This window comes from Mus musculus, chromosome 16, assembly GCF_000001635.26.
Source record: "Mus musculus strain C57BL/6J chromosome 16, GRCm38.p6 C57BL/6J".
Taxonomy (NCBI): domain Eukaryota; kingdom Metazoa; phylum Chordata; class Mammalia; order Rodentia; family Muridae; genus Mus; species Mus musculus.
Window position 1 is genome coordinate 30,492,935 of NC_000082.6, and position 64,959 is coordinate 30,557,893.

At 48.5% G+C, this 64,959-nt stretch overlaps 1 protein-coding gene and 1 long non-coding RNA gene across 19 annotated transcripts; one reads left to right on the forward strand and one right to left on the reverse strand.

The window, feature by feature from the left end:
• Positions 1-18,920: 18,920 nt before the first annotated feature.
• Tmem44 (transmembrane protein 44) lies at positions 18,921-57,891 on the reverse strand. Of its 18 annotated transcripts, NM_001384252.1 has the most exons (13): positions 57,429-57,644; positions 56,459-56,527; positions 54,409-54,535; positions 52,192-52,285; positions 50,743-50,906; positions 50,468-50,554; positions 47,805-47,975; positions 46,455-46,604; positions 44,520-44,624; positions 36,478-36,636; positions 25,366-25,398; positions 24,219-24,404; positions 18,921-21,888 (listed from the first exon to the last, which is right to left on the reverse strand). In NM_001384252.1, the coding sequence occupies exons 4-12, from the start codon at positions 52,247-52,249 to the stop codon at positions 24,249-24,251; spliced, it is 1,083 nt and encodes a 360-aa protein (NP_001371181.1). In that variant the 5' UTR covers positions 52,250-52,285; positions 54,409-54,535; positions 56,459-56,527; positions 57,429-57,644; the 3' UTR covers positions 18,921-21,888; positions 24,219-24,248. The 18 variants fall into 18 exon arrangements, with proteins under 18 accessions (NP_001371181.1, NP_001344343.1, NP_001371180.1 ...); NM_001357414.1 differs by lacking the exon at positions 56,459-56,527; NM_001384251.1 differs by lacking the exon at positions 24,219-24,404 and having other exon boundaries at positions 25,366-25,395; positions 56,459-56,523.
• Gm52252 lies at positions 27,195-36,484 on the forward strand. The gene is made up of 3 exons (XR_003951936.1): positions 27,195-27,254; positions 32,946-33,222; positions 36,219-36,484. It is a non-coding gene; the product is annotated as a predicted gene, 52252 (long non-coding RNA).
• Positions 57,892-64,959: the final 7,068 nt, after the last annotated feature.

The window sequence follows — 64,959 nt, forward strand, 5'->3', positions numbered from 1 at the left end:
GGAGGGGAGGGGAGGGGGGAGAGGAGAAGGGATTGGGAGGGGAAGGGAGGGAAAACTGAGCCACCCAAACCCCTATTTTGCATATTTTTGGAAAGGCACAAGAGACAGGCTGAGTAAAGCAAATTACCTTCCCCAATGCAGGGGGCTTACTTCAATCAGCTGAAAGCCCCACTTAATACCCAGAGCTGAGCTCAGGTCTGTAACTTAGGACACTGAGAGCAAAGGATCTTAGAGTCAAGGCCAGACTGAGCTACAACAGGAAGAGCTTAAGCTTAAGGTCTCACCTTTTCTCACTCTCATTTCTAGCTCCCCTTTTCCCCTTCCCTTCCCCTCTTCTCTCCTCGTGGCCATGGTTGGCCTCTTTCTCTTTACCTTCTCTCTTTCTCTCTGCCTTTCTAAAATAAAACTCTAAAACCATTAAAAAAAAAAAGGAAGAGCATACCTTAACAGCCAAAGAGGGAGAAAAGAATGCGACTCTATGACAGAGCCCTTGCCTAGCTTGCCTGACGACCTAGGTTCAATCACAGTAGCGTGGCTGAAGGGGTCTCTCCTCTAGGAAGACAGTCTTCTACCTGTCTGCCTCCCAACTGGGACGTGCTCTCTTTCTTCCTTCAGACAAAAAGTAAAACATACCATCCTCTATAGAGACTCAACCTGCGTGTTTGGGCCCTGCCCAGGTCCCAGCATCTCTAAACCAATTCAAAGCAATGTTGATGGATAGATAGATGCAGGTGTATAGAATCCTGTCCATTAAAAACCCAAACAAAACTTCTTTGAGACAGGGTTTCTCTGTGTAGCCCTGGCTGTCCTGAAATTTACTCTGTAAACCAGGCTCACAGAGATTCACCTGCCTCTGCCTGCAGAGTGCTGGGGTTAAAGGTGTATACCACTTATTCAGGAAAAAAAAAAAAAAACTTAAAACACACACACACATTTATCTACTGGGAGTGGGGTGTGTGTGTGTGTGGGGTGGTGGTGTCTGTGTGTGTGCCACAGTACACATTCGGCAGTCAGAGGACAGCCTGGGAGTAGGGTTTCTCCTTCCACCACGCGGGTCCTAGGAATCTAACTTGTCAGGCTCATTGCAGACACCTTAGCTCACTCGGGCATCTTACTGGCCCTGGTTTTGTTTTCCTGAGCACTCTGACTAATAGAAGGGAGTATGGGGTGGATACATAGCATGGTTGACACATGCTTGCATACATGAGGTCCTGAGTTCAGTTCCCAGTACAGCAGGAAATCAGGTATGATGATGCACTTGGGAGGTAGAGGCAGAAGGATCAGAAATTCAAGGTCAGCCTTGGCTACGGAGTGAGTTTAAGGCCAGTCTGGGCCACAGGAGACCCTGCCTCAAAAATAAAAACTAAAACAGAAGGGAAAGATGAGCAGACATTAAAGAGAAAGCATAGATAGTCTTAGGGATAAAATATAGACTGGAAGATATGGGAAAGAAATGAGTCTAATGGTCTACTCTGGTTATACTTGCTCAGAAGGTAGCGCTCCTAGCTGGGGGTGAGGAAGTCAGGAGGAGGAGGAGTGAGGAAGAGAGGAGCACGTCGGATGGATGCACGTCGGATGGATGGGAAAGCTATCAACCCACGGGCAGTTCCTGCGTGGCTGTGATCTGCACGTTCCACCCACAATTCCTGTGTGCCGCCCACAGTTCACAACCTCCAGCTGGGTGTGATTGCCTGTAATCTCAGCATTTGGAGGCAGAGGCAGGAAGACCGGTGCAAGCTGCGGGCCAGGCAAGGCTACGCAGTGAGACCCCACTTCAGGAACACCACAAAAGGAGTTGAAGAGAAGGCTGAGGGGTGAAAAGCCTCAGGGCACTGATCTTACAGAGTCCTGAGTTCAGTTCTCAGCACTCGTGTTTGGGGAGTGGCTCACAACCTCTTGTAACTCCAATTCCAGAGGATCCAACACCCTTTTCTGGACTCACATATGTACATACCCGCACTAACACACACACACACCCATAATTTAAAAAACAAAAACAACCCGAAGGTAAATTCTAGCCTCCAAGGCGATGCTATGAGAGTCAGAGTTATGAGTTAGTATGTTATGGTTCAGGAGTGTATGCAGAGCTTTTGAGCTATAGAGCCTTTCTACCACCTGAGCGCACAGTAAGAAGCTACTGTCATCAATGTCAATGAACCCGGAAGTGGTCTTCACCAGACAGACAGAACTTTGACCTTAGATTGGCAGCTTCCAGAACTGCAAGAAGTAAGTTTACAGCTAATGAGCCTCCTGGGTTTTGGTGTTTTATTGTAGCAGACGGAACACAATGAGATATGAAGGAAACTAAGGGCTTATTTCTGAAGGCCAGCCCCCAGCTTTGGGAGTCTGAGACAGAAAGATCTTGAGTTCAAGGTCAGCCTAGGGTTTATAGAGACAGCTGTCTTTCTTTGTTTGAGACAACTAGTGAGGGTCTCACTAGGTAGCTCTGACTGTCGTGGAACTCTATGTAGACTACAGTGTAGGTTGGCTTTGAACTCACAGAGACCCTTCTATCTCTGCCTCCTGAGTACTGGAATTAAAGGTATGTGCTACCATGTCTGGCACAAAAATAAATAATACTTTATATTTACTTTATATTTCTGTATCTGTATGTCTGTCTTCTGTCTGTCTGTGTATGTGTCCTCTTCCTCCCTCTCTCTACCTGGGACCCCTGACTGAGTTCAGAGTCCAGCCTTTCTATCTCCTCTGCCCAGTCATTGGCTGTTCAGTCTTTTATTAACCAATCAGAGGTAATTTGGGATCATTCTTTACACCACATTGATACAGGGGATTCTTCAATATTCATGACAATGCCGTGTCCAGACTGTAAGTAGATCTCAGGGCACAGAAATCAGTCTCTGACTACAGAGTGCACAAGACCCTCCTCCAACAGAAAACAGACTACAGGAGCCAGTCCATTTCTGCCACCATGTGTGTTCTAAGGATGGACCTTGGGTCGTTAGGCTTGGAAGCAATGCCATCTCACCAGCCCCAGAGTTGTATTTTCAACAGTACTTCATAGGCATTGGAGTCCTTGCATGCCAATCTTATTTGATGGCCATTTTGTTTTGTCCAACAGAACCGTGAGACACCCCTGCTCCCGGACATAGACAATTCTTTTCACTGGAAAGTGAAAATGGCCGATCCTTGAGGGAAGTATAGGATGAGAAGACCTTGAAAGGGATTTGCCAGTTTGATAGAGGTGTTTATGGGAGAACAGGAGGAGGTTGATGCTGGGCAAGTCAAGGGAAGGTGAGGCAAACAGTTTGGAAAAGTGTGTTTGTGGTCAGTGGTTAAGAGCACTGGCTACTTTTCCAGAGGTGCTGAGTTCAAATCCCAGCAACAGCCATCTGTAATGGAACCTGATGCTGTCTTCTGGTGTGTCTGAAGATAGTGACAATGAATTCATATACATAAAATAAGTAAATAAATATTTTTAAATAAAATAAAAATGTGTTTTTATGTTGCTGTGGTTAGAGAAGAGAGAAAGTGGTTTTAAAGTGTGGTGGATGAGCCTGGTGTGGTAGCAGACAACATTGAATCCAGCACCTGGGAGGCAGAGGCTGGTAGATCTCTTGAGTTTGAGGCCAGCCTGATCTATGTTCCAGGACAGCCAGGGCTGCACAGAGAAACCCTGTCTCGAAAAACAAAGAAAGTGTGGTGGAGAGCAAAGTCAGATTCTGAGGAAGCAGAGAGTGTTGACCGCTTTGTGTGGCCAAGCAGGATTTTTTTCCCTTGATTTTGCCTGTGCTTCCAACAGCCTGCGCCCTTCAGTCCTCTTAGTGCCTGCCCCAGAGGACCCACCTCTCTTATGAGCACTCAAGACGAGAGGAGGAGCCAGCACGGTGAGAGCTCATGCCTGTAATCCTTGTTCTTGGCAGGCTGAGGCGGGAGGATAGCTGTGAAGATCAGCCTTACCCTACAGTGTGAGTTCTAGGCCAGCCTGGGCTAAGAGTAAGAACCCATCTACAAGTAAGTAAACAAATAGAGGTAAAAAGACGTGGGAAGCTGAGCACGAGAATAAGGTGAGTCTCAGTGATGAATGACAACACAGGACATGAGGACACAGAAAGTGTCCAGAGGATGGGACTGAGGCTGGAACAAGACTTTTCTCTCCATGTCCCTGGCTAGCCTGGAGTTCTCTATGTAGATCTGCTGGCTTAGAAACCACAGAGATCCACCAGCCTCTGCCTCCCAATACTGGGATTAAAGGCGTGCGCCATCACACCTGGCTAGTCTTTTGGGTTTTTTGTTTGTTTGTTTGTTTGTTTTGTTTTGTTTTGTTTTTGTTTTTGTTTTTGGTTTTGGTTTTTTTTTTTTTTGAGACAGGATTTCTCTGTGTAGTCCTGGCTGTCCTGGAACTCACTCTGTCGACCAGGCTGGCTTCAAACTCAGAATTTCACCTGCCTTTGCCTCCCAAGTGCTGGGATTAAAGGCATGCGCCACCACGCCTGGCTAATCTTTTGTTTTAAGACACCAGATTTGAGGTCATAGAAATGAGCACAGTCTCCCCAGGCAAAGAGTCCTCTCCCCTAGGAAGCTTGTCATTACACCTGAGGGTTAGAAGCTAGAGTCGCATGCCATAGGCAGGCCAAAGTACAGATGTCTGATAGAGGTTGCTGTGTCAGCTTCTTTATGCTGCTGTAACAGATTGTCACAAACCCGGAGGCAGAAATGATGCGTTCTCTTTACCTTATGTAGTTGTGAAGCCAGAAGGCTCCTGGGCCAAGATCAAAGTGGCAACAAGATGTGGTCCAGGAGGGTGATCTGTTCCTTGCCTCTTCTAGCTCTGGTAGCTGCCAGCTTTCCCTGGCTTGACACCACACCATATCTTTTTTTGTTTTGGTTTGGTTTTTTGGGTTTTTGTTTTTGTTTTTGTTTTTGTTTTTTGAGACAGGGTTTCTCTGTGCAGCCCTGGCTGTCCTGGAACTCACTCTGTAGACCAGGCTGGCCTGGAACTCGGAAATCCACCTGCCTCTGCCTCCCAAGTGCTGGGATTAAAGGCGTGCGACACCACCACCCGGCACACCATATCTATTGTTATGGCCAGCATCTCCAGATCTCTCTATTCATCTCTTGTTGCCTTCTCTCCATGTACCAAGTCACCCTTTGCCTTTCTCTTCTAGGGATGTATGTGGTTGCATTTAAAGTCTCCTCGAACAATGCAGGATGAACAGGATTCGAGCTAGAAATGATGGCTCACACCTGTAATGCCAGTACTTGGAAGGCAAAGGCAGGGGGATTACTACAAGTCTGGGGTCAGCCTGTCTAGTGTTCCAGAAAAGCCAGGTGTATTAGTTAGTTTCCCATTGTCATGCCAAAACACCATGGTCAAGACAATTTATAGAAGAAGGCACTTAATTTGGGGCTCCTGTGTACGATGGAAGGCCATTATGGCAAGAAGCACGGTAGCAGGAAGGCATGGCCCTGGAGAAGTGGCTGAGCACTTACATCTAATCCACAAACACAAGGCAGGGAGAGAAAGTGGGGTGAGGGGGGGGAGAGGGGGGGAGGGGAAGAGAGAGAAAGAAGGCCACTAAGAATGGAGTGGGCTTTTGAAACCTCAAAGCCCACCCCTAGTGACACATCCTTAAAGCCCACCCCTAGTGACACATTTCCAACAAGGCCACACTTAATTTGTCCCAAACAGTTCTATCAGTTGGGGACCAAGCATTCAAATATATGAGCCTATGTGAGCCATTCTCATTTAAAATGTCACATCAGGACTATAGAGTGAGACTGTCTCAAACAAACAAATTATAAGAAAGATATCTTTAATTATACAGGACTATATAGTAAGACCCTGTCTCAAATACATACATACATACATACATACATACATACATACATACATACATAAATATGGGCAGTGGTGGCATACACCTTTAATCACAGCACTTGGGAGGCAGAGGCAGGTGGATTTCTGAGTTCCAGGCCAGCCTGGTCTACAAAATAAGTTCCAGGACAGCCAGGGCTATATAGAGAAAACCTGTCTCAAAACAAAACAAAACAAAACAAAAACAAAAACAAAACAACAACAACAAAAAAAAACCCATGAGCAATCTGTGACCCATGGGCCATGGGCTATATACAGCTAAGGATAGACATGCATGTTGCCCAACTATAAATTATAAACTTTAAATTATGAGTTTTCTTTTCAGTGTGTGGCTCTCTGTGTGTGTGTGTGTCTGTCTGTCTGTCTGTCTGTCTGTTTTCTCTACACAGTTCTCCAATGGGACTCCACAGACCACGTGTGGCCATCAGAAGACAACTTTTGGGAGTCAGTTTGGTCAACTCTCTCCTGCCACAGGTTCCAGGCACTGAACTTGGGCAGCTGGTACACAGTAAGGGCCTTTGCCCTCTGGGTCTCGACAGCCTGAAACAGTCTTCGTCCCCTTCGTAAACAGAAAGGCTGAAGTGGACCTGTGTGGTGGTGACACACACCGCCCCCATGAGCAGCAGGGCTTTCCACCCCAGCTTGCCGGGTTCGCAGCTGGAACACCTCTGCAGCTATTCCGCTGACCCACAGGACAACTGGAAGCCAAACATTTTTCATTCTCATCACCTCCTCCACTCCCCACTGGGAGCTTTCCTGCTGTTCCCGCATTCCGGATGGAATGGCGCAGCTGCAGCCGGGACACTGATATCTGATGCCAGGACATAAAAGCTGGGCAAGCCAGCGGACAAAATGTGAAAGAGTTTGGTAAACACATGAGGGAGACTGGGGTGGACAGACAGGTCCAGACCTGCCCTTTGTGGCAGGAAATGTTGCCTAGAATGTCCTCTCTTCTCCCGCAGATGGCGAGAGGGCAGGAGCCACCTTAGGCAGCTGTGACCCTGTGCTGGATGGAACTCTGCAGCTGACACAGGCTGCCTCAGGACATTTAAGTCACTGAAGAATGAACGGACTTTTAATTAGGGAGAACAAGGGCCTTGGCTTCTATGATGCAGCTTCTCCTGGGCAGTCCCAATAATCAGAGAAGGAAACGTCAAAAGACACAGTTGTTTCTTTGTCGTGGTTGTTTTGAACAGAGAGTTCTCCTTCCTTCCTTCCTTCCTTCCTTCCTTCCTTCCTTCCTTCCTTCCTTCCTTCCTTCCTTCCTTCCTCCCTCCCTCCCTCCCTCCCTCCCTCCCTCTCTCTCTCTCTCTCTTTCTTTCTTCCTTTCTTCCATTTTCTTTTTTCTTTTCCAGGCAGGGTTTCACTCTGTAGCTCTGGCTGTCCCAGAACTCACTAAGTAGCCCAGGCTAGATTCAGACTCACAGAGATCCACATGCTGGGATTTAAGACAAGCACCACTAAGCCTGGCTAGGACAGAGGGCTCTTAATTCTCAGCTAAATACAGCTTTGCTGGCAACTGAGGGACAACTTACGGGAAATGGCCAACAAAAGTCACCTCTAGCAAGAAATCTGCTCCCCACAGAAAGAGCCAAGCATCCTGGGAGAATATGGTTTAAGCAGGGAGTGGTAAACACATCAGGATTAGTCACACTCATCCTGCTTCCTGAGCGCGTGAAAGCGGCTGCTGAAAGGTTTACAGACATGACCTTGGCTCAGTTGCTTCTTATGGATGCTGCGATGATTCCTGTTCATATATGTGCAGAGACTGGAGGGCAGATGATCCAAAGTTAGTTCAGAGCACAAACAGGATCCACACGCTGATCTGTCGCCTGATTCCTTGTGCTTATATCGTTCAAGATAAACTAAACTCACCGCTTCTAAGTGCCATCATGGAGAATGATGTCAAGTTATAACACATTTGGAAGCATCAATACTTATCACATAGATGGGAAGACCCAAGCACAGACATTTAAAAAAATATTTATTTTATTCTTTTTTGTTGTTGTGTTTTGTTTGTCTATTTGTTTGAGACGGGGTTCCCTGTGGAGTCCTGGCTGTCTTGGAACTTACGTACCAGGTTGGCCTCGAACTCATATCTGCCTGCCTCTGCCTCCCGACCGCTAAGGTTAAAGGCCTGCACCACCACCAGGATTATTTTATTCTTGATCATGCATATGTGTGTATGCAGGTATTGTACATGTGAGTGCAGGTGGCCTCAGAGGCCAGAGGAATCCGATTCCGTGGAGCTGGAGTTACAGGTGATTATGAGCTGCCAGATGTGGGTGCTGGGACTTGAACTCAGGTCCTCTGGAAGAGCAATATATGCTCTCAATGGCTGAGCCCTCTCTCCAACCCCATCACTGAAGTTTTTTTTTTAGGAAAATGACATTGACAATTTGCTACGAGATCCCTCTGGTGGCAACAGGGTGGACTGGAGCTGGACAGGAAGACTGGAGATCCGTTAGACTGTGGCTGAGGCAAAGGCTCATGGGTAGCGGAAGCACCACGTGCCTCTGAGCTTCGCTTCGCTAGTGTGGTCTGCAGAGCTGCAGCCTGGGTGACACCTTGAGTGTGTCAGAGACACAGACGCTCGTGTGTATGTGTGAGCCTCACCCTGACTCCTGTAAGAAGACAGGAGATTCTCAGTAAGTGCTTTAAAACCTGGCCCACGTTGGTATGGCTCCCTGGGCTTGTCATTTGTTCCTAATCATGGATCCTTCTAAGAATCAGAGGAAAGGCAAATGTGCATATGTGTACATAGTAAAATTGGAGAGGATCTATAGAACAGCATCAGGGTTTTCTCTTCTCACGACTGGGTCTGAAGAAATCTCTAACTCTTCGCAGTTTAGATGGGGGAGGGAGGGTAAGGAGTTGGTGCTTCAAAAAATTTTAGGCCTGAAATACAGGTTGTTGTTTTAGGTGTCTGTAGAGAGCCCAGGCAAGGCTCCATCACACGCAGCCTTTGCTGTGAGGGGGGCAGACTCTGTTCCCATACTGCCCTCAACCCCGGCATTGTTCTCCAAACCTCTGGTGATCTGAGCAGATACCCTAGAGAGACAAAACGGGGCCCACCCTGGCTTCCTTGGGCAGGACAGGGCCTGGCTGTATGTTTTTCTTTAGTTTCAGAAAAGCCAAAATTAGCCTCTCTGTTGTTTCTTTTCTCAGGAGCCTCTAAATTGTATCTCAGGAAAGGATTATTGTGCTCTGGGGACCCTATCTTATCGTGGGGTGTGGCGGTGGCAGGGGGTGGGAGTGGGGGATGGGTAAGAGGGAAATGGTCTTTGACAAATTGGTTCACTTTGGACAATCACATGACTTCCCACCACATCATGCCCACCCCAGCTTCGGTAAGGCTATTGTGTCAATTCCCAAATATTCAGCCAAGTGGGAGGCCTAAGAAAGTCCGGGAGAAACGAGATCTAAAACACAACCATGTGGATGAAGCCCTTTGCTTTCTCTGTCAGGGGTGACACCAGGGAGGCCCTGGCTCTGGGACTTGTACACTGGCTTGAAGGACTGCACACACAGCTGTGGCAAGCCAACTGTTAGGGGCAGTCACCACCTCCTCTTGAGAAGAACAGTTCTGTCTGAGGTGTGGGCTCTGGAGGCTGGAGCATTGGAGCCAAGTGTGTGTCTCAACATAGGCTGGGGTCCCTTGCTGACCCCTTCTGAGGAGATATGAAACTATTCTCGTGGCAAAAACTGCTCAGAAGACAAAACTCACGTGTGGTCAGCCAGGGAACAAAATGTGAGCTGTTTCACACAAAGAATTTAAGGCACGGCCAGGCGTTTGTTTGCCCTTACGCAATCTTCAAAGACTCCTGGGTCTGGTGAGAGCGAGCGAGCGAGCGAGCGCGAGCGTGAGTTCCCACTGACCTCACTCAGCCTTGCTCAGCTTGGGGACATTGGAGGGGGGGCGCGGACAAGGCTGGGGATGGGCAGCCACACGTGAGAACGAGCGTTATCGACGGGGAACACTTTTTCCTCGTGCTCATTCGGTCATCTGTCTGATATGTCTGTGGGTGGAGGTGGGCAGGAGGGAAGGGAGTGTCCAGAAAAGAGCCATGAGGTCATCGGTGCACCGGGCTTCCCTCGCTGACCAATTGTCTTCCTGACGTGGATTCCCAGGGGCTGTACCTCCGCTCCCACACTTGCTAGGATTCCCGATTTGGATCTACACATTTTCTTCCATCTCAAACTATGACCCGACAGCCAGACAGGCAATATATTGTTTGTCAAGACATCTGAGATTTATCTGAAAGCTGCAGCTTGTTTTCAGCTTTGCCGACAGCTTGGATGCATTGGACCCTATCTGAGAGCTATTCCTGCTGCATAACCCCCTAGCTAGGCACCACCATATAGGCAGCCCTCCACCTCCTTGCCCAAGCCCTATCTACTGTTCTGTGACATCTTACTAGGATTTGGGGTTCCTCCCCATCCCCCCCCGCCCCATATCACTGAATCAGTATTACTAGTGAGACGCCTAGACCTTGAGAATCTGTTGTGAGCATGACACCTTCAGAGAGTCTGCAGTGTGTGTGTGTGTGTGTGTGTGTGTGTGTGTGTGTGTGTGTAGGTAGGTAATATGAAAACTGACTTAGCTCCAGTCTTTGGTTCATGAATAGTTCCACTGTGGACTACAGTGTAGAAGTGTGCAGCCGCAAATGAGTTAAGTACCCAACCTCCCTTCTCTACAGACATCCTTCAATAACCAATGAGGCTCAACCCTCCTGACACACTGGTCCTTTTTCCTGGCTGCATAGAGGAATTTGCTGGGTTTTGAACAACAGCCCATCATGTGGTTTCCAGGCAGAGATTAGGCATGTGGGAGATTTTCTCCTACCTTACAGAAAGAAGCAAGCACCTGCCCTGGAGTCCCAGATATCGGCTTCCTCAGGAGTACAGGTGTTGGTAGTCTTAAAGGGGTACCCCCTTTGAACAGTAGTTTTCAGCCCATGTGTCTTGACTTCTGGAGGAGGGGGTGTCAGACAACCAACCCTTTCACAGGGGTTGCCTAAAACCACTGGAAAACACGATTCATAACGGTAGCAAAATTACAGTTATGAAGTAACAAGGGAAATAATTTTATGCCTGGGATCACCACGACATAAGGGACTGCATTAAAGGGTCACAGCATTAGCGTGGCTGAGAACCACTGATCTAGAAGCTTAATAGGAACCACTAAGTACAGTCTTCTGGGCAGACGTCGGGCTTACAGGGCATTTTCTTTCAAAGAACAACCTCACTGTCTGAGAATCCGGATGTGTTGCCACCCTAAGGTTCCAAGGTAGTCAGAGAAAAGCTGCAGCCACCTCAGGGCTCTGGGGAGAGGAGGCGTGGCTCCGTGAGCTGGAACCTGACGTTTGGAAGCAGCTGGTAAACAGAGAGGAGCTCTTCAGGTGAACTACTGGGTCAGCAAAGGCCAAAGCTGCCCCGACGGCCTGTGGGGCCAGCGGAAGGCACAGTAGGACCCGTGTCCAACAGTGACACCGTGAGGCAGCAAGTAGTCACAGCAGCGGTAACGGCCACTAATATCCGTTGGTTTTTACTTAGCCATCACCGGTCTCTTACTACTCATACTTACTATGTCCTGCTTTGTTCTCTGTGCCTTTATATTGTTCATATTTGTTGATGGATTCATTGTGTTTGGATGTATATACTTTACATAGCTTATATAGTCATTTACTGGAAATATTTGTGTGTGCTATGTAGCTTGGTGGCTTTGAACCTCTGACCCTCCTGCCTCCCCCTCCATAGTGCTGAGGGCTATGGGCACAATCCACCACGCTGGCAAATGCACAGCCTCTACTGTGGAACTAGAGAAACAAAAATGAAATGATGTTTTCACCCTCAGAATTTGCAAAACAAAAAAAAAAAAGGTGAACGTGGTTATGGGGGTCCCCAACCCAGTCACTAACTCTATAATACACAAAGGGTTGGGCCAGGAAACGTGAATGAAATCTAAACCACGAACAAGCCACAGGTAGTTCTGATGCAGGGCCAGGGTGGAGAACTGTTGCTTTAATTCAGTAACCGTCACAACTCACAACGAACAGGCAGTCCCATTTCCAGGAACAGTCTAGTTTTCATGAGCATGGCCGAAACTGCCTTTGTGTCATACATGTGTGGGGAATTGTACTCATACACATATAGGACATGTATGCATCCATGCGCCCCGGGCTCTTGACCTCTCTACTTGGGAGACCATGATCTGCTCTTCAAAGACAGACTCAAAGGTCATATCCTTGGTAACTTGCCTCCCAGCTCTGGCTTTCAACAGCCCAGGCTCGCTGGATGCTATGATCTCATCTCTAGACAACACAGGCCAGGACTGGGTGTTATTTAGATTCCTTCCAGACCCAGCAGGGTGGCCTGGACACACTAACCCCTCAGAAAGTATTATTTGATGGCTGGAGAGACTGCTCTTCCAGAGGACCCTGGTTCAATTCCCAGTCTCCACATGGTGGCTCATAACTGTAACTCCAATTCCTGGAACTGGCACCTTTATAGACATATACATACAGACAAAAACATCAATGCACATTAAAATAAATAAAATTTAAAAAGTGTTAGTTGAATGACTATAAAGGAAGGGAAAAGCCAAAGAATATGGAAAGGCAAAGGAGGCAGAAATGTAACCCCATTCATAGGCTAGTCAGTGAAGTCTGATTTAATGTTGGTCCCTTGAGAGAGTTCGACATTTGTTCTGCACTGTGACTGCCCATTGGAGCACTGGCCTGTCTCCCAGTAACTGTGCGTACAGGGAGAGGTGAAATTACAGTATTACTAAGCAACATTCCTTGTCTCACAACCGCTTGTGATGGGAAGATATTAACTATCTCACTTTACAGCTGAGGAAACAGAGGAAGATGTTTCCATGTCGAGCTCCATGTGGCTCAGGGGTAGGGCGCTCGTGGAGCACTCTCTAGCATGGGTTCCCTGTCTGCTCAGTGGGCTCTGCTCTGCCTCTCTGACTCGGCCATTAAGGCCAGCATCTCAGACTGATGGTTATTCTTTGTCAGCGGGACTGGATTTGGCAGCACATCTCAAGGAGATTCTAGTGTGGTTTAACAGAGTGGGGCAGACATGCCCTGAGGGTGGTTGGCTCCCCGTGGGCTGAGAGCTGAGCCTAACACTTACTTCCCTGAGCCTCCTGACTGTGGATGCAAGGTGAGTTGTCCTGCTGCCGTGCCCCGCCCCCTGCAATGAGAACCTGCACCCCTTCAAATTGTGAGCCCCCCCAAAAAACCTCTTCCTCAAGTTCCTTCTGGGTGGGTCCTTGGTCATAGTGATAACAAAAGTAACTGAACTAGTCCAGTCCCCTCTGTCTCCCATCTTCCCTGACATGCCAACACTGGCTCCCCCAGGACACTGGCTCACTTGGGACCGTAGGCGAGTCACTAGATTGACTGCGGGGGGGGGGGGGGGGGGGAACTATTTCCTGCCCAAGGCTGCTCTGTGACCAAGGTAACACACTGTGTGGCTCTGCTCACACATCCCAGGGTCTCCTCAATCCTGCATGCTCACCATTTTAACTGTACATATGGCTGGATAATAAAAATGTGTTCGAGCATTGAAAGACAACCAGGCCGGGCGTGGTGGCGCACGCCTTTAATCCCAGCACTTGGGAGGCAGAGGCAGGCGGATTTCTGAGTTCGAGGCCAGCCTGGTCTACAAAGTGAGTTCCAGGACAGCCAGGGCTACACAGAGAAACCCTGTCTCGAAAAAATAAATAAATAAATAAATAAATAAATAAATAAATAAATAAATAAATAAATGGCAGACTCTGAAAAAAAAAAAAAAGAAAGACAACCAGGTGAGCTTGAAGGAGAAGCGGAACTGGTCCTGAAAATGGGAGAATCCGAACAAACAAAAGGCTTTGTGCCATGAGACGGTGACAGCGGATTTCTCTTTGGGATGTTTTGGAGTTTAAAGGGCTCTTTCATTGCCTCTTAGGCCTCTTTGCATTTCCTGTCAGGCAGAAGAGGTGGACATATATGTGAGCTTAATAATGACAGCCAGGCCCAGTGGCTCACAACTATAATCTCAGTAATGAGGAGGCTAAGACAGGTTCAAGAGCAGCCTAGGCTATATGATGAGTCTAAAGTCAGCTAGGACTACACAGTAAGAGTCTATTGAGAGAGAGAGAGAGAGAGAGAGAGAGATCAGAAAGAATCCTACAACTCGTTAGTGGTAGGAGTCAAGACTTGCCTTCTGAGTCTAAGATCCACGACTGTCTGATGTATAGCAGGCCAGAGCCAGCTGGGGACCCACCAGGTCCTGACCCACCAGACAGTATTACGCCTCCGCCAGGCCTGAGTGCAGGCCCTTCATAGCCCTGTGTTTTATTGTATATTATCTTATCTCAATAGGAAAAGGCAATTGAGGGAGAGAATTTCCTTGTCTGGACGCTCCAGGCTTTCCGTTTGTCCTGCTTCCCTAGTCCAGTCCACCCTTGTCACTCACAGCCGCAGAGGCATCTTATCCGGCTCTCTCTAGGCGCCTCATCCAAGTCACAGGGCCTGTTGTTTTCTCGGGGCCAGGAAACCTGGGATCTGGAGCCCGTCCTGGCCATCAGTATTGCTTTGCTTGGCACCCAGCCACACCTGAAAAGCGGCTAAAAAGTGGCCTCTGGTCACCTAGCTCTTTCATTCGAAGAACCTGAGGACTTTAGGGCCTTGCTAGTAAGTGTGATTGATGTCCCAGAGAGCCTTCTCAATAGGGCTAGCACCGAAAGCCTTCTGTTTAGTCTTTACTTTCTCCGACAGCTTCCTTTGAAAAGAGCCAGTCTATAGGGAGAGCCAGAGGTGATGGTACACACCTGTGAGTGGCCGTATTTATGCTGGGACCTCTGCCAGAATAGCCAGTGTTCTCAAACACAGAGCCATCTGTCCAGCTCTGGTTTTTGTGTTTTAAGCCATGTGAGAATGAGGAATTCAACTAGTAAAATTAAACCTAGAGATTCATGTCAGGACAAAAGATAATCCACTCAGGTACAAGCCCAAATGATTTCAAGGTAATTTAAATGTGCTCTTCAGTTGCAGTTTTCTTTCTTTCATGTTTAGGTGCACTCTCACTATATAACTCTAGCTGGCCTAGAACTCACCATGCATGCCAGACTGGCCTTATATTCACAGACCCACCGGCCTTTGCCCCCTGAGAATCAGAACTAAAGGTGTACACCAACACACCTGGCATGCTTTATGGGTTTTTTTTTAAAGTTTAATGCAAAATATCATGTCTTCATTGAAGTACAATTGTTAATCTTCCCTATTAGGTAATTTTGCATCCTACCCCAAAGTGCTAAGGATTGAGCCAGGGGTTCATTCCGAGTAGCTTAAGAGGGATTATCTGGTGAAGTATGACTATTCCTATAGTCCCCAAACTCGGGTGACTGAGACAGAAGAACTGACTTCCAAGCTAGCCTGACTGATATAGAAAGCCACAGGCCCAGCTATTCAGCAAGATCCTGTGGCACAAACAAACAAGTGAAAAATGTCCTGAGAATACAGTGTCTCTCAGGGTCCCTAGGTTGCCTGTAAGACAATCATTTGAGAAGCTAGAATCACACAGCCCTGTCCAGACCTAGGAAATCATCAGGGACGATGTTCAGAGCTGTAACTGAGTATCGGAACTTCAGGGAATACACATTCACTAAGAAGTGCAAGCCAGCCGGGCGTGGTGGTGCACACCTTTAATCCCAGCACTCGGGAGGCAGAGGCAGGAGGATTTCTGAGCTCGAGGACAGCCTGGTCTACAAAGTGAGTACCAGGACAGCCAGGGCTATATAGAGAAACCCTGTCTCGAAAAATCAAAAAAAAAAAAAAAAAGAAGAAGAAGAAGAAGAAGAAGAAGAAGAAGAAGAAGAAGAAGAAGAAGAAGAAGAAGAAGAAGAAGGAGAAGAAGAAGAAGAAGAAGGAGAAGAAGGAGAAGAAGAAGAAGTGGTGCAAGCTAGTCAGAGCCTCCAGAACCTGAGAACTGGCTCTTGTCATATGCAGCCAGGCATCCTGGGACATCAGGGTGGTGACAAGTGTCTGTGAGCTTCTGTTTTGGTTGTGGCCTTAGAGGATCCCCTGGCTTGCACGGAAAGGCTCCATGTACTGGACACTTGCAGGATGAGAAGGATGGAGGAAAACCATCCAGTTCGGGACAGAGCAGCAGAGATTGCCAGGCTGGGCCAAAAGCTGATGATGGTCAGAGGGTGCTCAGGTCTTATGTGACCTAGGAACTCAGAAGCTGGGGTCTAGTTGGGAATAACCAGGGTCCTGGTACGAAGCCTCCACAGCGATTCCGAATGCGTAGCCGGTTGTTTCTACTTGTCTGTTTTCCAACGTCCCTGTCTAACGACTGTGACTCCCAACCTGCGCTTAATGGAAGCTAGAGGCAATCTGTACAGCCTTGACAGTTGTGGCTGGAAAGCAGGTTGACGCTGGGCTTGAAGCTAAGCCGTGCTGTGCTAGCCTGTAAGGTGCATGAGTGGAGATGATGCTGTGCTCTGGGTCACACCACAGTGTGGCTTCCAGGCTGAGCCTTGCCATGCCATGTGTAGCTCCACTTGCCCAAACATCGTTGGGCTCCATTCGGAGGGGTGACTCTGTGCCTTGCTGTTCACGAGAACACCAGCATGCGCCCGGCAACACCCACAAGGCACAGACTTAAGAACTTAGTCCTAAAAGTCAAAACCCATCACTTCTGCAACGTTAAAGTAAGTTAGGAGTGTAGGAATCACACTTGGGTGTAATGACGTCCTTATCTGGAAAACCAGGCCCAGTAACTGTGAAACACACTAGACCAACCGAGTACGCACCACCCTCACCCAGATTACATAAAAGGACACCCCACGGGCAATGCCAATCACCTCTCTACCAGGGCTGCCACAGGATTCCTGCGTAGTCCTGGCTGTCCAGGAACTAACTCTTCCTCCGGAGTTCAAGGTATGCACCACCACTGTTCAGCTGCCACCCAAGTGTTTACTGTTCCCAGAGTCCTCGCTCAGCTCAGTCTCCACTGCTAGAATTTCCATTGTCAGTCTATCTGCTCATCTGTCCAGATCAGGGCCTTCACCTTGACTCCATAGTTCTGAGCTGAGCCTCTGCAGTGAGGCTGTACCCTGTGACCCTACAGCTTGACTCTCTGTCTCTAGCCTAACGTCCAGACTATATATCTTATATATTTATATATCTTAGCATCTATATATCACCTGCCATAACTGCATTTGTAAAGCTATCTGTCTCTGCCCCCAGTAAAACCTCTGACTCTGCCCCCTTCCTTTCACAGGTTGTAGCTGTTGTGTAACCCAGACAGACAATATTCATACAATTACAAGGTGGTATGGGTGTGTGGTCTGAGAGTTAGTATTAGCAATTAAGATCCAGATAAAAGAACTTGTGTTTGCCGATTGTCTCTTACCAAGGGAAATCTAGACTTCCAAGTAGCTTTTGAATTTACTGTTAATACATTTTGACATTGTGCAAAGGCACGAGCAATCTGTCGCTGGAGGCAAAACAAAGGAAGCTGAAAGTGAAGCAGTTGCGGATGTGTGGGCAGAGCGCCGTTGTTTTCCTTATAAACTTTGGCACGATCTGATTTTCTTTAGTTAAATCGTGCACCTGCATTTTTGTCTTGTAAAAAAGTTGAATGCACTTAGGTAGAATGGTTTGCAGTGCAGCTTTGGGCTATTGGTCAGTCGCAAACACACAGAATATTGCTTATACTATATCTAAGTCACAAATATACACAATAGCCTTATAACGATCTTTTAACACCTCCCTCCCCCGACCCCCACTGGGGAGACACTTAAGTCAGAGGTGCCCAGGCAGAGGAGGCCAGGAGCTAGGGTCCAACGGGCAGAGCCTGCGCTGCTCTCAGGGGGTGGCTGCATGTTGCGCATGCGCCGGCCGCTTCCCCTCCCCCGCATCCCGGAAGTGCCCCAAATGGAGTTGTTATCCTGACTCAGGCCAGCTTTGTGTGGCTCGGCTGCTGGAGAACGCTACTTGCTATCCCCCAGGGCCGTCGAGGGTGAGCTTCGGAGTCAGAAGAGGGGGCAACGACTCGGAGGGAGAGACCGGCCTCTTAGCCATACCCTGCGGAGTACGAAGAAATGCCCCGGCCTCCGCCATCAACGGCGGCCGCTGCCCGCAGTGTTCCCGTGCGACTGGAATAGGATCCTAGGAGTTTAATGACCTGCCCTGCTCAGAAACCGTAGTCCCAAATGTTTGGAGCCGTATTTGGCTGTCAGATTTAAGGCAAAAAGAAAGCAGATTAGGCAGACATTCTTCGGTTCTGGCGATAGAAATGAGAGCATGACGTGTTTCAGCCACGCGCTTTGCCTCTGAGCATCCATTCCACTTGATTTTTTTCTTTAAAAAAAAAAAAATTGCACCGTTGAGACCGAGTTTTGCAAAAATGACCGATGCTATTCTGTAGCCCGAGGATCTTGCCAGCCAGCCTCCTGTCTCGGTCTGGAATAACTGGGATCACAGGCCGGTGCCATCAGACCACCAGCCTTCCTTATTAGGCGTTCTCTGGATCGGTTGAGCTAGCACCAGTCTTGAACTTGTCAGAGACCATCTCTCACTAATTAAAGGAAGAGCTTTGAACACTTCAGCACATCCGGGTTTGTTGTAAGCAGAACCCCCTCTGCCCATGGATGGCCTTTTAATTCTGGGCTTGTTGTAAGCAGAAAAAGATGAGAGGGTGGAAGAGAGTTAAGTGTCTGCCCAGGCAAAAGTGAAGGAGTGGAAAAAGAACACGCAGGGAACTTGGGAAGTGTCCTGAAGGTTCTGCTCCTTTTTTGATGCTAGAAATGGAACCCGGGGTCTTGTGCGTGTTAAGTATTGCTGATCCACTCAGCTATATTTTACCCCTAGAGTATTTATCTCAAACAGGTAATAAAATGTAAGCAGATTGTGTGTGGGTGGGTGGGGGGTGGAGGAGTGGTAAAGCTGCTTGCTGCCCAGACCCCACATGGTAGAAAAAGAGAACTGATACCTGCCAAGTGTCACTTGGACCACCATACACGCTCTGAAAGTGCAGGCGCAACATACACAAGTTGTTAAAAACAACAAAAATAAACCAGGCATTGGTGGCGAACGCCTTTAATCCAAGGACGCTTGGGAGGCAGAGGCAGGCGGACCTCAGTACTCGAGGCCATATAGAACAAGTTCCAGGACAGTCAGGGCTACACAGAGAAACCCAGGCTCAGGAGAACCAACCAACCAATTAATTAAAAAATAATAATAAGTAAATAAATTGAAACAGATTTTCAAGGTGTATATGAAATTTACCTTCATGTAGCGTGTCTTTCTGGATGTGTGTAGAGATGTTAGTCTTACGTGTGAACTGCTGACTGGCATAGTTATGAGAGAAAAAAGGAAGTCTATTTTCACGATGGGGATGGAACCCAAGGGCTCCTGCATGTTAGGGAAGTGCTCTACCATCGACCTGTAGTTATATCCCCAGCTCAGTGGTGGTTGTTTTTTGTTTTGTTTGAGACAGGGTCTCACTATGTTGCCCTGGCTGTCCTGGAACTCACCTGGAACTCTGTACACCAGGCTGGCCTTGAACTCAGAGATCCTTCTGCCTCTCTCTCTCCCAGATACTGGTATTAAAGGAATGAGCCACCACACCCAGCCTGGTTTGTGGGTCTTTTGAGACTGGGTCTTAGTAGCCAGGCTGACCTTTAACTTGTGGAAGCCCTCCTGTCCCAGCTTCCCAAAAAGTGTGAGCCACTAGGCTTGGCCTTTCTTGTTAAAGACAGGGAAAACCATGACTCAGCAGGGAAAGGGCGGCACACTTATTCAGGCCCGGCACAGGAGACCAGCCACGCCCCTTCCTCCACCCAGAGCTTCCCAAACTAGTAACTCATTTCTCAGTGTAACAGCAGTGCATAGATCATCAGATGGTCCTCATGACCTCTTCCTGGAGTGACTGGATGGATTTAAGGGGATTAGTTCTTCAAGGTCTGCACAGTTGTTCTCTCCCCCCACCTCCAGGGTCTCATATATCTCATGCCAACCTTTGCTACAGAGCTAAAGATAGATGACCTTGAACTTCTAATCCTGCTGCCTCCACTTCCCAGACTCCGGGTGTCTATCATCCTACCCCTTATGCTGCACTGCAAGCCAGGGCCTTGCACGTGTTAGGAAAGCATTCGCCCAGCTAAGCCGCAGCCCTCCAGGCAAACTTTTAAGACAACTTAGTAACAAGAGCTCTCCTTAAATCACCCAGACGTCTCTGGCAGGTAACATACCTCAGACTCCAGGAGTTTAAGCAGGGCCTTCATTATCATGGATTATGGCCACTTCTACTTGTGAGGCTGATACTTTGGATACTGTATTTAAACGTGTGTCCTCATCTGTAAAGTGAAAGACTGGGCACGGCTGCTGGGGCCTGCAATCCCAGCACTTGCAATGCTGCCAGGTAGGAAGGCCATGATTTTGAGGTTATCTTGGCCTCTTACAGTCCCTGGTTTTGTTTGTTTGTTTGTTTAAGGAACGTACTTGAAGCACGTGTCTCATGTTTACTCTGTACCCTTGACCACATTTCTGCTTCTTGAAAAGTCAGGGGTGAGGAACTCACTAATTGTAGTCTGCGTGAGCAAGTCGGTCACCTTCCTGCTTTGGTGTCCTGCCTGGCTACAGGGCTCAGCACTAGCCCCCTAACCTCCACAGCCCGCTCTTTTCCAGCTCTCTCCTTACAAAACCATGTCACACCAGTCATGCCGGCCACGTCAGGTTTCTCCTTCCTTGACTAGATCTCCACCCTTCCCTGCCTCTAGATTTGAATGTTCCGGGCTGGAGTGTTCCACTTCACCACATCCCCCCATGGTCCACTCCTCACAGTGGTTTCAGTGGGTAAGACGACAGAGCAGAGCTGACTTAAGCAAGCCACCTCACAAGAGAGCCGAGAGCCCAGAGCAGATAAAGTGGCTTTGAATTCCAGTTTAGAGGTCACCCAAGGGCTTAGGAACCATGCAGAAACCTGCATGACCAACCAATCTCCACTGGCACCCCAGTCGTCACACTGTTGGGACTTGCCCTCAGGAGAAACTGGGCAGCTGCGGCTGAGTCACAGATGGGTCATGGGCCAGCTGCGGGCAGAGTTGTATGCCTTGGCATTGTTCCCAGGTCCCCTCGTGGCAGCCCTCTGTGCTGGGCTTCAGGCTGACTCCTGTTCTCCACCGTGAGACGGTTTTAACTCATTCGGTCAAAATTTATTCACCCCCAGTGCTCGCTCCTGCCTGGCCTCATTCCCTTTACTCATTCCCTCACTCGTGGTCACGTTATTAAAATCATCCTCAAATCGCCTGTCCAAGGATGGAAGTGCACTTCGAGTTGTGTCCGTATGCAAAGCACGCTTTCTGCTACCCGATAAAGCACGTGAGACCCCGTCACCCAGCCTCAGCATACATTTTGCCAGCCTGGAGGGAGTCCTGCTGCTCCAGAGCAGGCGGTAGTTGCCTTTGTCCTGCCAACGATCTGTTAACTGGATGGCAGAAGCCAGTTCCTGTACATCTACCCAGGTCTCCGAGCTGGTGGACCCACTCTTCCACCTGGGCTTAGGGGAGTCTTGAAGAATGCATTCCGCTGAGGTCCAAATGGTAGCTCTTGGTGAGTTCGATCCCATTGTTAAGCAAACAATATTTATGTTTGAATCGCGTGGGACTAGATCCCCTGTCATTTGGAAGAAAGCTCATCTTTACAAACAGGCTCTTCTGTGAACTGGGCATGTGTAGATCTGTCCCCAGGGTCCCCAGCTCCATTTTGAGCTATGGTGTAGACTAGCCATGCTAGGTGACAGGTCAGGGCTCCTCACTCCCTGAGGAGTGTCTGTAGCAGCTTCCATTCCTGACCTGGGTGGCCTCATAGGTTGGTCCCCATCTAGTCACTGACAGACTCCCGACTTTGAGTTCCGAGCTGATGGCTTGGCTCCCGAAGATGTTAGTCATCAGAGGCCAAATCCACGGGGCTCAAAGAGGCCCTGCGCACCTGCACTCTAAGGAGTTCCCCGTCCTTTTTCCTTTCAAGGTTGACATCTTCAGGGTCCCACTGTGGAGAAAAGACAGAAAAGCTATCTTGCTGTGACAGATCCTTTCCAACTTTTATAGCCCAGCCATCCCCAAGTAATGCCCCAAATCCTGGGTCTTATGACCCCAGAAAACACAAGAAAAAATCTGTAAGCACAAGCTAGCCAGGCCTGTGTGCTAGGATCTCGAGAGAGAATATAGCTTTATTAACTTTAGTGTTGTGGGGGATGGATCCCAGGACTTTGAGCATGCGAGGCAAATGTCGTAGCACTCAGTTAAGTCTCCTGCCCTCACGCTGTTATCTCCGCTCCACACAGCTTAGCTTTCAGTCAAGGACTGACAGAACAACCACCTTGAACAGAGTAACTCCGCCTCCCTTTCCATCTCCCCCATCTCTTCCCTCACCAATCTCTGTTCTGAAATCTCCTCCTGGAAACACTCCTGGACAAGAACAGGCCAACTTGGCTCTCTTTGCAGCCCAAGGGGACGACTCCTCCAGCAGCAAGCTTTACGCTCTGGAGATTCAGTCCACTGAACTCTTCCGCCTCACTTGTTATTGCCTACACCACGCATCGCATCCGCATACGGACAGCTCTGGCCTCTCTTTAGACATCTGCCTCGCCCTCCCGGAGATGACAAGTTCCTAAAGAGCAGAGCAGAGCTCCACCTTTACCCCCACATAGGCTTTTCTCTCAGCTTGGGGCTCAGTAGACTTGTCTAAAGTAAACACTTAAAGGTCAACTCCTGGCCTTGCTGATGGTTCCGTTCCCAGCGTTTACAGTGCAACTCTCGACTATCTGTAACTCCAATTCCAGAGGATCTGGCGCCCTCTTCTGGCCTCCTCGGGCACTACAGGCATATGGTACACATTCATGCAGGCAAAAACTCGTCCATATACAGACAATAAAGTAAATATTTTCTAAAAAGCCATTTCAGGGCCAGTGAGGTGGTTCAGTGGGTAAAATGTGTTTGGTGCCAAGTCTGATAGCGCGAGCTTGGTCCCCGAGAGCCACGTGATGGAGGGGCAGACTTGATTTCCTGTGCGCGCGCACACACTTAATTTTTAAAAAGCTGATTCAGCATGATGGATACTGCCATCACCGACTCCAGTAAAACTGACAAATTGAAATCTGCAGAGGTCTGAAAGAAAGGATTAGAAAGCGAGCTTGTAAGTATAGATGGAGCTGTCTGCAAAATATCCTTCAAAGACAACAAAGCAGAGAGTGAGTGGGTTCTGCGCACTATTTAAGATGAAGAACTTCAGAGCTGGGCATGGTGGTGCACCCCGTTAATCCAAGCACCCCAGAGTTTGAGGCCAGTCTGTAGATGTCTACATAGAGTTCCAGGACAATGGGACTATACAGCAAAAGCCTGTCACAAAAAATACAAACCCAAACAAGAAAAACCCAGAAACAAGCAGTGCTCAAGGAAGCAATGTCAGCTTGGACTGAAAGACCTCCCTATTCGGGCAGGATCCTAGACCCAGACATGCACGTGCACCCAGGGAAGGACACTCTGCTGTCACAGATCACTTCTGAGAAGTCCCAGAGAAAACCTTCAGTGCTTTCATGTAACGCCCATAGCTCTGAAACACAAATTTTGGCTGTGTCAAGACTGTTTTTTCCCACAACCATTAAGGACTTGAGTCTGGAGCTCTGTGACCCCAGTGATGCGAAGGGCAGAGACAAGAGGGCTGCTGGGGCCTGCTGCCTGCCAGTCTCACTGAAAAATGCAAGGTTAGTGGAGAGACCGTGACACAAAGAATATGGTGGAGAGAGGTTAAGGACATGATTCTTGGCCTCTACAAGTGCATGATATTCTGTACAATCTTTTTTTTTTTTTTTTGGTTTTTCGAGACAGGGTTTCTCTGTATAGCCCTGGCTGTCCTGGAACTCACTTTGTAGACCAGGCTGGCCTCGAACTCAGAGATCCACCTGCCTCTGCCTCCCGAATGCTGGGATTAAAGGCGTGCACCACCACGCCCGGCTTTTTTTTTTTTAAGATTTATTTATTTATTATTATATGTAAGTACACTGTAGCTGTCTTCAGACACTCCAGAAGAGGGCATCAGATTTCATTACCGATGGTTGTGAGCCACCATGTGGTTGCTGGGATTTGAACTCTGGACCTTCAGAAGAGCAGTCGGCGCTCTTAACCACTGAGCCATCTCGCCAGTCCAATCTTTTTTTTTTTTTAAATTCTGTACAATCGTATACACATGTGCGCATGCTCGCACGCGCGCACACACACACACACACACACACACACACACATATACACAGAGAAAGAGAAAGAGAGAGAGAGAGAGCTAAAAAGACCCCTGTATCCCAGTATCCCAGTGACCCTGCAAACCTGGCACTGAGATAACTTGGTTCACGCAGCTCAGCCCTCTGGGGCACCCGTCTGGGGTTCTGCAAACTTTCTGCATAGTTGTGATTGCAGACTCTTTCCATACATCAAAGTTTCTCCATCTTCAGAGCCATGTGCTCGGTGGCAGAAGCAGGGACCTATTCTGCCCTCTGAGGATGGCCAGGACACCTTTTATGAAGAGCACAGACCTGAGTCCAAGGTCAGAGATCTCAGAATGTTCCCTGGATCAACAACGCCGAAAGCACCAAGCCACCAGTCGTCCGGCTGACGTTAGGGTCTCTGCAGACACTGACGGTGGAGTGAGACACGCAGCGTGTCATCTTAACAAGCTATTACAGAACTTCTGAGATGCTCTGATGTTTGAAAGCCACTGTTCCAACTCCTCAAACTAAGTTATTAGTTCACCTGCCCACGAACAGAAACAGCCTGCCTGACACTTTGATGTGGACTAAATCTTAGAAAGGCAACTGAAGTCTCTGACTTCGGAATCTGTAGGATAACATGCTGAGATGCTCTGAGCGATTAGAAAAACACAATTAGAAGTAAGGCATAAATTAATGTGGGTGAGTGATGTATTCTTGTGTCACAAACACTCCTGGGTGATAGAAGACAGGCACAGGTGACTGTCGGGAAATATGCCCATCTGGTATTGCAAGTGAGGACACGGCCAGCTGCCTGAGGACACAGAAAGACAGCAGGGAGCCTGTGGCTGTTTCTCATAACCACTGCCGCAGCCACACCCCACAGACCACTTGTGACCTGTAGCTATTCCACAGACCCTCCCTGACTGTGTCTCTTCACTGGGTTACACACATCTTCTCTGAGCTCCTCCCTGGTTGAGCCAGTCTACCCTGAATACTCCCTGGTTCAGAAAAGACTTTGAAAGAGAGCACCCGGAGTCCCGCCTCCTGATCTTTCTTATCTCTTATTTATTTTTCTTGGCAGTGCTGGGACTAAGCTGCCCCGTAGGCTAACAGCTGTCCTACACTTCTCCAGACTGCGTTCCCTTTTTGATTTTTAAACCAAAAGAATTGCCGTGTGCTCCATCCAAGGAAGTCTAACAAAAATAGAAATTGGAAAAACAAGCCGTGGAAGTCCCTCCCGAAAGACACCAAACGCTTGTCCGTACCTGCTCCGAGTTTAGGGCTTCCCAATACTTCTGCTGTGGGATAAAAAGAGACAGAGAACAAGTTGGACAGATGGCACCCCTGCCACAGAGCAAAGCGCATCAGCTCATAGCTCAGTGAGCCAAGAGTCAGAGCTTTGGTGGCTGGGAGAAAGGACGCAACACTCCAGCAAGCAGGAAGGTGGTCGCTATTAGCAGAGTAGTTAATTTAGTAAGTTAGTTAAATGATCAACAACAACAAACAAAACAAAACAAAACAAAAAACAAACGCCATGATTACTATGCAGGCTTGTGGATTCTGGGGAAAATGATTTACAGAGACATAATAATTACTATGATTAGAAATGACGGGTGCAAGTAGTTCTAATAATAGTAATAATAACAGTAATTCTTCTATTCATTAACTGCACAGCTGAGGTGATCCAATGCAAACTCATAAAACTAAGAAAGAGGTGCGCATAAAATATCCACCTTGAAATATGGGGTTTGCCAGGCAGCTTGGATTCAGTTTCACTCAGTGTTTATTGCATGGTTGGTTCCACTCCAAGCCTCAAGTATGCCTGACTCAGGCCTCTGGCGGGGCAAGCGCAGGCTGCGCCATCCCTCGGGCTCTTCCTTCGGTGCCTGGGAGACATTGTATTTCTGACACAAGAGCTAGAACCTAAGCTGAGAGGGTACTTGTGGATGGGAGACTGACAAGCAGCCGATGGGTTTAAGGTTATTGGCACACGAAAGCAAAGCTTCTACTGTTCAACTCTTTTCATTAATTAATCAGTTAATTAATGTATTAATTGTGACAGGGACTCATGTAGCTGAGGCTGGCCTCAAACTCACCACATAGCTGAGGCTGGCCTCGATCCTCCTCCTTTCACCTCCCAAATGCTGGGGTCACCAGCGTGTGATGACATGCCTGGATTGTTCAGCTCTTTAAGTGTTCATTTTTAAAAATGCTTCGATTATAAGGTTTCCAGTCATACACAAAAGCAAAGAATAATGACCGCTAGCGGGGCAGCCTGCTCCCCAACCTTCTGATTTGGTATTTTAAAGTAAATCACTTGATTGAAAAGACTTTAGAATGTTTCCGTAGATAAGCCCCAATCGTAAATCAGGACTAAACCTAACGCTATCTCCACGTAGCCCCAGCTAACCCCTGAAGAAGCCTTAATCTCCACTTTATTTTGCAGGGAGGGGGAACTTACCATGAAACCCAGGGCCTTACACATGTTAAGTCTGAATTGTAGCTCAGGCTGCCCTTGAAAGCGAGGCAGTACCAAGAGCTGTGCTTTTCCATGTGAGACATCACACCTGGCCCAAATGTTACCAGCTTACTAGAGCTACACCTTGGGCTGTCACTGTTTTTCAACCAATTAATCAATCAATTTTGTGTAACAGGCTCTCGGTACATAGCAGAAGTTGGCATGAAACGTGTCATCCTTCTGCATTAGCCTTCCCAGTGCTGAGGTCATAGGCATGTACCACCCCTTCTTTTTTAAGCTGAAATATATATGTATATATATCATATTATATATAATTATGTGTAAAATATATAAATATATGTGATTATAGATGATTATATTATATAATTTATAGTATATAAACTATACTATGTGAAAGATACACTATAAATATAATATAAATCTTTACACATATATATATGTTATATATATGAATATTATATGTATATAATTGTCGTTCATATTTGTCCCTTCCTATCCTTCTCTGCCTCCTCCATGCTAGCGCTCACCTAAGAGGAGTGGAAGCCTTACTCAGAAGCAGCGATAGCACAGATAGCTGCCACAGGGCAGGGGCTCCCAGGATGAAAGCACTCAGCCATACCCATCTTTTTATGGCATTCTTCTGAGGAAACATGTGGAAAATATTCGTAAGAAGAGGTACAAATTATTTAAACTGATGTGAAGTAGGGGCCAGGAATGTTTCATAACTTTAAATTGTGGTGGAAATAAGAAGAGAAATTAAATTCCAAAGCACTTTGCTTTTCGTTAGAAAATACAGACGTTCATGCGAAATGTTAAGTGGCAAAACGTTAGGTTACAGTTAGGATGCACTTGTTTCTTTAAGGAATGTTTCCGATTGCAGTGTGCTATCCTGGACTGGATCCAGCTGCTGGAAAACTGCTGAGATCCAAACAGAGCCGGGAGTCCAGCTGGTAGAAACGTACTGAGTTCATTTCTTAGCTTTGCTAAATGTAGCACGTTATGTAAGACGCAAATAGAGCAGCTGGGCAAAGGGCAAACGGAAAATCAGGACTAATTTTGAAAAAATTCTGTACATCCAAAATTATTCCTAAACAAAAAGTTTATTTAAAGCCAAGCAAACCAATAAGTATGCGTCTCCCAGCTGGGTTGAAGTGAAACTTTATAAAGTCCTTCCAAGCTGCCGACAAAGAACAGCTTGAGAGTGTGGGAGAGCGCCCTCTGCTGGAAGGAGTCATTAGGGTTTGCTGTTATTAATTTAAGATAAAGAGTCTCTTTTAAGATTAATTTAAGAGTCTCTTTAAGATTAATTTAAGATAAAGAGTCTCTGTCTAGAGGAGACTAAGCCCAGCCTGCGATGCTGGGATTACAAGGATGCACCCCCACACCTGGCTTCAGGTTAGCATTTTAAGCCACTGATAACAACATCCTAAGAGGCTCACTAAATTCAAATCTTTGCAACGGAGCTCTCTCCTCCCAAAAGACTAACAATAAATAAAATGTTTTAGGTCTTTTTCTGTTTTAAGAACAAAACAAACACAAACAAACATGGTTTGTTTGTTATTTTGTTTGTTTGTAAAATTTTCAAAAAACAGTGTCCCAGCTGGCGCTAGGGAGGTGGAGAGCAGGAAGATCTGGTTTTCAAGGTCTACATATTGATTTGAAGCTAGCCTGGGCTACTTAAGATTCTATCCCAAAAATATACACACACCTGGGACTGGAGAGATGGCTCAGCAGTTAAGAGCACTGGCTTCTCTTCTAGAGATCTCACTCAGATTTGAGTCCCAGCATCACATGGTGGCTCACAACCATCTGGAAAGTAACTCCAGTTCCAGGGGATACAGCAACGCCCTCTTCTGGCCTCCTCAGGCACTGCGTGCATGTGGTACACCCGCATGCAGGAAACACTCCTATCCTTGGGAGAGTTTCTGAATAGTTATTGAATAGCCTTCTGAGAACAGTTATTATTGTCATGCTATATGTATAATGGTGACATGTATTTACTACTTACAATGCAATAAGATCAAATTGTGCAAATACTTTTTCTCTTTTGCACTCAATAAACATCTCTCACAGCCTTTATCCTTCGGGACAGAATCTTGATATGTCTGTCATTCAAGCCAGCCTCCGGCTCCCAAGGACTGGACTCCAGGTGTTGCCACCACACCTGGCGCCACTGATTGCTGAGTTGTTCTCAAGATCCTGACTGTGTCACCTCTGTGAACCACGGCACAAAGTTTCCACTCACATGCTCCCTACAGCTTGCTTTCCCGGGCTTCTGAAGTCAAGAAGCAGGCACTAGTTTTTTTTTTTTTAGTGTCTACACAGCATGTGGCGATATTTCTCTTAGTCCTGAGGAAGTGGAGGATGGCTAAGCATTGAGAAAATAAGGTCACATTCTAAGCTTAAGACAGACTGTGAGAACGGGAGCATCAGGACCAAGGACTTCCTCTTCTATGTAGGGAGAAGTGACTGCTCCCAAGACCAGGGAGGTAAGATGGCACTGGACGTGACATGGGTCACATTTTCAGACTGGCCATAGAGAGACAAAATAGGTTCATCTCCCTTAGATCGGATTAAATGGATTTCTCTTTTTGCCTCTTGCAAACCTTAAAAACCTACACCATATTTTCCCACACTTCCATTCTTTCTGTTTCCGTTATTATGTTCATTGCTGGGAACTGAACCCGAGGTCCTAACCAGCCTACAAAAGCACTCTCCTGTTGAGCCACATCAGATCTATGTCTTTTTAAAACTCATACAGTATTCTTGACTATGGTGGTTTAAATGAGAATGGTCTCTATTGGTTTCATATATTTGAATGCTTGATTTCCAGTTGGTGGGCTGTTTGGAAAGGATTAGGAGGTGTGGTCTCATTGGAGGGGGTGTGGTCTCATTAGAGGAGGTGTGACCTCATTTGGAGGGCGTGGCCTCATTGGAGGGGGTGTGGCCTTGTTGGAGGACGCGTGGCACTGGGATTGGGCTTGTGTCTCCCTCTGCCTCGGACTTGTGCTTCAAGATGTGAACTCTCAGCTGCTGCTGCTCCAGCACATGCGAACCTGCCTGCTGCCATGGTCATGGAGCCTCATTACAGCAATAGAAAGGAGACAAAGGATAACCAGTTATACAGCACTTACCCTGGAGCAGCTGGCATTACAGTCCCTCCTCTCCGACTGCCTCCCATTCCCTGTCCTTCCTGGGCTGTGACAGAGGGAAATAGGATCTGCAGCCTGGAGCAGTCCAGAGGACATGACGTGCTCTATGGAAGGGCGAGGCCTGACTGCTCTGGGTGGTCTGACTGGCGGGCTTCTCCAACAGGTCTGGACAGGCCCATTGTGCTGGATCAGAGAACGCAACCTCAGCCCACAGTGGATGGACTTCCTCTGTGAGGCTGACACAGAAACATGCTAAGGTTGGAAGGAAAGGGCAGCCTGGAGGGGTTACTGTGTGTGCAGATCATGTGCAGAATTCTCTGTCTCTAGACTCTAGTCATACTGATACACAAATAGCTTAGAGCAAAGGGAGGGAAGCGGCACACCAGGGACTCGATCACGAAATTTGCAAGCAGTGTTGCCGATCAAGCGCTCCTGGTCAAGGTCAACTTACAGCTTCTGGGGTTTGAGTCACAGGAACAGAAATGTTCTAGAGCGGATGTGTGGGTACATAGTGGTGTGTGTGTGTGTGTGTGTGTGTGTGTGTGAGCATGTCTAGGCTGCCACTGACACAGCAGTTATCAAGGACATTGGTCCTCTTGGCTGGTGACTTGCCCCCTAAGCTCTCCTGAGGGGGGGGAGTCTTTCTAGTTTGGGAAACTGGCTGTCTTAGGATTTTATTGCTGTGAAGAGATACCATGACCACAACAACTTTTTTATGAAGGAAAACAATTAGAGCTTCAGTCTATTGTCATCATGGCGGGAAGCATGGTGGCATGCAGGCAGACGTGCTGCTAGAGAAGGAGTCAAGAGTTCTACATCTGGGTCTGCAGGAAGCAGGAAAAAGAGAGACACTGGGCCTGGCTTGAGCATCTGAAGCATCAAAACTCACCCCACACTTCCTCCAGCAAGGCCACACCTTCTAATGAGCCTATAGCCACTCCCTATGAGTCTACAGAGGTGGGGGTGGGAGTGGCTTTCATTAAAAATCAAACAAACAGAGACCACCACACTGGCTCATAGTAAACAATCTTTACCACCTCTTCTAGCTGTGCACCTTTACAGCTGTGTACAATTATCTCTTCCAGCTGTGCACCTTTACAGCTGTGCACAATTATCTCTTCCAGATGTGCACCTTTACAGCTGTGTACAATTATCTCTTCCAGCTGTGCACCTTTACAGCTGTGTACAATTATCTCTTCCAGCTGTGCACCTTTACATCTGAGGTCTCCATTGTGCTCCACAGCATCTAGACTCCTTCACATTCAACCTTGGCTGGGACTTTTGGCCTTCCCATCATTTCTGATCTTATGTCAGGCCCAGGGCTCTCAAATGGCGCTATAGTGTGTCACCGCCCTTGTACCTTGTATTGAATGGGTGCCACGAATAATGTGTGGATTCACGGTCTATGGAGTGTGCCTTCCCCTGAAAATGCTGAGAGTCTGTCTCCACAGAGACCATGTGAATGTCCTTTCTCTATGGCCATCAGCCATAGCCACTTTTGAAAATTGGCCATCTGCTCCCCTATGCAGTTTTCTTTAGTGCTGCACTGAAGGCAGGCAGATAAGAGTTTCTACACACCCTGGCTAGTTTTAATATCAACTTAACAGAATCTAGAGTCATCTGAGAGGAGGGGACCTCACTTGAGATGTCTCTATAAGATCAGGCTGTAGGCAAGTCTGTAGGGCATTTTCTTATTAGTGATTGATGGGGGAGGGCCCAGCCTATTGGTGGTACCACCCTTGGACTAGTAGTTCTATAAGAAAGCAGGCTGAGAATGCCATGGGGAGCAAGCCAGTAAGCAGCCCTCCTCCATGTCTCTGCATCAGCTCCTGCCTCCAAGTTCCTGCCCTGTTTGAGTTCCTGTCTTGACTTCACCCATTGAATTGTGATTCGGGATATGTAATTCTTTCCTCCCCAAGTTGCTTTTGGTCATGGTGTTTCATCACAGCCGTAGGGAGGTGACTAAGCACTATGGTTTTCCCAGGGGAGTGTCCATGGCAAGTGTGGCCTTGTTGGTCTCATGCCTGCCGCCGTCACTGAGATTCGTGAAGATCCCAGTGTCTCATCCTGAGCTGGACAAGACACGGTGTGATACACATGAGTAGGAAGACTGGGGCAGAAGTCAGTGTTCTCATCTATGCCAGAGCTCAGGCAGAACAACCCTGGCCCTGCCAGTGCTGTTAGGTACCATCTCCTGCAGGCTTCAGAGCTAATGGCACTAGGTTCAAATCTTGGCTTAGCCTCCTCCTCTTCTTTTTTATTCCAGCTATCACTGCCTGGGCTAGCTGGCAATGGCTGGGGTTAGAGTTGGGAGGCGCTATACTTGGCTTTGTCTTATGTTTCCTCAAGCTAGCAAAACTCATCTAGCCTCAGACGTCCGCCTTTGGGGCTGTTTAAAATCAGTAGTGCCTGGGAAGTCTTCACTAGCCCCTGCCAGGGCCTTGCACAGGACACACACACAGTCACAATCAGCACTCTGTCGTTCTGATGGATAGGGTATAGAAATGCTCGGTGAGCTGGGATACCATGGATACAACATGATGAAAGCATCCCTCATTTCACTTCCCCAAGTGCATGATGGGAAGTCAGTGTTCACAATAGTAGACACATACCCCAAGAATCTAAAACCACTCTAAGAAAGTTAAGAAAATGACAGGCAGTGGTGGCGCATGCCTTTAATCCCAGCACTTGGGAGGCAAAGGAAGGCGGATCTCTGTGAGTTCAAGGCCAGCCTGGTCTACAGAGTGAGTTCCAGGACAGCCAGGGCTACACAGAGAAACCCTGTCTCAAACAAACAAATAAAAACAAAAACAGAAGGAAGGAAGGAAGGAAGGAAGGAAGGAAGGAAGGAAGGAAGGAAGGAAATGGATAAAGGTGACAGGAACTGAGTATCTCCTTGGCCCACAGGCCTGGACAGTGGGAGTGTAGAAGTATCCACTCTCATCTACGGGGTCTAGCAGAAGCACATGTGGTCAGTGACAGATCAGGCCATAGGGATGAGAGAAGTACACTCAGGAGCACTCAGGGATAGGCATCCCAGGAGGGAGGAGGGAGGAGGGAGGAGGGAGGAGGGAGGAGGGAGGAGGGATGCCCTGGGTGCCCTGAACGTACATCAAGTATGAGAACGATGCCACCTTAGCGACAAGAGAGGCTAAAGGCACAGGATGTGATCTCTGAGGCCTGACTCTGACCCCCCAACGTTTCCATCTTTCAGGCAAGAGTTCCGAAGGCGTGTGCAGAAGGTCTGAGTCACCGTGGCCAAGAGGCACTGCCGCTGCCTGCCCGTGGGCAGGCTCAGGCCTGTCCTTCTGTCCTCATGTTTTCCCTTCACATGCCCACGCTCAGAAAATGTTTGCTGAATGACTGACCGGCTGCCGAGGTGAGATATACAGTTACGCCATCTGCCAACAGACACCTCCTGATATCACTTAGTATCAAACAAATCAAGAAATTCAAGGAACATGGCTCTCTGAACCAACGGCTCTGAGGAGGTAAGAGCCGGTTAGTGGGCCTGGTATTTAATCTGAATTTCCATTTTTACCCTCTTCATGCTTCATGCTCCAAATTTTCTGCCCCTAAAAATGTATAACATTTAGTGTGTTACATGTATTAATTTATTTAGCCCTTTAAGGTTAGTTCTTGCTGTATTTCCCAGGCTGGTCTTAATCCTGGGCTCTAATCCTCCTGTCTCTGTTTCCCAGGTAGTTGGGACTATATGCATATATTATTTTTGCTTGTGTTTTTGAGACAAGGTCTCACAGTAGCCTAGGCTAACCTCAGACTCACAATATAGCCCCAGATGGCCTTGAACTCATTGCAATCCTCCTGTCTCAGCCTCCTGAATGCTGAGATTTTAGGCTTGAGTCACCATACCTATTTTTATTACTTTTAAAAAATAGAAATGTGGGCCAGACAGATGGACCACACACCCGGAGACAGTCATGACCCCCTGTGTCATGGGAGCTCCCAGCCCTGTCTGGCCCAATAGTGGGCTTAGTCCCACGCTCACTGTTTCTTTTTTTTTTTAATTTATTTATTATATGTAAGTACACTGTAGCGGTCTTCAGACACACCAGAAGAGGGAGTCAGATCTTGTTACAGATGGTTGTGAGCCACCATGTGGTTGCTGGGATTTGAACTCCGGACCTTCGGAAGAGCAGTCGGGTGCTCCTACCCACTGAGCCATCTTACCAGCCCCACTTACTGTTTCTGTATAGGACCTTGGCAGTTGTGCCATTGGCTGTATGTGGTGGAGAATGTGAAGCAGGAATCCTGAGCTGGGGCATCTGCACTTTTTTTTTTTTTTCTTCGAGACAGGGTTTCTCTGTGTAGCCCTGGCTGTCCTGGAACTCACTCTGTAGACGAGGCTGGCCTTGAACTCAGAAATCCCCCTGCCTCTGCCTCCCAAGAGCTGGGATTAAAGTTGTGGGCCACTACGGCTTGGCTGGATATATATAATTTTATGTATATGAGTACACTGTAGCTGTCTTCAGACACATCAGAAAAGAGCATTGGATCCCATTACAGATGATTATGAGCCACCATGCTGGGAATTGAACTCAGGACCTCTGGAAGAGCAGTCAGTGCTCTTAACTTCTGAGTTATCTCTCCAGCCCCTGGATGTACATATTTTTACATAGGATTTTAAAAGCGAGACTATAGGGAGGCTCTGCCGGTGCCTGACAAATACAGAAGTGGATGCTCACTGCCATCCATTGGGCTAGAGAAAGGACCTAAGGAGCTGAAGGGGTTTGCAGCCCCATAGGAGGAACAACAGTATGACTCAACCAGTACCCCCAGAGCTCCCAGGGACTAAACCACCAATCAAAGAGTACACATGGTGGGACTCATGGCTCCATCTGCATATGTAGCAGAGGATGGCCTAGTCGGTCATCAATGGGAGGAGAGGCCCTTGGCCCTGTGAAGATTCTATGCCCCAGTGTAGGGGAATGCCAGGGCCAGGAAGTAGGAGTGGGTGGGTTGGTGAGCAGGGAGGGGGGAGGGGGTTTTTGGAGGGAAAACTAGGATAACATTTGAAATGTAAATAAAGAAAATAACTAATAAAAAAAGTGAGACTACAAATGAGAAGAATGGGTTCCACAGAGGAACAGCCAGGACCAGCTGCAAGGGCAGACTCCGGCAATGCTGGACACCGCGCTGCCTAGTGCTTAGGGACAGAGCAAGAGGCCTCCATTTCCAGAGAGCAAATATCCCCCTATTCCTCCCCCACGGGCCCCTGTGTCTCTGCCCTGCCTTGCCCTCACTCTGCAGTCCCTTTAGCCACAGGCCTCAGTGGAGAATGCAAGTTCCAAGCTTCTAGGTGTCCCACACATTCTCAGACTCAGCTTAGGAATATTGCCTGGACAGGTGTACAGGTCCTAGCTCCAACCCAGCCCTCAACCAGCAGCTGTTGAGGGACAGATGAACAGCAGGTGACACATCTGCACTCACCAGGCCACTGCCACCTGTGGCAGGTGGGCAGGGAAATGGGCAACAGGGAGAGGGAGCCACTGGTCCAAGGGGAGGGTCACACAAGCCGGTCTCTGGATAGAATTCTGACCCATGGGAATGGGGCCAGAGGGAACCCCAGGGAGGAAGGTCCAGGGGTCCAGGACAGGAAGGAAAATGGCCAGGACAGAATGCTAGGTATGAGCAGAGATAGCACGGTACACTGGCTGGGAATGCCTGGAAAAGCACACTAAGTGATCTGGTTTACCCCTCGTCAAAAGTTCTGAGGTTTGGAATTTTTTTTTTTTTTTAGGTTTGGAATTTTTGAGTCCTGTATAACTCTGACTAATCTTCATACTCTGGGTAGATAACGATTATTTTGCCAAATAAGGGCATTAAAAAAATCAAACTAAACCCAAACCACAGATCAACATTACGTACTGCTTATGTACATCGTTTCACAGACAGGATTTCAACACACAAAAGGCTGGGACACAAAAAGGAAGTCATTCCTTCCCCAGACATGCCAGACTGCCTGGTTCTCTGACATACGTGTGAGCCTGTGTTGCCTTTGATCTCCTGTGTCCTCAGACAGACGCAAACTCCCTTGCTGAATGGGGTTGAATGGGGCTGGGTACTCAGAGCGACAGGACACATCGGAGTTTGTGGATCCCTCATGTGATGCACATTTTGTTCAGATACAAAGAAGATGGAGGCTGGGTGTGCTGCTTCCAATAGGTCCTGCCTGTGTGGGTCAGGGCCAGCATTACAGGCCTCTGTTCGTTGGGGTAAAGAAACTCTTTTATGGTCAAATGGGCTGGGAAACACTGGTACCAAGCAAGATTCCTGCCTTCCTTTCTCTCTCCCTCCCTCCTTCTCTCCTTTCCTTCTAAAGTGTTCTAATAGAGCCTAGGCTGGATTTGAACTCATGATCATCAGCCACATGAATCCTGGCGTTACAGCCTAAACCATTAATCCTAAACTATAACACTGAGGCTTTTTAAGAGACCTATTACTTATGTTTTCTGTTTCTTCTTAGGAAGGACCTGAATGTGCAAGCCGTCTATGAGAACTGGACCCCAATATTCGGTGTTTCCCTGACCAGCTCAACCATGAAACTGTTTGAGTCCCGTCAAGTTTGAAGAGCTCCTCCATAGCCATGCAGAGAGCTTCACTCATGATTAGCAGTTGTGAGGTTAATAAGGCAAGGCTTACAAAGCAGTTCCATCTCAAGGAGGCCCCAGCAAGCGTTGGTAGGTGACATGCCCACGTGCCCTCCCCGAGGGCAGCCCCTGTACCTCCAGGTCCGAGTTGATGGAGGAGACCTCGGAGGAGCTGCTGGAAGACACTCTGGCCTGGATGACCTGGATGGGAGGGTATGAGGGAGGCTCTTGCGAGGCGGCGTCTCTGGTGCTTGTCTGCCCGTCACCGGGCAGCCTGGTGGCGCTACAGCCTGCCTGCAAAGAGTGAAGGAAAGGGTGGGCAGTGGCACTTGGTTTACGTCACCTCTCAACATGCAAAGCATTCCTGCACGTCAGTATTCCACAGGCACAGATGTGTGGGCTGCAGTGTCTCCTGGACCCTTATTCCTCAGCATCCAGAGGTGGCGGCACCCCTGTTCCCTGTGTCCTTCCAGATATTCCACATGCACACACTCAAATGCACACATATGTGTGCCCCCTACTTCCACTAATAGAAGGTAGCACACTCTATAGTCTCTTACAGGTTTTATGTCCACTTAACAACGTGCCTTAGACATGGTCTATATAATAAGCTCGGGGTGTGGGGGGGGGTGTTGTTAAGAGTACCATTATAGGGCTGGAGAGATGGCTCAGTGGTTAAGAGCACTGAGTGCTCTACCAGAGGACCTGAGTTCAATTCCCAGCAACCACATGGAGGCTCACAACCATCTGTAATGGGATCCGATGCTCTCTTCTGGTGTGTCTGAAGACAGCGACAGTGTACTCATATAAAATAAATCTTAAAAGAGAGAGGAGAGTAGCATTATAGATGCTCAAAGTCTATTTAGCCAGTCCCAGTCCATGCTAACCGCGGTAGGTCACACCAGTGCAGTGGTGTGAACAAGATGCTCCTCATAGGCTGAGGCTTGAATACTCAGCCCCTAGTTGGTGACCCTGGGCAGTTTAGGAGGTGTGGAATTGTTGGAGGAAGTACATCAGTGGGGGTGAGCTTTGACGGTTTAAGGTTCCTGCCGTTGCAGCCGGGAAGGTAGTGGTGGCACATGCCTTTAATCCCAGCACTTGGGAGGCAGAGGCAGGTGGATTTCTGAGTTCGAGGCCAGCCTGGTCTACAGAGTGAGTTCCAGAACAGCCAGGGCTACAGAGAGAAACCCTGTCTCGAAAACCAACCCCCAAAATAAAATAAAATAAAATAAAATAAAATAAAATAAAATAAAATAAAATAAAATAAAAAGATTCCTGCTGTTGCTACTTTTCCCTCTCCACCTTGGGTTTGCAAGCCTCAGTTTCCGGTAGCCAGCTCCAGGGTCCAGTCTGCTTCCTCTGCCACCACCACTATGGAACTGGAAGCCTAAATAAACCCTTCCTTCTCTAATTTGCATTGGCCATGGTATTTTCTTGCCACAGTAGAAAAGTAACGAACACAGCCAGACATCTAAAATTTCAGGGTACACAGAGAATCACTAGGAATTTCTGTATTAAAGGGATGGGGGGTACATTTGTAACCACGACAACTATTGCCCAAAACACATGCCACCAAGACTTTATCAGCTCACACTAGAGCAGCATTAGATAGAGTGGTGGGGAAACTGGGAGACACAGGAGGAGGAGGAAGTTGGTGACTGCATCTACCTAACCCATCTTTCCAGAATAGATAGGATTCTGGAGAAAGTGATCAGGAGAGTGCCATCTACTGGACTTTCAGAGCCATGACACCTTCTGGGCTTTGGCCAGGGTCAGGAGAATCCTCTCAGTCCCAGCACTTGGGAAGGGGGGGTTGGGGGGGGGGACGACTAGGAGCTCCAGCTCCAGGTCATCTTCAGCTGCGCAGTGAGTTACAGGACAGACTGGTTACCAAAGACTCTTTCAATACCAACAACCATAACGAAAAGCAAAGGGTTGCCGTGGCACAGCTGGTTGGATACACTAAAGGGGAAGCAGCAAGAGGATTATGAGTTCAAGGCCAGCCTGGGCTATACTTTGGGTCTGGCAACATGGCTTAAAAGGTGCTTGCCTCCAAGTCTGATGGCCCAAGTTTGATCTCCCAGAACCCACATGGTAGAAAGACAGAACTGGCCCCTTTATGTCACGTGCATGACAACGACCCAACGCACACAGCCTATACCAAAGCTTTCCGAAAGGTGATCTTCTGCTAACTGACTGTCACATCACCGTAGGACACTTGTCCTCTTTGGGTCTCGGTTTCCCAGCCAATCACAGAGGGTGGTGATCATAGCAATGGCAAAGGGACACGATATAAGTCCCCTGACCCCAAATACTAGGTGGACTTCCATGAGTCAGTAGGGCAGGTGGAGAAAGTCTACCAAGAAACAGAGACAGGATTCTGGTTGCAGCCCTTACGTAGGTAAGGGGCACCCTGATGGCCTCAGAAGATGGGAGCTGAAATAGATCCTGTGGGTGGAATGGGGTTAGGGGCAGGTGGCTCCTAGGCAACAGAATAAATCCTATAATATTCCAGGGTGTATTACACCCGAATCAACGGATGAACAAGGGGTTTCCAACGTCCCCGTCGAGGGTGGAGCTGTTGGTCTTCATGGCCATGACCCCTCTGCCCATCTCTAGGCGGTCCTGAACCTCTGCCACTGGCAAGCCATGTGACCTTGAGCAGTTATGGAAGCCCATCCCCCCTGCACCACCTCCCAATCCCTGCCACTTGACTGTTTCCTAGGCTGTAAAGTGAGAGTACTACGTCAAGGGTCAGCACTGAATTTAATCTATGGCAAAGGCTTGGGCCAGTGTCGCAGCTCATAAGGACCAGGTAAATGCTGGTTGTGCTGTCAGTCAAGCCCACTGAGAGGGGAATGAAGGCTGGACGTCCAGTGCCTCGGAAGGGCCTCTCGCCCTCTGGTGGACACAGGTGGAAGAGGCTGGGTGAAACTCGCTGGTGGGAGGGCTTCCGTAGGGAAGGATGAGGGAGGCACGCATCCCTCGTGAGTGGGTTTGGGGAGGGTGGTTCCCTAGTATCGATCACGCGACACCGAGGCATGAGGTGACTATAGATGAACACAGTTCCACGCTAAGCAAGCAATAAGCCAATCACAGCCCAGGTCCCATGTCAGAAAAAGCTTCTGAGACGGTTTTTTCTCACGAGTTCCTAAGCTTCCCCCCACCCCCCACGTTTCGCAATCCCCCCCACCCCCAACTCCCATTCTCCCCCTCCTCTCTGTTCAGAAGAATGCTTTCATGGCTGATGTGGGCTCATCACTGTAAATTTATGCTTTGATTCTCTCATTGGCAGAGGGATTCACACCCAGCATCTAAATAACCCAGCAAAGGGTAAAGCCTTGCTCTCAGGCCCCAAGTCCTCTGAGTCCCCACGTCTACCACATAGTAGGGCAGGGGCCACATCACGGGTCAAAATGCACCTGAACTGAAGACTCACAACTACCCTGTAACTCCAGCTCCAGGAGGTCTGACACCCTCTTCTGACTTCATGGGCTTCTGCTCACATGTGGTGGGGCATACACATACCTCAGATGCACACACACATACAAAAATGAAGAGCCTTTTTGAAAAATGTAAGTTGTATTTGTAAAAGAGCATTCCTGCCTAGCAGGATGGCACACACCCATAACCCCAGTGTCTGAAGTAGAAGGATCTGAGTTTCAGCACAGCTTAGCCTACAGACACCCACCCCCTCAAATAAACAACAACAACCAAACCAACAACAAAATACTCCAAAAGCAAAGCAAAGCAAAACCAAAATACAATCAAAAGCAAAGCAAAACCAAACAAGCCCTCTGGTTGCTAGTGTAGACAGCAGGCTGGAACGGGTGTTAAATAGCAGCCAGTGGACAGCTGTTTGCCTTAAGAAAACACCCCCATCCCTTCTGAGACAGTGTGAGTGCAGCCTGGATTGCTAATAGCTAGCACAGGCATTATTTCTGTTTTGTTTGTTGCAGGGCTTCACCTGTCCCTGGAGTTGGACTCACTGTGTAGCCCAGGCTGACTCTGAAATTGGAGCAATCTTCTGCCTCTCATCTCCAGTACAGGCTTCATTAACTATTTTTTTTAAAAATATATTTTATGGGGGGGGTGGGTATGGGGGACCTTTGGGATAGCATTGAAAATGTAAATGAGGAAAATACCTAATAAAAATGTATAAAAAATATATTTTATTATTTCATAGGTTCAGGTATTTTGTCTGCATTCACATGTGCACTGCTTAGCCAGAAAAGGGCATCGGGTCCCCTTAAGCAGGAATTACAGTCGTTTATGAGCCACCAAGTAGACGCCCAGAATTGCTCTGAAAGAACAGTTATAGCCCCGGAGCCACCTCTCCAGGCTCCTCATTGACTATTTTAAAAGAAGCATTTGCAGGACCAGCAAATAGCCTGGGTGGGAAGAGGGTGGCACAACGGGAAGAGAGAGGGGAGTCTGGGGCTTGAATCACTGCATAGATAGGGACAGCACTTCCTGTGGGGACAGCACTTCCTGAGGTGCACAGAGAGCCTATCTGGGCAGGGAAAGCCTGCACTGTGTGGATGTGGTAAGTGTGGGACACCATGTGGGGCATCTGGGACTGGAAGTAAGGGGAGAGGAACAAGTGTTTCCTCAGAGTCAGCATGAGGGAGGACTGGGCAGTGAATCTGGGGTCTGCAGAAGCACACCAAGAGGAGGAAGCACGCCCCGTCAGGGTTGAGACAATCCCACTCTAACCTTCAGATCTTACCTTAAGGGTTTTTGTTCATTTGGAGATGTTATTCATCTTGCTGGGTTGTTTTTTCCCCCCTACCTCTTTGAGACAGGGGTCCTACTGTGTAGCTGTAGCTGGCCTGAACCTTGTTAGGTAGACCAGCCTGATCTGGAATCCACAGAGATCCTCCACATCCACACCGTTCTACAGGAGGGACTTGAGTGTTAACGATGAAGTTTGCCCTTAGTGTGAAGTGGCAGAAAACACTGGTGGGGCTGCAGAATCAGCAGTGGGGGCCAAGTGAGTCTCAGTCAGACAGAAGTGATTGAGGATTCAGCCACTCAGAGGTCACTGGTGACCTGACCAAGGAATCTTAGAATAGTGGGAGAAGGAGGTGAACTTTTTGTCATCTCTTTCTCAACCCTCTTTCCCTTGAGGACCCAGAAGGTAAGCCATAGCTCCGAGGTCCCTTCCCCACTCTACCTACAATCCTTTGCTTCCCTGTCTGCCTCAGCCTCAGCCCAAAGTCTTGCCACCTCTTTTCAAGACCGACCAGCTTCTAGTGACGTCTCCCTGCCTATCTGCTGCCTAGTGATGCTTCAAACATGCACAGGTGACCTTGAGCTTAGCTCCGAAGCCTTCCCAGAGGTCACTGCCCTCAGACTGGCAGCTAGATACTACAGCTGGTGATCTTATTCTTTTCTTCATCTTTCATACACACCACATTCTGGGAGGGACTAAAATATGTCTCTTTTGTATAGAGATTATTTTAAATTAAAGACAAGTAAAAGCCAACAGAAACAGGGAAACTCTTTGCCATTTTATAGCTTCCCCAAGAACAGTCATTCCTCAGAGCTGAGGGGGCTCCTTCTGAGGCTCCCAAGGATACAGAAACCTAGGCCGCTCAAGTCCCTGCTGTAGAATGGTGTGGATGTGGAGGATCTCTGTGAGTTCCAGGTCAGGCTGGTCTATGTAACAAGTTTCAGGCCAGCTACAGCTACACAGTAGGAGTCACTCCCCACCCCTAGTAGCTACACAGTAGGACACACACACACACACACACACACACACACACACGCACGCACCATCTCAAAGGAAAAGAAAACCCAGCAGGATGAAGAACAATACCTCCAAATGGACAAAAGTCCTTAAGGTAAGATCTGAAACTGAGGGAATGTACCATGAGAGGAAATGTAGGTAAAATACTTTAAAATACAACATAGGCATGAATTTTCTGAGCAGGACTCCTGGATTTCCTTTTCAGGGGTTGATAAATGGAACCTCAAGAAATTAAGAAGCTTTTGAGCGACAGAGGAAGTGGTTAACCAAGTAAAGAGACAGCCCACTGAAGGGTGAAAAAAAATCTTTGCTAGTTGACATTACTACCTGAAATGTATCATGATAATATTAGCCATCTATACATCCAACATTAACACATAAAATATACAAAGATCTGAAAAAACTAAACAAGAAATCAACTCAATCAATAAATAGTCTAATGAAATGTGCAATCCACAAAAGATGAAATATAAGTGATTGATAAAGTACAAGGAAGTGCTCAACCTCAGAGAAATCTTAATTAAAAACTACATTGAGGGGGCTGGAGAGATGGCTCAGTGGTTAAGAGCACTGACTGCTCTTCCAAAGGTCCCGAGTTCAAATACCAGCAACCACATGGTGGCTCACAACCATCCGTAATGAGATCTGACGCCCTCTTCTGGTGCATCTGGAGACAGCTACAGTGTACTTAGATATAATAATAAATAAATCTTTTAAAAAAAGATTTACACACACACACACACACACACACACACACACAAACACACACACAAACACAGAGAGAGGCAGAGACAGACAGAGAGAGAATGAAAAGGAACAAATTCTAACAAAGTCACAGACAAAAGGGAACCCATATACATTTACTGGCAGTAATATAAACTAGTCTAGCCACCAGGAAGTCAGCATGGAAGAGTCTCAGGAAACTAAAAATAGATCTAGCACGTATCCAACTAAAGCACTCTTAAGTGCTTAAGTCTTGAAAGACTTGTAGCTAAGTTACAGAACCAACCCAGGTGTCCAACAACAGCTGCAGAAATCATTACAATGTAGCTTATACACATAGCAGACTGGACATAAAGAAAGACGCTGTCAGGCCATCTGCAGGAAAAGAGACAACTTGAGATAATCTCTTTAAGAGAATTAAGATCGGTCTCAGAAAGGTAAATTATTATATTCTTCCTCTCTATCAGGCTCCTTGATTTTATAAAGACACATGCAGCTATGTGTGAGCATACACATAAAACTGTCCCATAGAAGTAAAACTGCCCAAGGAAACAAAGTGGACAAAAGGGAATGGGGGAGGGGAGAGGGTAGGGTCAGGGGATAGGGGACAGTGGGATGGCTAATAATGACTGTCAACTTGATAGGACTTACAGTCATCTAGAAAATAAGTCTCCTGGGCAGGCATGTGTAAGGTAGGTCGGTTCCGTGGGTAGTTCCACCCTGAGAGTAGTCAGCACTATTTTTGGGGTGGGTCCTGAACTGCTCAGAACAGAGGGGGGAGGGGCTGAGCACAAGCATCCATCTTTCCCTGCCTCCTGGCTGTGGATGCAAGTGACCAGCTGCCTCAAACTCCATGCTGGACTGCATCCTCGACCTCTGAGCCACAATCAACCCTATTAACCTGAAACTGTTTATTTCTGTCTCAGCAATGCATCAAGCACTAGTCCACAGGACGAGGATCATGCATGCATGCAGCACACATACAGTATACGCTGGTATGAAAATATCTTTAGGTAGCGAGGTAGCATCTATGAGGAAAGATACAATGAGAGAACATTTAAATAAGTAAAAACTAAAATCTGGTTTTGTTTTTCAAGACGGAATTTCTCTGTGTAGCCCTGGTTGTCCTGGAACTCACTCTGTAGACTAGGCTGGCCTCAAACCCGGAGGTTACCTGCCTCTGCCTCCCGCGTGTTGCGACTCTAGCTGCCTGGCAAAACTAAAATCTTAAAAATAGGCCGACAGTATACATGTTCTCTTCTGTATTCAGATGTGTAGAGGAAACTTCTGTGTTTCCCCCCATGGGAGCTGTCACTGGAGACTCTCACTGAAGAAGAAGACAACCCTGGACTGCCACTCATCCCTTTCTCTCTTCTCTCCTAACTTGCCCCACAACTTCACAAGCCCTAAGCATTTTTCCTGAGCCTGCAGTGATTTAGAAACCTCGTGTCCTTGAACCGCATTTTTCTCTGTAAACACCTGTGTATGGGTAACCGAAAGGTTTCTGTCTCTTTTATCATCCCGAGTCCCAGTCCTCAGCCATGGTACCAAGAAAGCCAAGGGAAAAGAACTTTTCCCTCCAACCAGTACCCCTCCACTGCAACTCTGGAGAACCCCAAATGGCGAACCATCTCTTTCAGGAAGCCTGCCAGGCTTTCTTCTCACCAGGCTGGATACTCAGTAGTGACCCAGGGGGGCTCACCTGCTGGGCAGGCTCAATGGTCAGCTCCATGTAGCGACTGATGGCTGTCATTGTCCTCAGGGGCTTGCAGTGTGACAGGCTGGTCAGAGGCACCCAGTCTGAGTTCTTCGGAAAGGAAACAGAGAGGCAAGGGGGAAACGTTATAAAGCCAGAAGGCACCTTCTAAAAGGAAGGTTTCATATTCAAAAGAACCATAAGCCAGACATGGTGGTGCATGCCTTTAATCCTGAACTCAAGAGGCAGAGGCAGGTGGATCTCTGTGAGTTCGAGGCCAGCCTGATCTACATTGTGGGTTCTAGGCCAGCTAGGGATATACAGTGAGACCCTGCCTCAGAAAACGCTGCTTCGCAGAGGTCTTCCCATGCTCAGAATTTGGGAGCCACCCACCAGATGCAGAGTAAAGTCTGATTCAAGGTAGTGGTTCTGACTTGAGTATTAGCTTGGGAAAAGCTTGCTAGAAGCCACCCTGGGTTTAAGAGGAGGGACATCTGGTCCTGAGCCCACACTTTTAGAACTTCGCTATCAGCAGGTATGTTCAGGCATAGCTTGCCAGCTGGGCACAGTCAACAGTAACTGGGGATGAACATACAACACAGGGTCTCCTTAAACAGTTAGGCTTATTGTGTGTGTGTGGGGGGGGGGCTTTGTTGTCTTGTTTTCTTTGTGATTTAATTGTATGATTCTCAAGGGTTTACTTTGTGGATAACTGGGGGTGACAACATAAAAATGTTGTACCTATAACCATCACGGCACACGCCCAAGGCTTCCCATTGCCTGTCCAGGGTCCCACAGACCTCTGGACTGAGAGCTCTCTGGTGAGGCACAATTTTACCTCAGTTGCTACAGTGGAGGAAATAAGTGTCCCATTCTCTGCTCCAGGTGGGGGTGGGAGCTTTACTGCAAACTCAGATCTGGGAGACCAAATAACCCATCCTGGTGTTTGGTCAGCTCAGGCTACATTGCTGAGCCTAGAATGTTCTAAGGAGTAGTCTTACTTTTTTTTTATTATTATTACTTTTCCCCCTTTCAAGTCCTATAAGAAAAGGAATCCCAGCCTCCTTTGCATCCTTGCCCTGTAAGAGGGGCCTGAAGTGCTGAGGAGCCCAGGAGCGGGTGACATCACTTTAGTCCCCCAAAATTAGTAAAAGGGGAGATATTTGTCTTAAAATTCCTATGAGCTTCCATAATGTTTTGGAATGTGGGTCTTCTGATGAAGATGCATTGCCCTGGTTAGGGTCAGATGTGGTGTCTTAGAAGTAACCAGTTTGGATCGAGCATAAAAAGACAAGAGGCTGGGGTACAGTGCAGACCCCAACCCTGAAAACCTAAGGAGACAGACATTTGCCTCAGACATATGGACTCTCACTAGTGACGAGTTAGAGCTGTAAATGTTGGACATGGTCATGAGCAATGCTGCCTCAGACGTTAGCAAAATCAGCCTCCAAGCCGAGATAGCTAAACTGTCTTGAATACAAATGTCCTTATGACCTGGGACAAGTTTCCAGAGACAGCACGTCACACAGATGTGCAAAGGCAGGGATGAACATTCAGCATGCCCATGGCTCTGGAATTGTCAGGACACAGTAATGACGTCAGAGACGCGTGGGAAAGTGACTTTACGGATGAAGCCTGGAAAACCCACATTGTTTTAAAATTAAGACGCTCACTTCGGCAGTATGTGGGTCAATGGGTTACTTGAATAACAAGACTACTTGACGATCCAACCACACAGAGGCAGGAACGGCTTCAGTAACAGAAACAAAACAACACAAAGCCAACTGGGAAAAAAGAGAATCCCATTGTACTCAGGATCTCGGGAGCTTTGGACATAAAAAGTAGTTTTTAAGAGTATAGACTTCCAGAAGCCCCTGATCCCAGTACTTCCCACCTCTGCGCACCCAGCCACCAAACCAGACATTTTCTACCCAGAGAGACCTTGTCCTCCGTCCTGGCCTCCTGGTTTTCTTCTTCCTTCTCTGCACAGGTCAAAAGGGCTTGTGTGTCGGCACTCTCTCTGGCTTCAGCTGTAGCAAATCTGAAGGCTCGGCTCATCCTGCTCTTTATCACGCAGGACAGAAAGATGATCTGAAATGTGGGAGTTAAGGTACACCGACGTGGAAGTGGATAAATTCAGCCTCCAGGGGGCGCTCTTCACACCCCTGCCTCCTGAGCAGCCTGCCCTGGCGCCCCTGTCCCAGGCCGACAGAGACTTATCTTGAAGACAGGACCTGATCAATTTTTCTCTCTTTTTGTTCCCTGCTAAATGCTTGTGAGATGGAAACATTTGGGAAACATGGCTCACAGTGATAGCACACACGGTGGGGAGGACAGTGTCTGTGTGAAAACACAAATCGTGACCTTATTTGAAAGGAGAGCCAAAGGGGATTATTACCACAGTGAGCCTACGTGCAGTGCCCAGAGTTCTTAGACTGGAAGACATGCAGAGATGCACAAAAGGGACAAGGTGTTGAAGACCAGCAGATGTTGAAATTACGAGGCTGTGCCAGATGTGGTAGCGCACACCTGTCATCCTAGAACTTCCAAGGCTGGGGCATTTCGGGTTCAAGGCCAGCCTTGAACTTGGTAATGTAATAAAAACTTGTCTCAAAAAGAAAAGGCAATATAAAGCCCCAGCTAGAGAATTCTGGGAGTCACGGGTAATCAGAAGGGAGGAGGGCAGCCTCTCAGGCAGAGCCTTTAAGAGTGGCCTGTTTTGATCTTAGACTTCTGGGTAATTTAAACCCTCCCACCACCACAACAGGGTCACATTCAGAGGCTATCAGCACCTCTGGCCTCCCCCAGCCAGCAGCACAGCTTCCCTTGCCCTTGAAACACTTGTGCAAGGTCGCTTGGGTGACAGCATGTCAGGCAGCACCTCTGGGACCCCAGAAGCCAAGGAGGCTCAGCAGCCACCAACTGAAGGCACCTCTGTCAGCTCTGATCTCTACACAGGCCTCTCCCCAACGAGGGCAGGCTCCATCCAGAGAAGCCTGGTAGGATACAGAATGGAGCCTGGAGCTGGGCCCATTGACCCAGAAGGCTCAGAGCCTCCCCTTTCCCTTGCTATTCCAGAGAGCTAAGGGCCAGAGAATTGTCTTTGAACCGGGCAAGCCCTGAACTGCGGATCACTGCTGGCGTCTGCTTGTCCCAGGCTTTTAATGACTGGACTGCTGGGTCAGTGTGCTGGCCAGCAAGACCAAAGGAAGGCATGCCGAGTGGGAGGTAGGACAGAGCCCCTGGCTGCGGGCAACCCAGCCTCCCCAGCCACTGGGCCTGGGCGGATACAGCAAGGTCCAGCGCAGCTCGGCCCAGTGAAATCAGGAACCAGGGTGTGGCCTGAAGGAGGTATTCAGGCTGCCGGTCATGAGCCACGATGGCCGAGGCGTAGAGGAGACCAGCCAGAGCTGACAGGAACCGGGTCCACAGGTGGATATAGGAGAGTGACTTGCCCCGACACTGCATAGAGAGGAGGGGCCGGGCAGGAGGACACTGGATCTCTTGGTGGCATTGGGCAAGCCCTCTATGAGCGGCCACTTACAAAGGGCGCTCCTTCTGCTAGGCATCGATCGAGCTGTTCTTCAAGCTGCTACTTTTGCCTGGCAAACTCCTCAGAACCTGATTTAAATCTTAAAACGGGGTGGGGGCTTTTCTTACTGTTTGCAGCCTATGGAATACTGATTCTCCTCTGGACCCTAACACCTGGCACCTGCCTGACACGGAGGGATGCGTGAGACTCTTTACACATTCGGGGCACTCCTGGGAGCAGACCTGAGACCGTCCCTTCTGACAGTGGGTAGGAACTTGGAAATGCCAGCGGGGGAAGGTGAGGGAGAATGGGTTACAAAGAGCCACTGGCCAGCTATTCCCCTGTGGAACCACACCAAACAGGGAGATCAAGGGAGAGATGACATGGAATTGTGAAGCCACGGAGACATTCTGAGAGGATGGACTGGCTCACAAAAAGGGACATATGCAATATTCATGGTAGTAGTTGTCTGTAGGCATGAGGTCACTTTAGGGCCAGTGAGATGGCTCAGCAGATAAAGACACCTGCTGTTGACAACTTAAGGTTGATGGATGCCTGGAACCCACAAAGAAGAAAGAAAGGTCTGAAAGTTGTCCTGTGGTCGTAAAACCTGAGCCATGGTATACATGTGCCATGTCTCCAGCAATTAATAAATTAATAAATATAAATTAATATTTAAGTCATTTTATATATACATTTATATGTGCATATAAAGACTATGTACTAAATTGCATAATATATATTTAAATTTACATATATATATATGCAAGTATAAAACATGTATAATCTGGTTTTAAAATCTTGCTAAGTGGCGGCATTTAGAACTATTTAGGGTGTTGGCTAAGGAATGGAACAAATTTCGGGAGAAAAGTATATTTTGGCTGATTTTCTTTCATTTTTGTTTTGAATCCCCAAGGAATACTCAGATGGACTGTGGATGCAGCTCCGTGGAAGACTGCCTGCCTGGTACATGTGAGGTCTGGGGCTCAATGTTCAGCACAGAACAAACAAACAAGGCACTGTAGGGACTGCTGCATCTCCCCTGTATCTCAGCTAGTTTCTTCCCAGCCACTGTTCTGGCCTCCACCTGCTGAAGGCCCCTGAATAGAGAGACCCAGTCAAGCACCTAACTGTGGAGTGCCTGGATGTGAGGGTGGGTCTGGTCCCTGGCCCCAGTAATGGCTGGGGGTAATGGTGCCCCTCTGCATGGTTCCCACAGCACAGGGGAAGCCTCTCAGGTCTATTGAGGGCCTGTGAGTTCCCCAGCCTGACCATCCCGCTGCAGGCCCGAGGGAACTGGAACAGGAGGTCAGGACACTGCCCTGGATCCATGGAAGGTCTCCCTGACATGTGAAGCTCACCCAGAGACTGCTGCAGCCAGGGCAGCATCTCTGTCTCTTCCTTTAGCCTGGAGACAGGACTTGCAGGCTCAGGCCTCAAAGCACAGCCCGGCTCTTCATGCTCAGTCGCAAGCTGCCCTCCTCCCAGCCCTTGTTCTTCTGACCCTGGCACTAAAGCACGGTGCTCCTGGGAAAGTGCTTCTCCTCGGGTTAAATAACAGGCCCAGCTCACTTTCTAGTATCAGGCGTGGTGCTGGTCCTATTACCGAGGCAGGGGCATTACCACAGAGTCTTCTATGGAGAAAACCTGGCAGGGCAGTGTCTACACCAATCCCTGAGCTCATTCAGGCACTGTCCTGTATGGTGGCTTCTCCACGTCCTCCCCTGGGTACAGACATCCCTTTCTTAGCTGTTGCCTCCTCTGGTCCCACTCTCCCTCTGCACCACTGTGAAAGACTACCTGCAGCCTGACACTGGAATGGTTTCTGCCCTCACTCCATCGCAGCACAGGAGCCTTCTCTCCTGCTTCCCACCCTAAACACTTGCTTCCTCTATTCGGAGAGCAAGGAAACCTCCCTCCCACCACACCGTGATCTGTGTCTTCCGTGGGACTCAGAGCTCCCAGGGACAGGTCCCATTTGGCAACAACAGGCCTGGCTCGTAAGTCTTCCCTCAGCCCAGAGATCTGGAAATATCTGCCGATAAGGCCTTGGGTAGCTAACCAAGTTAGACTTCCTGTGTCTTTCTTGTTCTCTTGTGAGCCTCTAGTTTGTTCCACCCCTGTGACCTTTTTCCGTAAGGAGAAACACCCAGCCTTCCTGGAATGTTCCTGTGGGTCTCAGGACTGTACTGTTTAGCCATGGACCTTCATAAACACACACACACACACACACACACACACACACACACACACAGACTCACTCACACATACACACACAGACCCATGCACATACGCCCCTCACTGCTGTCATATACTGGCTCCTCAGAAAAAACACATGTGTGCCCCACACAGGGACATCCCACCTCCAGGATCTCCTGATGCCCCTAGATGCCCTATAGCCCCAGCCCCAACCCAGTCTCACGATATTGGAGAATGGAGGGATCCGGGATGCCCAGGAGCCAAAGGCAGCAATAGCACCCAGCAGGTAGCCGAAGACTTCCGGGTTTTCCTGCAAGAATAGATGTGCAGAGACTGTGCATATGTTCCAAGGAGCAACAGACCTGATGCAATCTCTTCTACTATTAGAAGAACCTCTTTTCAATGGCAAGAATCCTCACCCTCTCCCAGGGCACCAAGTAACTACGCAAGGAGGGAAGCGACCTGTACCACCCCATATCTTCATACATTCAGCCTTACCTGCAGAAGGCTTCCCAGGAGCCTCCGTTGTGGCCCACGGACTGGGGCTGGAGCCTTGGGGATAGCGGTCCAGATTGCCCAGCCTGGACCCAGGCTCAGAGGCAGAGCCAGGGCGAACACACTGGCTCTCAGATGCCTTCTTCTCCTCTCCCTGCTGCTCTGACCTGCAGGAAACACCAGATCTCCCATGATGCTCCTGGAAGATAAAGCTCCCGAGGAGATGGCTGGTGAGGGAGAAACTGATGGACTCCAGCCTCTGCTCTCCAGTCTTGCTAAAGCAGGTCCCGACTCCCTTCCAATCCCTGTGGTCAAGTTCCTCTTCCAGTACCTGCCTCCCACCCACAGAGGATGCTGCTCATCCTTTGATTCTTTCTTTCTTTCTTTCTTTCTTTCTTTCTTTCTTTCTTTCTTTCTTTCTTTCTTTCTTCCTTCCTTCCTTCCTTCCTTCCTTCCTTCCTTCCTTCCTTTCTTTCTTTCTTTCTTTTTTTTTTTTTTGAGGCAGGGTTTCTCTGTATAGCCCTGGCTGTCCTGGAACTCACTCTGTAGACCAGGCTGGCCTCGAACTCAGAAATCCGCCTGCCTCTGCCTCCCCAGCGCTGGGATTAAAGGCGTGGGAGGATTCTTTCAATGCTAGTAGGTAAGCATGACCAATGACCACGTTCCAGTCATCTCTGTCCCCGACACAGATAAGTGACTGTGTGTCAAGAAGGAGAAACAGCAATGAGAAAGAGGAGATTCTTGCAGGCTTCCTTAAAACACAGTCTTCTGAGGGTTTTACAAAATATTTCTCTCCCAAACTACATGGACCTGTTTGAGGACATGTTACCTGACCCACTGATGCGACCATCCAGCTTTTGGACAAGAGTCTAAGAACACTGCATCTTTTTTCCCTCAGGAACCCCCAATGCTACGTACTCAGGGCTGTTCACCCTGTCTCGGTTCCTCCAGCCCTGCTCTCCCCCCCCCCCGCCCCCCGGGTTTCTCTGTATATCCCTGGCTTTCCTGGAACTCACTTTGTAGTCCAGGCTGTCCTCAAACTCAGAAATCCGCCTGCCTCTGCCTCCCGAGTGCTGGGCAGCCCTGCTCTTATAGAGGTGATCCTGTCTGTTTCTGCCATTCATTTCCAGAAACTGTGGAGCTTGGCTTGGTCACCCAGACTTGCACACTGTTCCCTGAAGCCATCACTGCCCCTGGCCTTGGCCCATTCTTGTTTGCTTATCTATGCCACCAGGCCTGATGTCACAAGCTTTCTTATCGTTTAAGCTCATCTCTCCCTTTGAGTTTATCTCCCAGGTGCCCGCTAGAGTAAACTGTTTAGGGCCCCATCTTTCTCATGTGGCTGAGGGCAGGCATCTTATTCTTTTGCCTGAGTCTAGAGGGATCTGGTTCAGGCATGGGCACCAAGCAAATGAAGGAAGGCAAAAGGGGTGGCCACATGCGCACACTCACCGGACTTGGACTTGGATTTGGATCCACAGACAGGAAAGAGAGTGAACATGAAGTTCATGAAATCGACAGCTGCTAGGTAGGCCCCAGTGAACACCTGGAAGCAAATGGAGACAGTGATCAAGCACACACACACACACACACACACACACACTAAACACAACATTGCTGTCCAGGGATCCCCTCTACTACTGGGCTACACTGAGGCAGCATGTTCATCTATATCAGTATCTCAGCGATTCCATCAACCCAGAGATGGACCTTTTGATGGGTCAGGAGACAGGTTCTAAGTTGCACAGTTGCCAGGCAGTAGAGACGGGCTGAGAACCCATCCCTCTGCATCCTACTCTACACTCTTTCTGTGGTACAGGCAGCCGTGTCTGTGGAGCTATATCTCAGACACCAACACTCCCTGAGCCTCAGTTTCCCCATCTGTAAAACTGGCACACAACAAGATCTCCCTCAAAGACCGGCCTGTAGATTTCTGGAGACAGTTCATGGCAAGTGTTTGGACCAGGACCTGGAGATAGTTGACAGTGTCAAAGACAAAAGTATCATCAAGGGGAAGAGTGGACGTCGTGACTTTGGAATCCTGGCCCTGGTACTTATTAGAGGGTGACCCTATAGAAGCTTTGCTGTGCCTCAGTTTCCACCTCTGTAGCAGTTGGAAGATGACAGGACCCACATCATAGGAAAGATTCAGGAGAGAAAGAGTTAATACCAGGGAGACCTTAGTGCCAAGGATGCAGTTAAATAGTTAACCAAACTCTAGTCAGCCATTCTTGTTGGACATGAACAGAGCCTCCTTCTATCCCACAAGCCAAAGGGAAAGGGAGCCTGTTTCAGAGACAGCACGGCACTGTTCTAAGCAGGTTCAAAACTCTGGACTTGTGTCCTGACCACAAGGCTGCCTGCCTTTATCTCTGCCTGTGTGGCCACAAAGCCAAAAAAAAAAAAAAAAAATCACAAGCTCCTTGCAGCCAGGCTCAAAAATATTCCTTGGGATATGTGTTTAGGGTGAGAGCTCTTTTCCACTTTGGGGAAACAAGCAACTGCTTTTCCCTGTACCAAATCCCACATCAGCATCTCGTGAAGGAGAGGGCGGCCATTGCCAAGCCTCAGCTCCGTAATCAGTAACGACAATGACTGTGTGTTGAACATCTACTAAGAGCTGTGTGAAGTGACAGTACAGCAGGGAGTCCCTGTTCTTGAGAGTCATTCCCTGTGATGGCTTCAAGGAGAATGGCCTCCCATGGGCTCTCATGCTTGAACACTTGGTCCCCAGTTGGTGGAACTGTTTGGGAAGGATTGGGAGGTGTGGCCTTGTTGGAGGAGGTGTGTCACTGGGGGTGGGGGTGAGGGTCTTGATATTTCAAAAGACTGATGCCCTTCCCAGTGTCTCTTTCTGCCTCCTATTTGCTGATCAGGATGTGAGCTCTCAGCAGTTCCTACCTCCATGATTTGCTCTGCCATCATGGACGCTGACCCTCTGAACGCATAAGCTCAATGAAATGCTTTCTCTTGTGTGTGACCTTGGTCTCTTGTATGTGACCTTGGTCATGATGTTTTGTCATGGCAACAGAAAACTGACTAAACCTGGTGGCGCACACCTTTAATCCCAGCACTTGGGAGGCAGAGGCAAGCGGATTTCTGAGTTCGAGGCCAGCCTGGTCTACAGAGTGAGTTCCAGAACAGCCAGGGCTACACAGAGAAACCCTGTCTCGAAAAACAAAACAAAACAAAACAAAACAAAACAAAACAAGAGATGGGAACTTGGAGCACTTTTGGAAGAGATGGGTTACAATTTCACACAGGGGAGGGTTGCTTTATTTTTTTTTTTATGTGTGTGTGCATGCCCTGTGTGTGTGAGTATTCTCAGAGAAGAAGCCGAGGGACCCCTTGAGCTGGAGTTCGCATGGTTATAAGTTACCTGACATATGTACTGGGAACCAAACTTCAGTCCTAGGGAAGAAAGGTGTGTGCTCTTACCCACAGGGGTCGTTCTAAGCCCCGGAAGCCTTGTTTTAGAAGGTGACTTTGAACAAGTGTTTGAAGGAGGTGATGGCATTGAGCCATGTAGACACTGAGAGAAAGGGCACTTCAGAAGACAGAAAGGACCAGGTCCAGGTTCCGAGAGGAAACTGCTCTGCAGGCTAAGGGAAAAGACAGAGGCACCCGTGACTGCAGCAGCAGAGCAAGCCAGGCCTGTGTGGGACATACCTGGATCGTGAGCTGCCTGGCCAGAATCGCCCCCACGGTGTCACACAGACTCGTTAGGAGGCAGAACGCAGCGCACAGTGTCGACTGGTCTTGGCTACACTTCTTTGTGCATCTCAGGTAGAGAATCCTAAGGTGATGGGACATAAACAGAACACGGGGGCTGTGAGTTCAAGGCTAGGCCAGAGAACACACCTAGAAAAGGCAGCTGTAACTTCTGTTCTATAAAACACAGCCTCTCCCAGGTATAGCACACACACACACACACACACACACACACAGACACACACAGACACACACAGACACACACACACAGACACACACACACACACAGCTGTCACCTCTGTTCTATAAAACACAGCCTCTCCCAGGTATAGCGCACACACACACACACACACACACACACACACACACACACACACAGCTGTCACCTCTGTTCTATAAAACACAGCCTCTCCCAGGTATAGCACACACACACACACACACACACACACACACACACACACACATTATGGAACAAGGCTCTGCTGGGAACTGAAGATCTCCTGTAGAGATGCTGTCCTCTTCTACAAAAGGGGGAGACAGAGACAGCTGGCAAGGGCCGTGTACCTCAGATTCTTACAAGCCTCAGCATGTTTTGAAACACCTTAATCCTAGCACTTGGGAAGCAGAAGCAGGGGTTTCTGAGTTCGAGGCCAGCCTGCACTACACAGTAAGTATTAAGTTTAAGGAGAGATGGGGGCTCTTTTCCTTTTCCTCTTCCAAATCAGGCCCTTACAAGCTGGTTGTCAGGTTTTTTCTTTTAAAGATTTATTTATTATATGGAAGTACACTGTAGCTGTCTTCAGACACTCCAGAAGAGGGAGTCGGATCTCATTATTGTGAACCACCATGTGGTTGCCGGAATCTGAACTCAGGACCTCCGGAAGAGCAGTCACTACTCTTATCCACTGAGCCATTTCTCCAGTCCAGCCGTCAGGTTTTATCTTCTGAAAGGGAAACAGGATCTAAAAGCCACCCTAGCACTGCAGCTAACTATAGTGGTAATTACCTAAATTTAAAAGGCGATTTGTTTCTTTGAAATTAGAGTCAGATCCGCCTTACCCATCTGTGCAGTGGGTGGCAGCTTCTTCCAGCTGAGCAATTTGAGCATATTCATAAAGCAGGGGAAACCAAACTGAATAACAGCACGGTGCTCCGGGCTCCTCTCCCTAGGTCTCCAAACTGCTGGCTTTTCTCCTACAGCACCTCTCCCTACCTTCATGAACCTGGGTCATACAGTGGGCAGGGTCTCTCTGGCAATATCACCAGTGCTGTCACCACCACACTTGAGTTTCAGTAACCATGCTGGATTTTATAGAGAAATGGGCTGGGAGCGGCTTCGGCTTCATCCGCTCAGGCAGAGTGGTTGGCTCTGATTCCATAGATTAGGTTCTGAGCATCAGTCCCAAGGATCATAATTACAGAAAGAAGGTTGTTACCCAACACCTTAAACATCTCTGTGTCTGCCAGCCCCAAGCCTGAAGCTCAGGGTGTCACCCGTCAGCTATAAATCTAAGCTCTGGGTATTAAAACCAATGCAAGCTCGAGGAGTGAAGACTGGTCGGGTAAGAGATGTGGACCCAAATGAACAACGCTTTACTTCAACCTTTGCATTGGAGAGAGGAGACCCTGCAGCCTGGGGTGATGATGTGAGCCAGCGGCAGGCCTCTAGCTTCACCACTCAGGGCTTTACCCTATGCCCTGTGCTCTCAGGGGCCAGGACTCCCAGACTGACCTTAACCTAGCAACCTGCCCCCCAAGATCCATTCTCTGCAGAAAGACAGGGGGAGAGGGGTTCAGGAGTGATGGGGTACAGAGAGAACAGAGAGGCACATCTAGCCTCAGGCAGGGCAAAAGTCGGCCATTCTAAGCACACTAGTTCACTTCTGTAAGCCATGGTTTCCAGGGGTGAGCATGCCTACCTGTGTTGGCTGCATAGGATGGCTACGGAACAAAGGAGACCATGCATGCAGAGCCCTCTACCTCAGAGAGCTCAATCCCTGATGCCTACCTGAGTCACAGGCAGGATTATTATTCACTCAGGAAGCAGGCTCCTCATCCGATTGATAACAGCACCTGCCTTAGGGACAGGGGCAGGCGAGGAGCAAGAGGACGAAGAAATGTAACTCAGGCCCAGAGTGTCTGTCCTGGACTCCAGTCTCTAGGCAATGGACTGCTGACTCTCTGAACCACTACAGACAGTCTTGAGGGGGTTGTCCACCGAGCGCTAAGGTGAGCCAGTTGCAGGAGTCGGGATAGAGGGATGCTGTACACTCTCCCCCGCCTGGGTATACTTGGGTGGCACCACCCTGGAAACTGTCTCTGGGTTTCTGTGCGTGGGGACAGGGTGGCTGAAGACCTGGAGGCTATGCTCTCACAGAACCCAGGCTACAGGGATTGCCTGGCCAAACCACCGGGAGACAGACAAAAGCAAAAACTGTGGCCAGAGTCAGATAACCACTGCCTCACCTCTTGGCATAAAGAGCTTTGGATAAATTAAAAGTAGAAAACATCGAGGGACTTGCTAGGGTCCCTAAGGGTGGGTGGTAGAGCCAGAGCGGTAATGGTGTTTAATGAGCACGTATTAAGTCCTTTGCCTGCTATGCCTTATTTAATCCTCACATTCATTTTATGAGGCATATCCTCATTCACAGGAGACCCAAAGGCTTACACTTGCTCCCCTCACACCGCCAACAACCAGGAAAAGGCTGACAATAGAAGCTGTTCCAAGCCCGCATCCACTGCACCACCCAGCCTCCTGCTGCCGGCTCGCAGCCCAGCTTCCCCGGTGCGCGGAGTCCAGAAAGGACTCCACTTCAGTCCACATAGCAATGTCAGATCCGAACTCGGACTTGAGCTACCTGCAGGACGCCCCCTGTACGCCCCTTCCCCCTAGGCTTCCTAGAGGAGCCGAGGCGAGTGACGCCCAGTCGCCCCCGCGGGTGGCCCGCCACCCCTCGCGCGGGTCCCGTCCCCATTACAGCGTGTGGGCAGCGATCCAGCAGCAGGCGGCGCAGATCCACAGGCCGAAGGAGATGCAGACGCGGCGGCGGGCGAAGCAGCGCTCCAGGTAGTCCCAGTTCAAGAGCGGGGGCGCGGCGCTAGCCCCCTCCTCCATGGCACGGCCGAGCCTCCGCCGACCCCGGGGAAAGTTCCCGGACCGCGCGGCTCCCCAGCCTCGCCTATTGTGGGGCTCTGCGGGGTGCAGGCTGCCCCCTAGCGGTAGAGCCGCGCGCGGCCGCTGCACAAAGGAGGGCCCCGCCAGCACCCAGTCCCTTTGCGGGTTCGCCCGGTTCCAAAGCCAGACAATACTCTGGCGCGGACCAGCGCTAGTGGGGGGATGGAGGGAACCCCGAGGAGCGTTGTCCCTGGTTGAAAAGATGCAGCACAAAAGTGTGGGGTGGGGGACGGATGGGGTACACATCGCCTCTGCTTCCTCCTTCCCCTCTGCTGAAGCTGTCAAGGGCACGCCTTGCGCCACCCCGGCCAGAAAGGGGTTAAACTTGAAATGTGCCGCTCCCATCCAACCACGGTGCCGCACAATTCAGGTACATGGATGGTTTTTCGCTAAAGGAAACCATTAGAATATTTTCAAATTGTCTTCGATTTCAGTAAGTTTGCTTAGAGCACAGCTTGACGGTGGCTTCACTGTTTATTTACTTTTGAGGCAGGGTTTTGCCACGTGGTCCAGGCTAACCTGGAGTTCACTGTGTAGCCCTGGTGGGCCGCCAACTCAAAGACTCTTCCCGCTTCAGCCTCCCAGGTACTGGGACTGTGCAACAGCCATCCACCTTGATGTCTACTGCAAAGAAAACGCTGTGGTCTAAATGATCACACGCACTCCAATTCCATATATTTAAACTTAGCCACAAAGCCAGGAGTGGTGGTGCACACTTTTAATCCTGGCACTGGGAGGCAGAGGCAAGAGGATCTCTAGGTTCAAGGCCAGCCTGGTCTACAGAGTGAGTTCTAGGACGGCCAAGGCTACACAGAGAAACCCTGGCTACTCGGGGGTGGAGTGGGGTGGGGTGGGGTGGGGAGGGGTAGGGTGGGTGTGTAAGGGAGAAACATAACCACCAACTTGGTAGTATCACGAGGGGCGAAAGTGTTTGCTGCCAAGCCTGAAGACCTGGGTTCAATCTAATCTTCCATCTAATGGAAGAGAGGAAATAACTGACCACACATATTGTCTGAACTCCACACTTGAATGCACACATACAAACACACACAGGCATGCACACACACAGACACACATAGGCACATATGTGCAGCTGTCAGTGCATGACGGTGTAGCCATATCTACTACATCCCCTCTGCCGTCACGGACTGGAATTCACCCTCTGCTCCCTGGAGCTGGGACTTGGAGCAGAGAACTGAACCTATCTTTAAAATGTTCCTACTTGCCTGGCAGTGGTGGCACATGCCTTTAATCCCAGCACTTGGGAGGCAGAGGCAGGCGGATTTCTGAGTTCGAGGCCAGCCTGGTCTACAGAGTGAGTTCCAGGACAGCCAGAGCTACACAGAGAAACCTGTCTTGAAAAACAAAAACAAAAACAAAAAAGTTCCTACTTAAAATCCAGACAATGGCACCTCCCTTTGTCCTCCTGTGACACTAGAAACCCTGAAGTTCAAGCAGTGACACAAACCACCAATGGAAGTTAATCTTATTGTCATCCTAAGGAAGTCGGGCTCTAAGACAGGGAAGAAAACTCAGCTGATGTGATGGGAGGAAGACCATGGCTCAGCTTCTTGTTCCCTCCCTCCCTCCCTCCCTCCCTCCCTCCCTCCCTCCCTCCCTGCCTCCCTCCCTCCTTCCCTCCCTCTTGGGCTGTCTCTCTTTCTCCTATGTGCTCATCTCTCTCTCCCTCCCTCCCCTGCCCCCTCTGTGGGTGTGTCACTATGTGACCCAGGCAAACCTGGAACTCCCTATATAAGTCAAGCTAGCCTTGAGCTCAGAGTTCTGCCTGTCTCTGCCTCCAATGCTAAGATTAAAGATGTGTGCCACGTTTGCCAGGCAGCGATGGCACATTCCTTTAATCCCAGCACTCTGGACGCAGGGGCAGGTGGATCTTTGAGTTCCAGGTCAGCCTGGTCTACATTGCAAGTTTTAGGACAGTCAGGGCTACACAAAGAACCCTGTCTCAAAAAACAAAACAAGAAAGCCCCAAACATACAAACACTCAAAAGATGTCCTCCACCACACCCCAGCTTACTTTTAGCTTGCTTTTTTGAGGCAAGGTGTTACTATGTAGCCCAGGCTGGGCTGGCTCTTGCATGTGGTAGGACTCTGAGTGGGTTTGTAACTGCTGCTGATCTAGCTCTTTGTTGCACAGGCTTTCCGTTTCTTCCTGATTCAATCTTAGCAGGTTGCATTGTCTAGCTTGTCTTATCCATCTCTATTCTTTAGACTCACGTGCTCAGCTGGCTACTTGCTGCTTCCGCTTGTGTCTAACTGAACTGGTCAAAAGCCAAACTCCAGTTTTCCCTCCCTAAATTCCAGCATTTGGTGTCAGTCGAGGGTAAAAACTGTCACCTGCAGCCAGGAGACTGTCAGACTCCAGAGCCACAGACAGCCGGAGGAGAGCACCTCTGAATGCTTGGACCAACAGTAGTATTCTACCATCGTCCCCTGCCTGGAAGCTCCCCCAGTTTCCTTTTCCAGGCCACTGAGAGCCCAGCAGCTTAGCCCCTGCCTTTTGGCCGTGGTCCAGACTCTGCTGAAAAGAAAACCTAGCAAGAGCCCTGAAGTGCTTGTCCTCCTGGGCAGTGGGCCACCAGGCTTCTCCCAGGCATTTCCTGCTGGCAGTGGTGGTGCGGCCTCAGGCATTGTCCTGCTAAGAAGGAAGGGCTGAGCCCGGGGCCTCCTGCCTGAGCTTCCCTTTTGGTGAGGGCCCAGTGTGGTGGCACCAGGGTTCCGACAGCCTCTCACGAAGTACAGCCAGGGAGAGGAAGGGCTGTGGTGGCAAACAGCCTTCGGTGAACAATCCCAGGGTAGAAACAACACACCCCACAGGGGTCTGTTCGCTGCTGGAGAGAACCTGGCTCAGAGAGAAACCTTTGGAAGTGATACATTTCCAGTCTTTTGTTCTGTTGCCTTTTTTCAGATACACAGATTTGAACTTGTGATCTTCCTGCTTCAGTCTCCTAAATGCTGTGATTTCAGATGTGCACACCAGCATGCCAGGGTTTCTGGTATAACTCTCTACTTTTAAAGATTGCTTCCAAGTTCTTCTGGTAGTTTATTTTATCCTTTTACATCCCCCTCCCTTCTCCCCCCACCCCCAACTTGAAATTGCTATCATGACATTTCAACTCAGGCTCAGCAGTGTGTGTCTCCAAGGACACCTCCTTTCTCCCCCATTTTTTGAATATTCTATGAGTTCAAGACTCCTCTTTTAAAAGTTCAGTGCAAGCACCTATAGTTCCAGCATGTGAGAGGTTAAGGCAAGAGGATCACCACAAGTGTAGGGCCATCCTGGGCGGAGTCCTGCTCAGCCAGTGAGGGAAAGAAGGTCGTGGTTCCCACCCCTGGAACAGAGCCGTCAGGGAATGGGCCTCTAAGAGTGTTGGTGGTGGCTGTGAGTATGAGGCTTGTTTGTATAATAATGTACATATTTTCATGTTCATCCTTTTGCTTTTTTTTTTTTGTTGTTGTTTTTTTTTTTTGTTTTTTTTGGTTTTTTGGTTTTTCGAGACAGGGTTTCTCTGTATAGCCCTGGCTGTCCTGGAACTCACTCTGTAGACCAGGCCTCGAACTCAGAAATCTGCCTGCCTCTGCCTCCCAAGTGCTGGGATTAAAGGCAAGCGCCACCACACTGGGCTCTCATGTTCCTCCTTTGAGGAATGTCCCCTATGTCAAGGTTAACGACTCCATGATAATCAGAGACAGCATGAGTCTGGGAGGTGAGGTGTGTCTAATGTCTCAGCAAAATGGCAGAATGCTAATGAAAGACCTTAGTGGGGAGACCCCCACTCACAAGTCCTGAGATGGCATGCACACCCAAGGAGACCGTCTTGATGTAAACACATGAGGTAGTTTAATGACGAAGCTCTGGGCCGACACATATCTCACGCAGGAGACAGAGGAGCTGACTACGAGGCTCAGAAGCTAGGGGTTTATATATAAAAAAGTTGGGGGCAGGGGAAGAATTGGCGTGGTTATACACAATTGGACAGTTTAAACATCAGCAAATTGTACGTGCAGAGCGAGGTAATAGCAGTTCTGAGGGGCAGGTGTTTAACTTGGTTGAGATAGTCTGTATGTCTCTGTATGTCTCTATCTTTTTTTTTAAATATTCTTTTTTTAAAATTTATTTATTATATGTGAGTTGTAGCTGTCTTCAGACACTCCAGAAGAGGGAGTCAGATCTCATTACGGATGGCTGTGAGCCACCATGTGGTTGCTGGGATTTGAACTCAGGACCTTCAGAAGAGCAGTCGGGTGCTCTTACCCACTAAGCCATCTCACCAGCCCTATGTCTCTATCTTTATGGCTAGCCAGTTCCTGGAATGACTTAACAGCAACAGTCTTTGTTCTTTGCCTTTGGCCCAAAAAGCCTTCTTAACTAGCAAGCCGCATGAGTCATGGACCTTGAATTTAATTTTCTTTCACTGTGACCTTCAGGACAGTCATTAAGGCTGTGGGAAAGAACGCTGAAAACACGAGTTCAAAAATTTTCTCTTAGCTATACAAAATATAAGAATGCAATATGAATTATATGAGGGGCTTTGGGAACCTAGAAAAATAGAGGCAACTTCACTATGAGCCAGCTTGACAGGAAGGTGCAAGGGCAGGCAGATTTCTGAGTTCAGGGTCAGCCTGGAACAGAGGGAGTTTAGGTCCAGGCCCAGGCATGGTAGGAATGGTAATTTCAGGGCAGGGTCCCACCCAGCTATCTAATTGTAGCTTGCGGTCTCTTTTTAACAAACAAGGGGCTGGAGTCCTGGGATCTGATTTATGGGATAATCAAAAAGTAATGACTAGGGTAATGACTGAATTGATATGTAAATAAAAACTGGGCTCTTGATCTGCAAATGATGTGCTATCTAGAGAGTTTTTAGAATAGCAAGAAAGAGCAGAACACACAGAAAGAGCTCTCAGAAAGCTGTCTCGAGCAGAACATAGGCCATCAGCTTGTAACCCAGGATATGACTTTGAGTCATTTGTTTTTCTGCTCCCAGACACCCCTTCTCTCAGAACCCCTTTCCAAACTGAGGCTAGTCCTTGGCAGTTTTCCTAATACAAGATCCAGTTGTGCATCCTTAGTCCAGGTCTCTTGTGTTCCAAGGGTGGACTGCATAATGGTTTCCTCATGGACCTGGTGATGTCAGATGTGTTTGCCATGATACACAGTGGCAGTGTGCACTTTGGTCACTCATGTTAACAGGCACGCATATCAGGTACTGCCACTTTCCCTGGTGTCAACTTGGATCTCTTATTTAGGAGACATCAGCCATCTCTCCACAAACATAACTTACTTACTAAGTAAGTGATGGTTTAAAGTCCCATGAGGGCCAGTAAACTGGCTCAGTGGGGAAAGGCATTTTACACCAATCCTGATGCTCTGAGTTCAATCCCCAGGTCCCATCATTCCTGAATTTCAATATGTGTGGCACTGAAAACCTGAGCTTGAACATGTACAATACTATTGAGCAGTGGTTCTCAGCCTGTGGGTAGAGAACACTTTGGGAGTTGAACGACCCTTTCACAGGGGTCGCATATCAGATATCCTGTATATCAGATATTTACATTATAATTCATAACGGTAACAAAGTTGGAGGTCACCACAACATGAGGAACTGTATTAAAGAGTCGCAGCATTAGGAAGGTTGAGAACCACTGCTCCAGAGCAATGAAAACTAATGGTCTAGTCATCACTGTTGCCGAGTCTGATTTGGCCATGTCTAAGGGACCGTGTGACATGGTTCCTGCTGCTGGAACAGAGCCAGCAGGGTGTAGACATCTACAGGTATTGATAGTTGCTGTGAGCATAAGGCTTGTTTGTATAATAGTGTACATATTTTCATGTTCCTCTTTTGGAGAATACTCTTCCTGTTAAAAATAATGACTCCATAATAATTAGAAACAGGGCCTGGAGAGATGGCTCAGCAGTTAAGAGCACTGACTGCTCTTTAGTGCTCCTGAGTTCAAATCCCAGTGACCACATGGTGGCTCACAACCATCTGTAATGGGGTCTGATGCTCTCTTCTGGTGTGTCTGAAGACAACTACAATATACTCACATAAATAAATCTTTAAAAAAAATTAGAAACAGCATGAGTCCAGGAGTCGAGGGTGTGTCTATGTCTCACAAAATGTTAAATGCTGGGACCTTCAGGACAGCTCTTAAGGATGTAGGATATATGAGTTCGAAAATACATAATTTCTCAACTATGTAAAATATAAGGATGCAATAGGAATAGTATAAAGAGTTTCACAATCTAAAGGAACAGAGGCAGCTGCACTATGATCCAGTGTGTCAGGAAGATACTAAGGAAGAAGAGAAAGATTTAGGGAGTAGTGATTACAGGGTAAGATCCCACCCAGCTGAGTTTTTGTTTGTGTTTACAAAGACAGGCAGATTTTTGAGTTCAAGATCAGCCTAGGACAGAGGGAGTTTAGGTCCAGGTCCAGGGGTGGTAGAAATTACCATTTCAGGGCAGGACCCCACACAGCCAGCTTATTGTCTGTGCTTAACAAAGGTAGGCAGTTCTCTGAATTCTCTTGCAATGTTAAGAAAATGTATTTGCTGTCTCTAAGAATCAAGGGGCTGGGCTCATGGGATCTTGGGATAATTAAAAGGGAAGCTGGGGTGGATTAAATTATTATATAAATAAAAGACTGGGTTTTTGATTTGCAAAGGATGAGCTAGCCAGGAAGTTTTTAGAATAGCAAGAGAAAGCTGTCTCAAGCAGAACATAGGCCATCAGCTTGTAACCCATCATGATTTGACTTTGCATTGTTTGTTTCACTGTTCCTTGTCTCAGGAACCCTCTCCAAGCTGTGGTTGGTCCTTGGCAACATGTACTATGGATGGCTCCCCCACTGCTGGATTACAGAATCCAGACTCCTAAGGGTGTGTACTATATATTATTTTTCTCTACAATATAAAGCAGGGGAAAGGTCAGAAGAGAAAAGCTGCTACCTCGTTGTTAAGTAGCAGCTAAAATGAAGCACAAAGGGGGAACCTGGGATATGGGTCAGTCTTGGCACCATGATCAGGGTGCTCTTTGTCTCCACACTGTGGCTTGTGTACTTCCTGTACACATAGTGCGCTTCAGTAAAACATTAAAAATCCAGTTGGCTAGGTGGTGGTCACACACACCTTTATTCCCAGCACTTGAGACAGAGGCAAACAAGTCTCTTGAGTTTGAGGTCAGCTTGGTCTAAAGAGCAAGTTCCAGGACAGCCAGAAGTCCAGTTCTAGGGGATAAAATGCCCTCTTCTAACCTCCAGTGGTCTAGGGGCTAAAATGCCCTTTTCTGGCCTCCAGTGGCACAAGACAAGCAAGTG

Excerpts from the sequence above, each read along its gene's own strand:
- Tmem44 (XM_017316959.2), bottom strand. The coding sequence starts at position 57,871 with ATGTGTACCCCATCCGTCCCCCACCCCACACTTTTGTGCTGCATCTTT. Across the intron at positions 50,555-50,742 it reads TCCTGGGAAGCCTTCTGCAG|GAAAACCCGGAAGTCTTCGG; the intron begins GTAAGGCTGAAT and ends CTATTCTTGCAG. Across the intron at positions 29,915-36,477 it reads CCATCAACTCGGACCTGGAG|CACAATGGGCCTGTCCAGAC; the intron begins GTACAGGGGCTG and ends TCTCTGATCCAG.